A 72,089-nucleotide genomic window follows, 5' to 3' on the forward strand; every position below is an offset into this window, starting at 1 on the left:
CGCCGCCGTCGGCAGGATGACCACGCAGGACGAAGTTCCGGAGGACGAGGCCGCGAGAACCGATCGAGTCCTGATCGGGTTCGTCAGCAAGGACGTCTCGAGCGATAATCTGGAGCGACCGTGCAAGAACGAGGACTCTAACTGGTCGGATTGCCTGATGAGTTCCAGCTTGGAAAAGTCTACGGCTTCGAGTGATTTAGATAAACTGAAATGCGCCGACGTCAGCAGCCCCGATTACGATGATATTGCCAACGAAGTGCCTCTCAACGCTGAAAATAAGGCGAGCATCATCGTTACGTCGAGTCATGACAATCTTAACAGCGCCATGTTGGATAGTCTCGAGGAGTCTCTCTCCCCTGTCAACATCAGCTACCAGAATCTGAACCGGCTGTCTAACATCTCCGGCGATTCAGGAAAGAATTGCATCTCTAAAGACAGTACACCGACGTATGAACAAGAGCGAACTGAAGAAATCTACGAATGCTTTACGTTCGCTCGACCTTCGTACATCCATTTGGCTTCATCGAGCGGCGGTAGCAACACCCCTACGACTCCTCCTCTCGTCAAATCTCCCATCAAATCTACCATCAATATTGTTTATAAATCTCCCGTCAAAGAAAACAGCGCTAAGAGGCTCGAGGAAGAGGGCGACGCCGTAAATTCCGACGACGGGGCGTACGAAGCCGTCCAAACGATCGGCGAGTCGGCCGATATTCCGAAAACTTGGGACGCGAGCTTGCCGACGCAACAGGCCTGCCAGCCGTCGGCCGAAGATCTCATTTCTCTCGATACTCCGGTCCACGAAGAAAGACCGATCGACGAAGTCGACATCTACAACCAAGTTAAGTTCTTCAGGCAGAGTATCAACGAGGTCAACAGCTTAATAATAACTCCGGAAAATGAAGTTTTCGCCGACAGTTTGGAACCAAATATAGGGAGCCAGTTTGAAGAGAGCGCAAACAATTCGTCTAACGATTCCTCCGACAAACGTCTAGGAAGTTGGTACGAAAATGTGTCGTTCGAAGCGAGCGGCGTACCCGACCGTTCGCCGCAGCACGCTTACGAAAATGTCATCCTCGCGAGCCCGCAGAATGAAAGTTCGCCTTTGTTAGAGATGTGCCTCGATAGACGATTGAAGACAAATAATGATACTAGAGTTAAGAATATATACGAAAATTATAAAGTGCCATTCTCAGAGCGAGAACCGGTCGATGCGACCGGAGCCGACTACAATCCCGTGTCTTCTAGCTTAGATTTGTGCCAAATAAGGGAAACCCCCCACTTGAGTTTGGGGGATTTCAACAAAGAAAATACCGTGGACAATGGCAACTTGGCCTCCCCCGACGAGAAGACCAAACTGCGTAGATCCAGCACCAATGTGCGTCAGTTGGCCCACAGATTCGAGAGCCCCACAGAAAACAAAGGCCCCTTTAACTTCGATAGGTCTTCGAAAACTAATCTGTCGGAAAAATTGTCAACTCTCGAGAGGAAGAAAGAGTTATCCAATCATTCGTTCGACAGAAGCAAAGCGGCCAGTCTGTGCGAAGGAAGGAACAAGATAGCTACCGGAAAAATAGTGCCGTATTCGCGCACGTAATAACCCGCTGGCCAAACATTCCACAAACACGCGATCCTTAGACGAAAACGCGTTTGTAAAAGAATTCGGTCGGCCCATCCTGAACAGGGACCACGTGTCCGAAAGAGAAATAGCTGAAGAAGTCTTCTCGGTGTCGGAACGACGAAAAAGCTTAGAAGCGAACAATCCCAAGCCTTTGAGTCAACCGAAAAAACTCCCCGACAAAAATCTAAACAACGTCGACTGCGAAAACATCTGTTCCAATCGCGAAAGCCTCTCGCTCAATCTCTCGAACTACTCGTCGGAAAAGGGTCTCGACGAGGAGGATCATTACGTCCGCAGGATCGTGAACATAACCCCGACGACGGAAAATAAAATTTGCCTCGTCCAAGCTAGATTATCGCCAAAGAGAATCAGCGAGCGAAAGCGAACGCCGTGCTAACTGATAGTCAGAAAGATCTTTGCGACGCCCTCTCGTCGGAGAAAACGGACAAAATGAGCCGGGAGAGAATAGAGAAGTACAAAGAAGAACGAAGGATGATCTTGCGGAGAAATACAGCCCGCATTCGTTTAGGGGCATCGGCGATCTGCAACTGTCCAAGAAGGACGACTACGAGGACGTCGCGTTCGACGGCGTGCAGCTGCGCAATCCGGGGAAGCTGCTCGAGCGCCGCAACACCGCAGACGCCGTCCAGAGGAACAAGTTCTCGGCGGTGCTGAACGCCGGCAAGTCGGCCGAGGGCATCCAGGGCAAGTCCGGCCCGCTGCCGGGCGACCCCAGGCAGAGCAAGGCGGGACCTTCTCTGGCGAGGACCGAGGAAGAGTCTCCCAAACCGCGGCCCAAGACACTCGCCACAGAGAAGGGAGACGCATTCAAACCGGAAATATTACATCGTCCTCTGTTAAGTAAGTCATTGATATTACGCACATTCACATACTCACACACACACACATGAACAAACGTTACATATTCATATTTATGTAAGCTCTCTCTTTCTATATTATGCATTATTAGATTAACGTTGGTTTTTCTAAATTGACTAGTATTTTTATTTATAAATTTATTGCAAAAAATAATATACATACTTAATAACAGGGAATCTATATAAAACCAATTTATGTAAAATGAAAACAGAGTGTTCTCTGTTTAGGATAGTCTCCATCTAACATGGCACAGCCTGTTCTAAGGTGGAGATTTTCTATCTTTGGAGCGTAAGTAGTCCTATACTAATAAAACAATAACATAAAAAAGAAAAACTAAAAGTACTTAATTATTAATCAACAATATTTTGAGTTTGTCCAAATTTTTGTAGACAAGGACTGGATTCAACTCCCTGGGGAGCTGTTTATATTAACATATTACAACAGAGATGAAGAACATTTAAGAGAATGTAATACAGAAGTCTAGGCATCTACAGGGCTTATGACCTGTCAATGGCTGGTTTAAGTGGCCACTTTACACACTGTGTAACATTCACCATTCTGCCCATATTTAAACATCTATATTCCTTCGATTCTTTCATCTGTTGATGTTTGTGAAGTTAAAGAGCTGAAACCTTTATTTATGCGGGTGAGATTCATCTAATTGAATTGTTTGGTCAGCAGCCGACTGACAGCACAAGGTGTGGGCTGGCGCGACCGTGTAACAGGCCGACGTTGCCAGATTTATTTAGCGTAGATGCGTCAACACCGCGAAAAAAATGCCGGATTAGTGGGAGTGCCGGAGAGATGAGATGCCGGATTACAGAGGGAGTACTGTACTCGGTTTATCACTTATGTTTATTGTAAAAAAAAATTAAAAAAACTGCTCTCTTAAACAATTTTCAAAAATGATTTTTTCTTTGTATATAATTTAAAAGTTTTTTTTAATATACCCACAATATGTATGTCGTTTTTTTTTTTCTAGAAAAGAGAAGCGCTCTCCATCCTTCACCATACGGGACATGGCGGCCAAATTCGAACAGAAATCTAATCAAAACAACTGAACCAAACTGCAAAATTAATTATATTACAATATTATTATTACTAAAATTATTCCACCTCTAGTACCCAGAGTACTAACCCAGAGAAATTTAAATCAAAGAAATATATGGTATCGATTGTTGCCATCTTTGGGCGAGATGATCCGGCTTACGCCTCGAGCGCCGGTCCAGAGACTATGAAATATTGCGGAGAATAACCATCCGTAGTCCTTAAAATTTAGCTTGATTAAAATGACAGTGTCAAACTAAGTGATGGGAAATTACTGTTCTCTGACCATGTACCGATCAAATCGATTTTATCAGTTTTTTCATTCAAACATGAAACTCGTGTTTCCGAAAATCAATATAAAAACGCAATACAAACGCCTATTATCCCTTTCGCTCGTGGCCTACAGGTTTGTGTGGGTACAAACAAAAATTCAAATCGCCTTCCATATTCTGTTAGATTCTGGCCACTTAAAACATAACATATTTTAAATATGATAGCTCCAGTAAAATATCTCGGGAGCGAAAGGGTTATAGTGTGTTTAATGCAATTATTCACCAAAAAATAATATATTTATACTTTTTTCTATTATGCAGTCAGTAACCTCACTTCCCCTTTCAAATACTATCACTTTTGACTTACTTTCGTTCATCATTCTCATTTTGCTAAAAGTCTCCCTCCGAGCCCAGATCCGTTAAGTATCGGGTTATAAAGTAATACGCGGGCGCTCTAACATCCTCAGCTCAAACCAGTGCTCCCCCTGAGGATGCGGCCTCTCTTACGATAGAAAGCATCGCTCTCACAAAGAATGCGTACAGGTGTTTCCACACCTACATTTAGAAGTTTCGGATAGGTTCATTCTAGCGAGGTGTTAATTCCATTTCGGACGAGCTTGTCATTTCCTAAATGAGAGACGCAATCTTGACGGCCGTAGCCGGCAAACCGCGAACGTGTTAATAACTATTTTAAATGCGAAATGCGGTAATATCATAATATTCTCTTTGATCTAAATTTTATTTTGATAAGATCGACCTGAGATCAGTTATGGCTGAATTTACATAATATTTATTTTGTAAGTTAGGAATATGTAGCTTAATACCCGCATGCAGAGACAAAACTTAAGGTGAGGAAAGTACATTCTAATTTCAAATGCAGAGAATAACCCGAAGGTGAAGACAATAGAATGTACTTTCCTCACCTTAAGGGTTGTCTCCGCATACGGGTATAAATCTAAATAGTGTCTTTGTAATTACGGCATATTTTAATATATTCTCGCTTTAAATTTTAACTATTGTAAAACGTGCCAAACGCTCTACGAACTATGTTCGTATATCGCATTTAAACGATTCGCCTTATTAATTAATTATTTTTATTTTATCATATAATTAAAAGACGAGTGATACTTCTAAATCCACAAATTTGAAATAACCAGTGACCAGTTTCACCATTTTCACGACATCCTTGAGGCTGGTATCTTTTTAAAAATTCAATGTACATATTTACAAAAACCGTAAGGATAGAGAATTCAAAGTGTTTATCGTCCTTAAAATTTAGCTTGATTAAAATGACAGCTGTCAAACTCATGTCGATAGTGATGGGAAATTACTGATCACTGATCATGTACCGATCAAATCGATTTTATCAGTTTTTTCATGCAAACATGAAACTCTGTTTCCGAAAATTGATATAAAAATGCAAAAACAAGCCTATTATAGTGTGTTGAATACAATTATTCGCCAAAAAATATGACATTTATTATTTTTTCGTGAACATTATCAAACAAATTATTTTTTTATTCAATCAAATTACATTGATCAATTGGTCCCATCTCTAATGTTTTTGCAAAATGACATAACCTTGTAAGAACGTCGTTAGTAATTAGGTTTATTTTAGTTTTAAAGCTGATTTTATATATTTATGTTGATTTATATGTCAAGCATTGTATTAAAAAAATAAATTAACATGCCAGATGCAAATGAATTTTCGTGTGTCAATATAAATCACTCCTTAGACGTTACTACAAAGTTATGTCGTCACTTTTGCTAACAACTGTCGTTCGAATCATGCTATATTTTAAGGACTATAGTAATTTTTGTCTAAAGGATGTTTTTACATGTTTGACAAGTGTCACATTTTTGCTGCTCTCCGGCTAACCCTGTGCAAAAAATCACTTCGATCAGTTGCTCCTTTGCAGCGTTAAACAAGGACCAACAAACACACTTTTGCGTTTATAATATGGACATAAGTATCACTCGTTTTTTATTTCTATAATAAATTACAATGAACTTGCACTGCGGAGGGCAACACCAACAGCGGTGAGGTGGACAGGTCCGAACTCCGCTTTGGCCCGCAACGCGTAGTCCGCTGCAACGTCAGCTCGGACAAGATATTAAACGCCGTGCAATGGAAGATCTCGTTACATAATATCTTGTCCGAGCCGACGTTGCAGCGGAGTACGTGTTGCGGGCCGAAACGGAGTTCGGACCTGCCAACCTCACGGCTGTTGGTGTTGCCCTCCACAACACCGAGAAGTTTCACTAACCAACTTTAATGTTTTATTAATTTTCATATGAAACTGATGATTATTTAAATGTGTTGTTATTATGTCGATGAAAATATCTGTGCCCTGTTTATTATTTACACTTCTGACAAGTTTAGTGATAATGAGAAAATAATTCACATTTTAGGTATTTGTGATTATCTAATGTTCATTTTCTTACATTTACTTTAAATATATTAAATTAAACACTTTGTTATGAGACAGCTTGAATTTATTTAGATGGTTCTCGATTTAGAGCGCTGGGAATTTAAACTTAAATTTTAGTTGATAGATCATTCGATTACATTATAAATGGAATTAAATATGATCCAGTCTCCGTGAATGTACGGCAGTGGCAAACGGTGATTATATTTACAGGTAAGCTGTAAAAAATATTCATTTGTACCTATGTAGGTAATTCAATCCCAGTCAATGAAGAATTCACTTCCCTCTCTTCTCAATCCAATGCAGTACATATTATGTACTTCTGGATTACTTTCTTTCAGCACAAAGATGCTAAGGCTACCAGATTTCAGAGGGCTCCTTCGGGCAGCTTTTCTCGTTTGACAACGAGCAAATTTTCCGTGTATGTGGGCACCGCCAAGGAGACTTATGTCCTCAGATGCGGTGTGTGGTATGTGGTATGTGGTGGGCAAGCTGTACCTATGTAGGTACAATAGGTACCTATTATGTACCTTCTATGTAGAAGGTACACAATATAATGTAAGTGATGTATACTATAAATTGCTATTTTTTCTGTGGTTCTGTGTGATACAACTCTCATATATGAAATCAACTCAAACAACGTAACTTCGTCATATATTATATTGTGTAGCTATATTATCCATTAATTTAACACATAACTTATCTAAAAGTGTATAAAAAAAGGCACAATAAATTCAGTCAGTAGGTATTCTCATAACGATTGAAATGTCAATTGGCCGATTTGTTCTATAAATGAATAATGCCAAAAACAGCCGCGTCAAGCGCCACATGTGTTGCGAGTCATACGTCGAAAGTATCATTTCAAAGAAAAATAGTCCTTAAGAAATAATGTTTGAAATACTGTTTTCCAAATCGAGAATCTTCAAAGAATTTGTGTAATCTGCAAGTTTACTCTAGGAGAAAAATCCCGCCACTGGGTTTAAGATGTTCAAAATACATTACACTTATTTGTATGAATAAATAAGCTGGAGTAATCGGCCAGTTCCTTGGATTATTGCTGGCGCTGTGTGCACTTTATTGATATTTTTATTTATATTTGGAGAAAAATACAAATGGTGGCAATGATTTATAAGAAATAGTAATTATTTATTTGTTATTTGTAAATAAAGTTACCGTAAAACATTATTATGGATAGTCAAATATAATGGTAAGCTGCACATAATCGCTTGTACACACGGTACACAGTTTATAACTACACCTGTAGATGGAAAAATCTATGCTTTCCGAGATAAAATCAAGTGTCAATCAATCTCATTAAAAAGTGTTTAATTTAATATATTTAATCATGTTATTCCACAAATTTATTCTCTATCAAATTAATAATTTCAATAACAAAAAGATGACGTTTTAAAATGGCAAAATTGTATGATTTCTGTTTATCCGACTTAGTCGTAGAATTAAGAATAGTCCAGAAGGAGCGGAGCGTAGAATCATATTGGAATACATCGGACTGTGTCCAAAAATGCCCCCACTATGCCCCACTTTCGCCGCGCGCATTCGTGATGTCGCCGCGTATCGTTGCACGATGGGAAAATATATGATCATAACACTAATGTAAGGTAAAAAAAAGCAATTTGTTAATTTCTCTAAAATTTTATTGTGCACGCGGAAACATTGATTGACACAACAGAGTAGATAAGTAAAGGGTCATTTAATAAGAGTAATTGAATTAATGAACTTGGAACTTAAAATATATAACAAATTTTATTTGACATATAACAGATATTTTTATATCATGTTAAATAATATTTGATGTTTTAAAGATAATGTCGGTCAAATGTCCACCACAGAGTTGTTTAATCCGAGGTCCAATTTTCATTAGTTCTCTCTTTAGATGAGCAAACTAGGGTAAAAAAAATTACTACCCTGGCATCACTAATGAAATGTCCATTTTGATTTCTTCGACAATCTGACATATGGAAAAATAATTAAATTTTTAAGTAATGTATTTGCTACTTACACATTAATTAGCTAATTACACATGAAATGTGATCCCATCCTTTTTCTTCCTAGCAGTATTTTTACACTTGGACTCGGACACAACACAGCATAGATGAATTCAAATCAGGAGTTGCGTACTGAGCGACGTCTACAAAGAAACTAATGTCTCCAAATGTAAAACTACTCATTTATGAGTAGTTTAGTCGCCTTCTGTTTAATGCGGTTTCTGGACTATTTTTAATTCTATGCTTACAGTCTGAAGCATAATTTGAATATATTTTTAATACTCACATAATGTGTCAAGCAACTTGACCATCATTTCTATGACAAAAATCTATGACATTGTATTGTTAAGGTAACACCTTGTTAAATAACTCTCTATATTCTGCGCGATCTCTCTACCAGTGTTGGATTTAGTTCAGAAATTTAATTCTCGCTTAAAAAAAATGCTTATAGATTAAAAAAATTCTAAACTATGAAAATTTTTTAAAATATGTATCTAATTTTGTTTTAAAGATTGGCGTACAATGAGGAAGCTAGGTGTTTTTTTTAAATTTAATATTTGTTAATTTGATTATCATCATCATCATTCCCTTTCCGCACCTAATGGTGCGTAGGGCACTGCATTGGTATACAAATCGTAGTATATCTTGATCATTTTTGTTAAATTAAAGTAAGATGATCAGTCTTACGCTTCAGGTACCAGTCCAGGGACTATGAAATATTCCAGTGTAAATACACCTTTTTAAATAAATATTTCATGTCAACCATGTCGGGAATTGAACCCGAGACCTCTTGCGTGGCAGGCAAGCGCGCTGACCACTGCGCAACGAGGCCGACTAAACCAAAAATCTTGTAAAATATCGTGTATCTTTCTGTAATTTTTGAATTACCCGCCCGTGACATCACAAGTTCTCTTCACTGAGTTCTGCTGATTGATGAGTGTGCTTCCCGTAACACAACACTATCATTGGTTGATTCGGAAGAACTAGTGACGTTCAATTTATTAAATTCATTTTTATCGTACATTTTCAAGAAAATTTGCTGTACAATTTAATGCTCTAATTTTTACCCCGCGTAAGAAATAATTTTTTGCATCCAATTTCCCATAGCACTGAACTTTGTCATTCTAATATATTACAACAGAGACGAAGAACAAATTCTTTAGAAGGGAATATTAAAATCTCGGCAATTTATAGGGCTTGTGAACTGTCATTGGACACTTTACCATTCTGCCTATGTTTGAACATCCATTTTCATTAAAATCGAGTAATTAGGAAATATGAAAGTGTGAAATTTCAAATGAGATTTATAATGGTCTTTTCAATGAAGAAGTTCTGTGGTTCTTTTTTTATTTATTTGTTTATATACCAATTAAAGTAAGCCAAAAAAAATACGTATCTATGATTTTTTAAAGTTTTGTATTTTTGAAATTACTTCGCATGAGACATCTCCTCATCTGCTGATTGGTCAGTTGCCTTGCCATAAACTGAAAATCTGTCACAGCTCTTATCATCGATTGATTTGGATCCAGTAACGTCATGCAAAGTAATTGGTATTGTTTTAAATCAATATTTTTTTTTCTATACATTTTTTAATAACTTCGCCATACAATTTAATGCTCTAAATTTTACCACGCGTAAAATACATTTTTATATCCAATTTCCCGTAGGGCTGAACTTCCTTATTGGGAACACAACACTTACTAACCACGTTACAATAAATGATACAGAATACAAATTTGTGATTTTGGTGTTAGGATATTTTTGACTGTCGACGGTGATACTTAGTTATTGTATATGCTTAAAAATACATATATTGAAAATGTATACTCATAGTAAATGATATTATTGTTATGATAATTATATGCTTCTCTCTAATTAAAAGTCTTTCCAAATATACTGCGCAGTGCTAAGATTGTTTACAATAGGGTATTTTCACTAATCGGGAATAACGTTAACGATTAAATATATTAAATACTTCATAATCGAGAGTATACAAAACGGCTCGCAACCGCGAACTCGCGTCACGTCATTTTGACGTCACACGCCACGCCCGCTGAGTGCGCTTCTAACAAATTCTGCCTGCGAGTATGGCGCGGTAACGGAATAGCGCCGTTTGTCCTGCGGTGCGCGAAACGTCTCATTTTCAAGTACAGTAACCCTTTGATTGCGTTTTGGGGACCTACATAAAAAAAAAAGAAAATGGAGGGTAGTGAAAAAAATTAATTCAGCAAATTATTTTTTATTAAAACATTTATCCAGTAATGTTTACACCATTTTTTTTTTTATTGGAACTTCCTGAATATGATATCCATAAATAATAAATGTCTGTAAAACACAATAAACCATCTTTAAAAATAACAACTAAAACATGAAAATGTCGGCAATAAATGTTTGTAAAACACAATAAATTGTTTGCAAATTTACAATATTTTTTTTTACGAAATTTTCGTATTTACGAAAATTGCGGCAATAATATTGATTATAGATTCAACTTACCAACAAGTTGGTATAATGATAGAGACTCACTTTATACTCTTGTGCTGTCAGTTTTCAGGGGGGATTGCGATTTTTTTCGACCAACAAGTTGGTATAATAATGGAGACTAACTTCAGACTCTTGAGTTGTCAAAAACACGAAAATGGCGGCAGCAAATGTTCGTAAAACACAATAAACCCTTGCAAAATAATAAAATATACACGAAAATGGCGGCAATCATTTTGATTATAGATTCAACTCACCAACAAGTTGGTATAACGATAGAGACTCACTTCATACTCTTGTGCTGTCAGTTTTCAGTAGGGATTGCGATTTTTTTCGACCAACAAGTTGGTATAGTAATGGAGACTAACTTCAGACTCTTGAATTTTCAAAAACACGAAAATGGCGGCAACAAATGTTCGTAAAACACAGTAAACCCTTGCAAAATAATAAAATATACACGAAAATGGCGGCAATAATTTTGATTATAGATTCAACTTACCAACAAGTTGGTATAATAATTAGAGACTAACTTCAGACTCTTGAGTTGAGACCAATCATGCGATATCACGCAGCGGGCTCGTGGTTTGCACGTGCGCAGCGGTCCTGTCTCCGTGAATGTACGGTAACTCCTCTAGCGCTAGTTGCATACTCTGACACGAATAAGTGTAAAAATACGACAATACGTCGCATTTTATTGTACGTGTGTGTGAGGTGAGGGTCTTCATTGATTACAGCGCCATACTATCGCAGGTGTACTGCAGGAGACGTTTAGTTCGTAGATATTGACTAATATATTTTTTAATTTTTGTTATTTTATGTTTTTACCAAACTACAGAGCAAAAAGCTTTCTTTATAATTTTTCCATACCATTCCTGTTTTTTTTTTTACAAAACCACTTTTGTAAATTTTGTAAAATATTATTTTATAAAAAAATATTGTTATTTTCGTCGTAATTAACACTTATATTATTATAATGTTAAGTTTATTTAATTTAATATTTAGGATTACCGTTTTCTTTTGTATCTTTTTTTATATTTATGTTTTTTCGATATTCGAAATTAGTTTTTGGTTTTACGAATTTTTTTAATAAAGTTTTTTAAATGTTTTGTTTATGTTTGTTTTTATTTTATTCCTTTCGCTTATTTTCTCGCGGCAAAGGTCGGCCTCGTAAGACTCGCAGGTCCTAATCTGACTCTATTTAATCTGGCTCTCCCCTCAAAACAGTTTTTACTTCAGTAAGGAACAGTTGCGAAGTTTTTTTGGATATCATCACATCATATTCCGCACCTAATGATGCATAAGGCACTGCATTGACACACCGACTACAGTGTATCTCTATCATTTTTGTTGCATGAAGGTAAGAGTAAGAGTAAGTAAAAATATTTCACGTCGACCATGTCGGGAATCAAACCCGAGACCTCTTGCATGGTAAGCGCGATGACCATTACGCCACGAGGCTGACGATTTTTTCAACATGTATTTTTCGGACATTGTACGAATATACAAGTTTTACACACATACAGATTATTTTTTGAAGTCTTGATAGAAAACGCCAAAATATTTTTATCCATCTGTGGACTTGCGAGTTTTACTAGTTAAGGTGGCGGGTATTCTGTTTTTATCTTAGAATTGTATAGGTTTTTAATTTTTATTAAATAAATAAAATAACATTACAAATAACAAAATATTTAAGGTGTTATATTGAGACAATATATATGAAGCGATTATGAGCGCTATAAATTAAAATCGATATTTATGTACAAAAATGTGTATATTTGTATGAAAATTCAAAGTATCTTCGTCGGTAACTTGTAATTGAACATGTTTAGAAAGAAAAAAAAAAATCATTCACTTAGTTTTACTTTGTAGACAAAATTGAAGATAAATTTTACCTTGGGGTATTTGAAAGTTTTGGAGAGAGCAAAATGCTAACGAACTGAAGTCAACGAGGGACACGGAGATTCTGGCGTGCCTCGATCGTGCCGGCGTCAAGGAGTTCCGGTGTGCCTTACGCGGTTAAAATGCAGCGTGAGTGCGTGCCCATAAAACCAAGCATTTAACCATATTTGAATATGAAAGTCAACTACACCTATGGGCAGAACAGTCAGTGCTACGCAGTGTGTAATGTGATCAGTTAACCAAGCCGATGACAAATCATAAGCTCAGTAAATGCCTAGACTTCCATACTCTCAACATCTTCATCTCTGTTGAAAAAACACCTAGTAAACCATGCTTAATGCTTATACTATGTACGCAGTCGCATTTGAAACCGGGCAATCCTTGCGTAGTTGATATCAAATAGGGAAATATCACATACCGCGAATACCGATAAAAATATATGAAATTGATTTAGAATAATTAATTGTATTTTCAAAATCAATACGGATATTGTGAAGAAATGTTTTCATGTTTTTTTTTTTAAATACGTCGCTAGAAAAACGCGACATGTTTGGCCTTGATAGTTGTGACGTGTAGATTCGTGACAACATTCTGAACAAATTTAAATGGTCAAGAACAAATTATTAAACATGAATCGTGATGTATTAGGGGTGTGGCCAATGGAATTACCATTTTTGCGGGAATTCTAAAATTACAAAAAAAATATGCTAGTAATAATTGGCAAAAAATATTTTTTTCACTGGACAGTATTTTATAGACCTTTATTGCTTTAAAAATGTTTTTTAAAATGTGACATTTTCCATTTCCATAGACAAACTCTAGTATCGAGACCATGTTTCAACAAATTCCTGCCGCCATCTGTTGATTTCTTTTTTGAAAAATTGTATTTCGTCTCAAAGTGTAATTATAGCAATAATTTTCCGCCTATGAATAAAAACCTAAATAATTTATGTGTAGTGATAATATTCTAAAAAAAATCTTTTTATTTCATGTAAATTCTTATAAAGCTTTGAAATTACTTCATAATATAAAATATTGTAGGACAATTCATTGTATTTCAAGAGTAGAAAAACCAACAATTTCATCTATGGGGAAGTTTAGTGTGATTTTTTATTACTGTATTACTTAAATAATTTTGTAACAATGTTATTTTGTAGCCAGTAAGATTTGTAATGTTAAATAAATAATGTTTATTTATAAAAATGCACAATCGATCGATACAAAATCGTAATATCTTTTTGGATGTGACGCCAAACTCGATCCTTTGTTCTTCCCGGCGTTCCGCGCATGCGCCAGTTGGCGCATTATTATTGGTTTGCCTAGAGCGCCATTGTCGCCCCTAGCGGTGGATCACGGAAGTTGTACGCGTGGCGCTAATATTCAAATATTAGCTAACAATAATTTAAAAAAATGGCTTTGTTCAGTTCAAAATTCATTAATAAATTTTAAAAAGTACGCAGCAAACTCCGGTGAAAACGGTCATCAATCAGATGTGACACAGTTGACTGAGACCATTGACATGCTAATACATAGACATGCCCTATAAAGTAAAATATTTTGCTGTTTGTAGACACCATATGCTCCAACTAGGGAGCGGAGATGAATGATAATGATGAATTATAACCTGTTAAATCTTTAAAAATGTGGTTTTAAGCCATTTTCAAAAATGTAAAATGGATTATTAGGAAACATGAAAGCATGAACAACTAGATTTACACTTAAATTGAACTATAGTCCTTAAAATATAGCTTGATTAGAATGACAGCTGTCCAACTAATTTCATTAGTGATGGGAAATTACTGATCACTGATCAAATCGATTTTATCAGTTATTTCATGCAATCATGAAACTCTGTTTCCGAAAATTGTTATAAGAAATGCAAAAACAAGCCTATTATAGTGTGTTTAACACAACTATTCACCAAAAAATGAGACATTTATACTTTTTTCATGAACAACATCAAATCAATTATTTTTTTATTCGATCATTTTGTCCCATGTCTAACGTTTTTGTAAAATGATGTAACCTTGTAAGAACGTCGTTAATAATTAGGTTTATTTGAGTTTTAAAGCTGATTTTATATATTAATGTTGATTTATGTTTCAAGAATTGTATTAAAAAAATAAATTAACAAGCCAGATACGAATGATTTTTCGTGTGTCAATATAAATAACTCCTTTGACGTTACTACAAAGTTATGTCGTCACTTTTTCTGACAACTGTCATTCTAATCATGTTACATTTTAAGGACTAGAGGAATCGAATTAAAGTTTAAAAGCGACATGTAGGCCATAGATAAATATGTATTTCAATAAATGGGTTGACCCTAATGGGTGGCCACTTTTTCATTTGCTTTATAATTAAATTGTCGAAGGTTTTATAAGAATAGCAATTTGACAAAGCAATTGAGATGACCACTCGACTATTGTCAAGTGGGCGACATAATGTCTTTAAGTATGGAGTCTGAAAGGTAAGGATGAAAGTAGGCTAAATGCTGTCAAAATGCGATCTCTGTGTGGTCAAACTATGGGTTCGTGCAAATATGTCGAGATCCGTGCATTATGTAAGGCTGAGACAAGTTTTAAAAGGTTGCATTGGTATTATGCCCATGAGAAGATTGAATTGGTATTATGCCCGTTAGAATGTGTACTGTATGTTTAACTGACTGAATAAAAGCAGGTATACTTAAATCTATATTAATGAAAGTTGGCGAACTACATATTGAGATCAGCTCTTGTGGCAGCTTATTCCAACCATCAACCACCCTATTGCTCAGGAAATGCTTCCGTGGATTTAGATTGAATTTCGTTTTCTCCAGCCTGAGAACTGTGGCCTCAAAGACGAGCATCTTGTTTAAGCTTGAACATGGGATCCAAATTTGGGCAGCTATAGTGACTGTCGAGACCAGTGGCGGTATTTCCATAGAAGCCCATAAGCCCGGCTTGCCTAACAACTCCAAAGAAAAATTACGAAATCTGAATCAAATAATTAAAAATACGTTATTAATGCATCGTCGTTTTCAAATTATCGCGCGTTCGTCAGCGTTCGAATCATACATTAGAAGCATTTGGCCGACACGAACCGAACATAGCCGAGGAAATCCGAACCTTTCTCCGTATCTGTTAGGTGCAGGCGATACAAGTGTAGCCATCTCGTTGAGTCTCGCTCACTCTTATTGGGTTCAGTACAGGCTTCTGGTTCTAGTAAAATGTATCAGACTTTTGGCATAAAAACACAACTTTAAATCATAAAATGTGGTACACACATGGCATTTTGTATGGAATTTTGAAGCCCGCTTCATTAACGTGAACTTAGCTACAAGAAAGCGCTTCACAATTCACTTGTATCGAACGAATTTCATTATTGTTATCTGTTTCTGTTCATATGCTCTTCCGTCAAACTGTTATCAACTAGTTTTACGCCTTTGAAGAGTTCGAAATACACAATTAAACACGCTTATTTTAGGAATTATTAAGATTTGAATAAGTTTTCTTATTATTTTTGCACGTTTTCGTTCAAGCGTCATAATGAGTTCGGATACTGCCATCGTCCCTTGTGCTGATTTAAAGTGTTTGAAGGAATTAATTTATAATGGAAAGGTGAGCGCATTGAATTTCATTTTAAAAAAAGAAATGATTACATCTCAAAGACCTACTCCTGATTTGAAAATATCCCAAACTGTTAAATTACATAAAAGGAATTTTAATCGATCAGTATACAAAACTCGTTGGATTGCCGGTTGCTCTCATTTAAATAAATTATTTTGTTGGTATTGCGTTTTTTTTTCCAACGACAAAAATGTATGGAATTCTGCCGGTTATGATGATTTAAACAATTTAACAAACGCCATAAAAAGACATCAAAATACACATAAGCATTTGAACGCTGTAATATGTTTCCATAATTTCGGTAAACAAAGAATAGAAACTTCCATATCTCGGCAATTATCTGAGGAGATAATTAGACATAATTTGAAAGTAGACCATAATCGAAGTGTTTTTCAGCGTTTAGTCGATGTTGTGTGCCATCTAGGTCAACAAGAGCTTCCTTTTAGGGGGCACAATGAGTCCGAAACATCACTGAATAGAGGCAATTTCCTAGAGCTCGTTTCATTGCTGTCTAAATATGATCTTGTTTTAGAGAAACATATGCTGCAAAGCAACAAACAGGGTCCCAGTTACCTGTCTAATAAAATACAAAACGATATTATTTGCAGCGTATCGGAAGTAATGAAAAATCGAATAGAATCGGAAATAAAAATGTCTTCTTTGGTTTCAGTAATTATAGATGAAACGCCAGATATTAGTAATAAAGAACAATTATGTATGATATTTAGATATTTCTCTGGAAATGATATACATGATCGATTTTTAGGATTTATTGACGTGTCCGAAAATCGAACCGCAGATGTACTTGCTGAGATTATTATGCATTACATAAATATTTATGACTGCAAAAATAAATTAGTTGCGCAAAGCTACGATGGCGCAAACGTCATGTCTGGAGTAAGAAACGGAGTGCAACAAAAAATTAAAGAGTTTTGTCCTCAGGCTATTTATATTTGGTGTAATGCCCATATATTAAATTTAGTTTTATCCAAGTCTTGTAGCAGAATTGGCGAAGTCAGTTCATTTTTTTCTGCCCTTCAGGCTTTGATTCATTTTTTTAGCAACAGTACAAAAAGATCTGCTTATTACGATAAATTTTGCAGTAAAAAAATACCACACATTTCTGCAACTCGTTGGGCGTACTCATCGCGTACTGTAAATATTATATTTGAACAAAAAAATAATCTTATTGACTTATTTACTGAAATGGCTGACAATCCTCAGCAATGGGAAGGTGATACAAATTTGTCCGTGGAATCTTTTTATAATTCTTTAAAATCTTTTAATTTTAATTTTTTCTTGGAAGTATTTCACGTAATATTTGAAAAAACCGATAGTTTGTATAATATCATACAAAAATCGCAAGTCGACGTGGGTTACTGCAGCAATAAGATAAAGGAATTTCATAAATGGTTGAGTACTGATTTTCAATCTCAATTTGATAAAATATATGTCGTTGCATCGCAAAATAATTCTGCCCCTCGCTTAAGACGAAATGTATCGTGTGCTCGTACGGAATACAAAATAATTTTCATCCAAATTATTGATAACATATCTTCCGAAATTAATGATAGATATTCTGAATTATTCAAACCCCATTTTTTTCAATTGCTAAACAACAAACTTTACGACGGGTATAAACTGAATTTTCCAAATAGTGAATTTGAATCTTTAGAATTACACTACGGTAATTATTTTGATAAACAATCATTAAAAAATCAATTAATATGTCTGTACTCTTATTCGGAATTAAAAGATTTTAATGTTTTTCAGCTTGTAGATTTTATTAACGAAAATAGTCTCGAAGATGCATTTTCAGAGTTGCTAAGGTTAGCTCATTTGGTGGTTACTATACCAGCTACAAGTGCTTCAGCAGAACGCGCATTCTCAGCTTTAAAACGAATACACACGTACTTAAGAAATACACAAGGACAAAATCGCCTTTCCGAACTCTCTATGATAGCCATAGAAAAAAAACTATTAGCAGATCTCAAACGTTCAGTGACTTTTTATGAGGATGTTATAAAATCGTTTTTGAAAAAAGATAGGCGGTTCGCTTTAGAATACAAATAAAAATATTTTAGCACGTTGCGCAGCTATTTTCGTCTAATTTTAAATATAATATATTAGGTACGGATACATTTTCTATAATATTAAAGCTTAATTCATAGTTCATAATAATGTTTGGGCAAATATGTTTTTTTTGGGTTATTATTAATTGTTTGTTTTCCTATCTACAATATACCAAACTGATGTTTATACTTTATCAATCATTCTTGTTGTATTATATGTATATATAATATTACGTATATTATTTTGCAAATATGCACTTTATCAATCTTTCTTATTATATTTATACGTATGTATTTATGAGTTCCGATGATGATTATTAAACACTATGCAATCTATGCATGTCATAATATGGTGATGGTACTCATTGGTGATGGTTGATATCTGAGGAACAACTTTCATATAAACATATTTTATTATAGTGAACATTTCCTATATTTAAAGGTGATGGCTATCCCTTACAAAAGTTACGTTTATGCATATTTTCACACTTATTACAACACAATGTTTATCTTCATTATGCCTTCTGGGTGCTTACTGCTTACTGAACTGGGAATGGTAAGAAGTGAAAAAATTATAGGTACATCATGTATTCACAAAAGTGAAAAATAATGGGCTTGCCTTACTGGTTAACCCTAGGCACGCTACTGGTCGAGACTATCTTGTATGTCTCCATTGGGCCACCCCTTTCTTGCCGTTCCTGCAGCGTTGTGAGACCGAGAGTCTCCAGTCTCTCCACATATGGAAGCCGGTTTAGGCTCAGCGACAACTTTGTAGCTCGTCTTTCCAGCAAGTTGATATCCTTAACAAAATAGGGATTCCTGAAATGGATATCGGGATATCTGAAACCCGTCTTCGAGAGTAGGTCTGACATAGCATTTGTATATTTTTAGTGGCATATTTGGTGTTATATATGAGAAGTGAATGCATGTGAAGCTCCGTTATGAAGTTAGCCAGACTAAAATATGTATAATCTACACCAGGGGTGCTCAAACGGTCGATCGCGATCGACCGTGCGGAAAGCTAATATCTATATATGCTACGGTACACCCTACCTAGGTAGGTAGGGTGTATCGTGTATGTACGACAACCCTGCATCACACATACTTGCAGCCTCTCAAGTCGATCGTAAGTAGTCTAAAAATATTGAGGTAGATCGCCAGCAGTTCAAGTTTGAGCACCCCTGATCTACACATATGTGCTTGTCAGTAACTCAAAGCTATGATCAAATAAGTTAACTGAAATGTAAAAAATCCAACCAATGTCCATGAAAATATCGCATCGGCATTGTGGACATTAAAAGATTTTGAAAATTCAAATTTAGATATCGCTAAACTTCCTCATTACAACTTGGTCTATACTGCGTAGTCGTACGTAGAATTTTGTATAAAAAGAGCTTAAATATATTTAAAATATGTACTCTATTTACTACTTCCCGCATACCTCGTAAAACGATTACCATATTTATTGTATAAGAATTAAGTATGTAAATAAGCCAACATATAAAATTTTGTATTTAGCGAAAGATATATTGACTTCTACAAAATGTCTAAACTTATATGAATAAAGGAAATTAAAAATCTGACTCTTTATTTCATTAAACCTACCTATCTCTCAAAGAGGAGTTTTAATTCAATTGTGGGCCTTTCGTTACTTTAAACCTCACGAGGCCACGAGAGATAACATCAAACAGAGAGCTCCTTCGGGCAGCTTCTCGTTTGTCAACGAGCAATTTTTCCGTGTATGCCGGCACCGCCAAGGAGACTTATGTCCTCAGGTGCGGTGTGCGGTGGGCAAGCTGTGTCCATTTTAAAAGTAAGAACTTAATGAATAAGGCCACAATGCAATATATTTATCAGAACACCATTTAAAAAATTGCCATTTTTAAGAAACCCAATAGTTACAAAATAAAGGGTCGGGCACCGTGGTGCAGTTGGTTAGACGGCCAACTGTAAAACGGGCGTCGCGGGTTCAATTCCCGCCAGTGTTGCAAGAAAAAAAATGTTTTTAAAAAAAAAATGAGAGAAAAAGAACCCAGGTTTTGTGGTGTATTTTTCATGACCTCCTTCCATATCCCCTCTACCCCACCTGCTGACAAGCCTCTAAATAGAGGCTTAGCGGGTTAGTCATTGAAAAAAAAAACTAAACATTAAAAAGGTTGCAAAAATTGTAAAGATAAATTAATATTTTTTTTTTTTTTTAAAAACAAAACAAACCAGCCAATGACAGGTCATAAGCCCTGTAAATGCCTAGACTTCCATATTCCCTTCTCAAAAATGTGTTCCTTCTCTGTTGAAATGAATTAAAAAATGAATAAAACTCCCTAAGGAGGAAATCCAGCTAGTCTGCAAGCATTTGAACATACTCAAACATTGTTGTAATATTTTTCTATAAAACGTATATTTCTCAAATAAATTACAAAATAAGGTAACGGAAGCGTATCTGGTATAAAAATGTCACGATATGACTAGTTTGCGTCTCGCTCGTCGGTCCCTACACCCCGAGGACCGGCGAAGACAGGGTGGATAGTATCGCGTGCAGGGAGCGCTTGAAGCAGTTGCAGTGGTAGAGCGACAGGCCGCTCAGCACGGCCGCGCACAGCGACAGGCCGAGCCACGCCGAGCGGCGGCCGTCCTGCCACATCTGAAGGTCCGAAAGGCGGAGAAACCTGCGATGCGAACAATCGAGAAAAATAAACACCACGAAACACATGTTCGTCGTAGGCATACTCGTCCTCTCCGAGAATATGCCTCCGTGGTCTGGTCTCCATTCTATGTGAATCCCATAAATCACATTGAATCAGTCCAACATCGCTTGCTTCGAAAAGTAGCGTGGATGCTTGGACTAGAGAGAGGTCATTATTCTCATGCTGATATAGAGTCAATGTTAAATATTTCTAGTCTACAAAAACGTAGAACTAATAATGACTCCATTTATATGTTCGGCATACTAAACGGTATAATCCATGTTCCATCATGACTGGGACAAGTAAAATTCAATATTCCGACTCGTAGGTCGAGAAACAATGAAATACTGTTTATCGATCAGCATAGAACAAACTATAGCCTTAATTCTCCAATGACCCGTCTTTGTCGTATTATTAACTCAAGATAAGATCTGGACTGTTTGGTTTAAGTTTACAGCGATTTAAACGAGCACTAAATAAATAGTCTAGATCTTGTCTCGACGTCCCTTATGTTTTTCAATGCTTCTTTTCTTTTTTACAATGTTTTTAACTATTCTTTTATCGTAATATTTAAAACCATATAAATTGTATAAATGGACAACGTCCATTAATAACTAAATAACTAATTGAAAAGCAGGGGTGCCAAATGGGCACCCTGAGGTACACCCGATGTAAAATCAATACCGGTTGACAAATAGTTATCTATCTGAACATTTTGTTCTCTACCAGTAAGAATAGACTTAATGAATTAGAGTATGAATATAAAATAAAGGTTCCTTATAGTGTACCTGTTGGCAACTCCGGGGGGGAGCTCCAGACTGGAGGGCAGAGGCAACAGAGCCTCGTACAGTTCCTGCAGCAGCATGCGGACGATGGCGTTCTCCTCCTCTCTTAAGGGGTCCAAGTTGTCATTAATGCAGATAAACTTCCTGCAAAAGAAATATTTCAGTTACAAACACTAAAATTCAACTTGTTCGTAATCTGCTTGGCTATAAGGATCGTTTAACGGCTCATAAAACTAAATTGTCATGAAGAAACAAAAAACTTTTGACTTATTGCGTGTAATATGAATTTTTAGTTTATGGTACACATCGCACCAGCCCGTTGAGGGTGTCAAACTAAATTTATTGCACCAGAGAGGGAAAACATTTTTGAGAAGGAAATATTAGTGTCTAGGAATTTACTGAAGTATTTCATTGTCCTTGGACTTCGCATTTGATTCAATAACGCAGTGCCCTATGCACTATTGGGTGCTGATGATGATGATAGGCACTGCCAAGAGATCTTATGTCACTTAAAATGTTCAGAATTTCTTAATCTATCTAATATATCTCGTTTACTTGGTCTCTCTCCTGATCTCGTCGAGGGCGGCGACCGCTTTGGTGACGTTGGAGTCCAGCATGGCGAAGGTGTGGCGGGGGGCGGCGGGGCGGGGGCGCCCAAGGGGGGGGCGCAGCCCTACCGAGGCCCTCAGGGGGCCCGACAGCGCCGGGCAGCTCGTCACAAGGGATTTCGTTATCGTCGGCTGGAACGGAAAATTATTTGTAATGTAGATTGAAGCGATAAATTTACAAGGTGTGTTCATAAAATAACGGGGAATTTTTAAATTTCACGGGTCTGGAGAGCCCGATTGTCAAAACTTTAACTTTTTTATGTTGGTATACATGCCCCTGAAGTATGCTAAAATTGTCAGCTGTATTCATTGATTATTTCGTCTGTGGCAGCTACTAAAGGTTAGATGTGTTTTTTGAGCTCAGCAATTTTCATTTGTTGAAAAAAATGGATGAAAGAATTTGTACCAAATTTTGTGTACAAAATGAAATAAAGTGTAACAAAGTGTGTAAAATGTTAACAAAGGCCTATGGTGAGTCTGCTATGAGTAGAACAAGAGATTATTTATTTATTTGACGGACTTATGCAGTCCATGCTAACGATGGTAAATACAATTTCTTATAATAAATACAGGCACTAATAAAATAAAATACAACTTTTTTTTTATTTGAAAGATAACCGGGCGTGTTATATATGTTAATTTACCATGTCGGAGTCGAGGTATCTCTCGCCCGGGGGCGTCGGGTGCAGCGCGTGTTCCGGGCGCTCGCACGTTCGCAGGGCCGCCTCCAGCGCGTGCACGACCTCCGCAGTCAGGGGAAGGCCGCGCACCCGGGCCAGCACAGTGCGCACTTCACGATCAGACCACGTCCTGCAATAATAGACGACAAGGGTAAGAATATTGATCTCCGTGTCGGGAGGATTGAGAATACAGTTCTTTGAGTGAAATAGAACCAGAATCCTGGAAGGAGAAAATCGAGGGGAGATAGTGTTGATTCTAGGGAAGGTCGACATCGAAAAGTGGTTCTACACCATAATATTTCATGTTCCCAGGTCACAATTACAAATGCTAATTTTATTAGTACGTATCAAAACGGCATAAAGTAAAATCGATATTTATTTACGAAAATGTGTTTGTATGAGTATATTTGTCGGTAACCTTTAGTTTAATATGTTTAGATTTTTTTTTGTATAAATGCAGTAAAACCCCCTTTTAACACATTTCAAGGGAGCAAAAAAAAAAGGTGTAAAACTGAGGAAAGCAGTATAGTGAGTAAATGAAAATTATGTATGGGAGCGAAGTATGGACTTGGAAAAACAGGGATGAAAGTGAGCTGAATGCTGTCGAAATGCGATCTCTCAGGCGAATGTGTGGTAAAAGTATGCACGATAGATGCGCAAATGTCGAGATCCGTACATTATGCAGGGCTGGGACAAGCATTATCGACAAAATCAAGAAAGGAGCTCTGCGCTGGTTTGGACATGCAGAACGAATGGACAGCGAAAGAACGGCTAAGAATATTTACAGTGCGAATGTCGATGGATGCAGAAACAGAGGAAGACCGAGAAAGACATGGCATGACCAAATCCAACAAATACTTGAAGATGGACAAGTCAAAAGTCGGAATGATCGGCGCGCGTGCATGAGAAGATGTATGAATGTAGAGGAAGCAAGATCTGTATGCAAAGATAGAGTGTTGTGGCGTTCTATCCTCTCTGCCTACCCTTACGGGAGAACGGCGTGATGGTTTTGTTTGTTGTTGTTGTAAAATTAATTTGGTACACTATAGTGTACATATACTTCCAGAAAAGTTGTAAAAACTGTGATAATTAGGGGTTTTTTAAAATTATTTTCAATGATTTCACTAAAAAAATAATCATATTTTGTATTTTATCAAACAATATTCTGTAATCTGTTTTTTTTAATTTGATTTAAAAACAGCATGTTAAAATTATTATATGTGTAAATAAAAAATAACGAAAATAAAATTCTGAATTTGCATAAAATAATGTACCTACAATATATTTTCGCCTAAATGTTATTTATACGGTATCACTTTTTTTCTATGGCATCACTTAAAACAACTGTCATATTATAGTTCGCTGCAAAATTGTTTCACACTTTTATGACAACTTTTTAGACCATCTTTTTTAAATGTTATGTTTTAAACATCGCAATTTATTAATATTAAAACTTTATTGTTCCTAAACGTTTGTCAACTGCGTATCAAGATTTGTACAAGTCAATATTACGTTTTTATTCAAATGAAAAGTAAGACTAACCCTAAAGGAAGACTGAAGAATACATGCATAAAGTACATTTTTGGTCTTAGGAAATATGACCACATTTCTGATTATAACTGAAATGGCTCAAAATTAGACAGCGGAGAGACTATCACTCCCTCTCACTTCTGTTCAATGTACTTCATAGTCCTAACGCTCCTATATACCTGCGTGAAAAATTTCAACGCTTATCAGTTCATGGTTTACCTCTTCGTTCTCATTCTCAAGGCACTCTCTTAATACCCATACACAATTCCTCTTTCTTCTCTAACTCATAGTGTCCATGCGGCTCGACTGTGGAATCATCTCCCATCCACCATCAAAGATGTTACTACATTATCTCTGTTTAAATCACGTCTGAAGAAACATCTCCTTTCTCTTCCTTAATTTCTCCTCCTTTCCTTTTTCCTCTTTCCTCTTTTTTCCTTTTTCCCATTGAGTAATAGTTTTGATTTAAGGTAATTTATAAACAAATACATTTATTTCTATTTTTGTATATTTTTAACTTTTTAATCTTTTTTTTTTCTATTGAATATGTTCTGTAACTTGAATTATAAAAATAAAACTTTTATTTTATTGGTTGGTTGGAAGAAATTGCCATTTGGCAATAAGCCCGCCAATGTACAAATAACATTATGTACAAAAAGTTTAATAAAATAAAATAAAAGACACTAAAACAAAAAGGTCAATTACACTGCACCTGCTTTGAATTTGGGTTAAGACAATAATTTATCTTTTATTAGTTGTTTCCCTGTTTTCGTTCTTTATTCGCGTGGCACACGCGGCGGCGCGCGGCCCGCGGCACCATTATTGCGACATAACTTTGGCTTTTTTGACACATCAAATGAATTCCGAAAATTTTTAAACGTAAAACTGGGGTGATGAAAAATGGAGAATATTTGTAGGAGAATGCACGAAGAAAAATGGGTCCTGAACATTTCGGCGTAAAAACGAGGTTTTACTGTATTATATTTTTAATACAGAAATTTAAATTTGACTTTGTAGATAAATGTTTACTTTCCATTGCAACGCAGGCTCGGCACTGGCACCTGAAGCCCAAGGCTGATCTCCTTACCTTCGTGTAGCAAATGATTAACAAATACAGCGCTCTATGCACTACGACAGGGGTATGATGATGAAAGTGATCGCCCGGGCAGTGAAAACAAAGAAAATAAATATGTTTAAAATTACCCGCTTTTGTCTGTATCAAACGTGTCGAATATTTCTTCAATTGTGTACTCCCTCCGTTCGCTCAGCAAATAGTAATAATACGCAAAAGCGAACTGCAGATCGTTCGGCCGTCGAAATTTGTTCAATGCGGTCTGTTCCACGTTCTCCTTAAACTTCTCCTGCATTTGACTGACGATGGTTTTTTCCAGCAGGAACGGGACGTGCGCGGGAACTTTCCGGTTGAGAAACCCGTATTCTTTGTTGAACAGCTTATTGGTGTGGATGAGAGATCTCGCGTACATCGCCAGCTTCCTGTCATCCTTGGGAGAGGATTCTTGCATAATGGACTCCTTGCTTCTACGCCTGGTTTTTTTATTGTGTTTTAAATAATTCTTATTGAAATGGTGCACTGCCCCGCTGACGTTGACTTCTGACTTCTTCAGCTCTTCTAAAATTAACTGTTTCGGCGTTTCGTTGTCGCCGTTTGGCTCTTCCTTACTGCTATCGTTGACTAACTCCTGACTAGAAATTTTATTTACATCGCTTAAATTTATTCGTTCGTTTGATCCGACGACCATTTTGAGAGATTTCATCGTGTTTTTGTTTGGCACACTGTCGACTTCTTCGTCGTTCGGAGCGTCCATCGGCTTCCAGAATTGTTCTTCGATTTCTCGCTTGACGATTTTGATCTGTTCGAGGTTAGGCTGATGCCCGGGGCGTAGGCTGTTGAGGAGATCTTGATCTTCATGCTGTCTTGCTTGCACCACCTGAAAAATAACATTTTGGAGTAACAGGTGGAAGAGTTAAGGAAAAGTGGATGTTCAAACATAGGCAGAATAGACAAACAACAACAAACCATCACGCCATTTCCCCGTAGCCATATCACTGTCTTTGCATGCAGACCTCGCTCCCTCTACATTCATACATCTTCTCATGCCGCATGCCGATTACTCCTACTCTTGACATGTCCATTTTCAAATATTTGGTGGACTCGATCGTGCCATGTCTTTCTCGGTCTTCCTCGTTTTCTGCATCCATCAACATTCGCATCGTAGATCCTTTTAGCCATTCTTTTACTGTCCATTCGCTCTACATGTCCAAACCAACGCAGCACCCCTTTCTTGATTGTGTTGATAATGCTTGTCTCATCCTTACACAGATCACGGATCTCGACATTTGTGCACCTATCATACATCGTTTTACCACACATTCGCCTGAGGGATCGCATCTCCACAGCATTTAACCAACTTTCATCATTTTTTCCAACTCCATACATCGCTCCCATACATTAGAGTTGGCACTAGAACTCCATTGTGAACTGCTAGTTTAGCCTCCTGCGATAAACATTTGTTTGCCAAAGTAGATTTCAGTGCACCGTTCACCCTTTCCCTCCTTTCCATCCCTAGTAAACATACTTCCCAGATGCACAAATTCTTCTGCCTGATGCAGAATATCTCCGTTCACACTGAACTGAAGTAAAGAGAAGATATGGACAATAGAATATTTAATTATTAATTTTAATTTGTTGCAACAGAGAGGGAAAAGATTTTTGAGAAGGGAAATGCCTAGACTTCCATATTCCCTTCTCGAAAAATTTTTCCCTCTCTGTTGAAATAAATTTAAATATGAATAACTCCTTAGGGAGGAAATCCAGCCAGTTTGCAAGCATTTGGACATACTCAAATATTGTTGAATAATATATTTAATAAATTATTTAATTATTAATTAACTAAACAAATTACAACAGGGATGGAGAATACCTTAAATAAGGGAATATGGAAGTCTAGGCATTTACAGGGCTTATGACCTGTCATTGGCTGGTTTAAGTGGTCACTTTGCACACTGTGTAACATTCACCAATTTGCCCATGTTTGAACATCCACATTTCCTCAACTCTTCCATCTGTTGATTTTAGTGAAGTTAAAGAGCTGAAACCTTTATTGTTGCGAAGAGATTCATCTGATTGAATTATTTCACATACAAGGCAACGCCTGAAAACAATTTTCCAATTTTTAAACTTCTTCTTGGACCAGTTGGTTTCATTACAATATTTGAGTTTGTCCAAATGTTCGTAGACAAACTCAAATATTGTATTAATTAACTATTTTACGCAACATTTACACAGTTACTTCGTTGGTTGAAAGCTCAGCCAGTAAAAAGTACTTCGCCTCATCTCTCCGTGTCCTTATCGTCAGAGTTCACCATTTCTAACCTTGGGGTCGAATGGAGGCTCGTCGAAGCCGGGATACTTCCCGACGCTTTGGTAGTCCTGCAAGTCCTCCTCGTCGAAGAACGGGCTGTCGAAGTAGTCTCCCAGATAGTCCAGGTGGCTGGCGGCGCCGTAATATCGGCTCTTGGGATCCCCGAGGCAGTCGCCTCCGTCGTAGTCGCACTCCACGATGTTACACGCACTGTCACACGATCTGTCTCCTGAAACCAGAAGCAGTGGCCGCTCATCACATTAATCGTCCAGGACAGAGAAAACTTTTTGCTAACTTTTGAAACCTTTCATGTCATGTTTACAATTCAAGGGTTGGGTTTTAACTTTTCAGAGAATGGCATTTTATTCTTTTATTTATTCATATTTTTCTCTACCAAACTTTAATTAATAATAAAAATAATGTGTCCTCACTGGAGTTACCCGTGCCGAGGACACTTAACAACATACTTTTTTGAAATGTTTTTACATTAGAGAATAAACAAAGAAGACTAAGTAAATAAACAGAGATAATTAACAAAATATTCACAGTTTTAAAAACTAGGTATGTATATGTACATCTATATTATTTATATTACAAAACGCACAATGAAAATAACAAAAACCTAACATAAGCTATACACTTGTGGAGCGGTTGATTTAATATTGGTTTGGGCGAATGAGACAATCCATTTTACTTCTACCTAGCTCCACTATCCATTGTTTTATAGCCTTTTTGAACATTTGTTTTAAAATGACAAAATTGAATATTGACTATTTTCATAATGGCCCATTTTGTAAGGATTTCTTTGCACTGCAACAGGCTAGGAAGCCCAATTACAGTGGTGAATTACATCACAGAAAACCCAGGCTTGAGAAAAAATCACATTAGATTTTTGTGTTCTCACCGGGAATCAAACTCGGAACCATCCGTGAGTGAGTCAAGCTTCTTAATCACTACACCGCGAAGGTCACATTGGCTTTTAAAATGACACAAACGGATGATTTCTTTATTTTTCATCAGAGTTTACAAGGTTCAGTAAAAAACTAATGCCTACTATTTTTTTATATTTAAATAAAATTAGTCAAACCTCAAACATTCTTCTACAATCTACTGTAGTAGTAACTTTCTGTGTCAACAGGTGGGAGCATTGCACTCGTTTGCAAAATGGCCGACATCGATGTTTGTATTAGGCAACGTTCTGTGATTGAATTCTTGAATGCAGAAGATGAAAAACCTATTCACATTCATTAAAGACTGAAAAATGTGTACGGTGATGCAACAGTCAATGTAAGCACTGTTAGACGATGGGTTATAACGAAGCTGAAGGACAAACATCGTTGGCTGACGAAAAACAGAGCGGCAGGCCATTGACTGCAGTTACTCCACGCAACATTTAGTGAGTCGATGAATTGTGTCGTCGCATTCTCTCCTTCAGTAAAGGAAGTGTGATGACGATTATTCACGAATACATGCCCTTGTTAAAAGATGGACCAAAACTGTGGAAATGGGCAGAGATTATATTGAAAAATAACAAATTAATCATCAACAGTGTGGTTTTCAACCTATGTAATGGCATTTTCGTTTCTTGACAATTAAAAGGAAAAAAAAATAGGAGGCATTAGTTTTTTACTGAACCTCATAGTTTTAAGTCTAATAAATGTAAAACTTTCATTTTTCCTTCTAGAATTTTTTTTACGGTCTAATCAACCTGTCTCTTACCAAGAAATGACCACGGGCAGCCTAAAGCGCACTCCGGAACATTCCACGCCGTGTATACTTCATAGCCCTCGGACTGGGTGTAGAAATCTCCCAAGTAGACGGGGCCCCCGAAGAAGATGTCATCGTTGAGATACAGAAACTTTTCCGATAGCCCCGGGATTCTGCAATCAGTTACAAATAAAATATTCAAAAGTTGAAGATATCAATGTGTCATTATTTTGTATCTGTCATATCGACAGTAAAAAGGATAAGGGAAGGGTATGGTTTCCTAAGAAAGCGGTGCCATTATCTAGCGGCCATGATATGCCGTGATGCGATAGACGTAACAAGACAGCGGTTTCAACAATGACCAAAGATATCAACTTAAAGGGAGTCGCACTGCTATCCAGCGGTCATGATCACCAAATTTTATTAGCTGATCAACTAATTTGATTAACATACTTTTAAAAATGGACAACTAGACATCCTTAGCATAATTAGTACACATCGAAAGTCGAAAACTAACATTCGGAGGAGAGAGAGATGTTTAAAAATCAAATTTTTCATGATTTTTTCAAAAAGTCAATAAAAATTTTGTCATTTGCGATAGTAAAAGTCACATTTGCACTCATTTTCAAACACAAAAACGTTCCTAAACTGTTTATACCTCTATGACAGCCGTCCAGCAAATGACGGCAGGGCTGTTTGACGTTCTGCTCACAATCAACGTTCGACGCGATGGGAGACTCAGGCAAGGGTTCTATGCATCCAGTCACCACGGAAGCTGGCCATTTTGTTATTTTACGATGAATGTATTACTTTTTTTACATTATAGATAATGTTCTCTCACTAGGGTGTCAGAGGGAGACATTTAATATAATTTTGAATTAACCTCAGGATGCCCATTTGGCACCCCTGCTTTTCAATTAGTTCATTAGTGAAGTTGCTAAATCATTCTCTTACTCTCGCTTTTGGCTCTTCGCGGACGACAAAAAAATTCAAACTTTACAAGACTGTTTTCTTCTTCAATCAGACATTAACTCTTTTAACCAATGCAAAAGTCAATAAATTAGAACTTAATATTAAAAAATGCAAAATAATGTCATTTCATGTCATGTCAACAACTGATTTTCTTCGAGTATCTAATAGAAAACTCCAAAATTGATGTAGTTAAGTCCATCAGAGATTTAGGAGTTGTTTTGGACTATAAACTGACATACAACGAGCATATAGATAATACAGTAAATAAATCACTGAAATTATCTGCCTGTCTGTTATTTATATATTAATTACACCACTCACCGAATACTCACTTTTTTCTGTTTTCTCAGCAAGCTACTTTTTCTGCCTGTCTGTTGTTATTTTTTTTTTAATTCACCACAAACCAAATAATACGTAGAATAGTCAGGCTTGAGAAAAATCACATTTTGAATTTTTGTATTCCCAAAAACCGCATTTAAATCTGTCTTATTTAGATTAAAATAACCGCTTTTACTACTGCCATCTAGCGGCCGATCTGTGAAACGTTAAACTAAAATTTATTTATCCAATATATGAACCACTATCACATACTTTTAACTCACTAACAAAACACTGTCGCTTTGGAAGTACATATACTAAAATTTAAAAATTTCACCGCGAGCAAAAGGCCCGTACAGAGGACAGACACAATCAATCATTTCTAGAGTAATAATATATAGCTGCATTAGCTGCGCTGTAGGTAGCTCACTTGTGGAGGAAGCACTCGATGGCGGGGCTGGAGAAGGTGGGCAGGTACTGCGCGGGGATGATGTCGCGGTGGGAGACGACCTTGAGGCGCGGGTTCTGTGCGTCCAGCCACCACGGCAGCTGGCCAGCAGTCACCACATACACGTAGCGTACCCAGGGAGCGTACAGATCCAAAGACCTCAACAAAGAAACAATGGCGTTTAATACTAACAGCATTTGAATTCATTTGCAAAATCTTGGTGGAAGTTCTCTGTAATTTTAATTTATAAATTTTTATAAATTACTAATGGTATTTTACAACACTACCTTTCATTCTTATATTTCCTTTGGTCTATCCTCACGATGGAAGACTTTGGAGCACTTTAAAAAATTGACATATTATTCTAGAACAGGGCTGTCCAAACCAGATATGATCCCGGGCTAATCCAAATAACTAAATAGATAGATAACTGAGAGAGCTCTCCCAACCTCTATCACAGCATGGGCTAACTCTTTGTTCTAGTAATGAGAGAACCCTTTCAATACCTGTTCACCGCTCTATTTTTTTTGCCTCCCCTTTACAGTAGCAGCTGCTCGATTATGGAATAATCTACCCACTTATGTCAGAGATGCCCCTCTTTACTTACATTCAAATCTCGTATGAAATGTCGCTTCCTGAATATTTGAGTTTTTTCTTTCTCCTCCCTCTTTACCGCCCTCCCTCTCTTAAATAAACACTTCAACTTTTTGAAGAAAAAATAAAAATACAGGGTGTTAAGTAAATCACAGCATCTATCGATACTATTCCTGGCCGATTACCTTTCTTTCCCATTCTTCCCTTGACCCATCTTTATGGTACCTACCTTACATCAAGAAAGAAGATATTCAAAATTAGAAGATTCGGATTTAGAACAAAAACAATACAATATTTTTCACTTCACACACAATTGCATAAAAAGTGCTTGATTTGTCGCGCGTCGTTGTAAACATCGTTACAATTCATAGTACATTTCATCATCCAGTGGTTAAGATTGAAGAACATTCACATCATATCAATGGTAGGTATCCATTCCTTGTTCCCATCCTTTCTTCAAATATTTCCCTATCCCGAAACAGAATGAAATTCGTTTATCATTTACAGTCGGCCTTTTTGTTAACACAGGGATGTTATTGTTATAATATTAATTTTATTAGTCATTAATTTATTTTTTACTATTTTATCAATATCAACATGAATATTTGTTCTAGCCAGACGCAGTGCGTGTGTAAGTGCCTTATCTGACAGAGAAGACCTATACATAGATTTTATAGAATTCAAAGTTGAATTTTTAAGCCAAGATTCGTTATTTAGGAGAAACCAATACACAGTTCGGGAATTCCCCGAATAATAGTGACAAAAAACTTGTTGCCATATGAATAAATTAGGATCCGCATAAATATAAGCCACATACCGGGGTTTGGACAGCACTTTTCTAGAATGTAGTCCATCTTGAACAACCAGTTCACAACTAATTAAAGATGTTTTCCCACTTCACATCATCACGACCTTAATTGAAATGTCTCGCCTGCCTCCTTACCATCGAATCACCTATCACATGTTCTCCGTACGCTCCACAGATCTGTTTGAAGAGTGGTTTAATGTTCCTCGCATTAAGGAAACAAATTACAGACCTTATCTCACAAGTTGCGATATTCAATTTGAGTTGGCATTTCAAATAAGCACCACGAAGCGTACACAACAGTCAGCTAATTCGTAATGGCATCAACTCCTCTTTAATAGGTCAGGGTAAGTACCACGCATGGGCAAGCGATCGCAGCGCTGCGATGGCAAGAAATACAAACAGAACTTACTTTCTGGACATAGTTGGTAAAGAAGTCTAACAAATAAAATATTTACCTCAGAGAATACTTCAACTCCTGTTTGTCATCGTAACGAGACGGGTCGTAGTCATCTTCGCCGGTGAGTCCCTCGATATTGGCGTATCTCTTCATCTCGGCCAGCCATATCGGGTCGGACCCGTTGACCCAGGTGTAGACCACATCGATAGGCTCGCAGCTGCCCGACGCCGAGTCAGTGCTGCTGCAGTAATGCTTCTCACATATTACGTCCACAATGTTCCCGGTAGACATGAGGTAAATCTGAAACAGATGGATGCTGAGCAAGGAACGGCGGCTAGATATGTAGGAATAAGTAGTTGAGGGTTGGTTGGAGCTCCTACCCCAGTTAGAGATTGACAGAGAAGACACGAAGTTGCTGTTTAATGCGTAGTTATTACATGGCGAATAAATAATGAATTGTGTTGCGCGAGTGTTACGATGATGATGGGTTGAAGTAACTGCACTTATACTACACGCTGGAACTGTGTGATGTCGTCGAGCTGGACTGACTGAACTGAACTTGTTGGGCCAACTAACTGAACGGGCTGACTGACGTTGGCTGCGTCCTGTGGTCTCTTTATAGACGACGTTCCTTAGTAGTTCATTTCTTCATGATAGGGACGATGTGAATGTGCTGCAGAACAATGCTCCCGGTTTAACGTGCAATACTATAAGAGTTGCATTATACGAATGTATTGGATTCGATAGAAAATTATGACATTGCATCTTCGGTCATATTCTAATTAAGTAAAAATGTTTTTAATTACTCTTTTATTGTAATATTAAAACCCTATAAATGGACAATTTACGTCAATAAATAAATAAATAAGCCAACAGAGTTTGTATTCCACCCTCCGTGGAAAACGTAGCCAGAGTAATTTCCGTAGTAGTGGAGTGATATGAATAAACTTAGAGATTCCGGAAATAAGTCTCGCTGCAGCATTCAATGCAGACTGTAGGCGAGTCATTTTGTTCATTGGTAGACCTGCATAGATACCATATTCCAGTCTCTAAAACGTTTTCCATCTCTGTTGTAGTTTGTTGATCTTAATCACACCTTAGGGATTGAAATTCAGTATTTTATAAACAAACATTTGGACACACTCAAAATATTGTAATTCTCCATCTTGCCTGCGTAGAAAACAGCCATATTTCTTAAGTTTTGTGTTGAAATTCCACACAAAATGAGCATAGCACATTTTTTGTTTGTATGTAACACAGAATATGTAGAGTGACACTTCGTAAACATTAAACAAGTGAATATTTACCGCGTTGTATGCCATTGCACAAGAAATACATACACAAATGTGATAAACAAATAATATAAATAAAAATAACGCGTTAGACTAGAAATTCCAAGTAAACAAATGTCTAATTCTTATCTTAGTAGTGGGAGTCAGTGCTATGCGAGCTCCTCGTCACTGCGACCTGTGAAGATCTACAGAATTGTGAGATAAATGGGTATTAGGAAAGATAAAGCTTAATAAAAATACTAAAAAATTGTGGGAGAAATAATGCGTTGAAAGAATAAAAAAGCTTTAAATGCTTGTTTAATAACTTTATATTTATATTTTTATTAATAAATCATATAACACAAAGTATTTTACAAGTATAATACGTTGACTTACATTCCCAGGAGTTACAATTCAATTCGGGACATAAATAATATTAACATTTAGAAAATAACACATATTGAGAACAACAAAGAAACAAAGCAAGTTTAGCACCTTTATAACTAAATATAGCACAACAATATATACGCCTAAAACCTTTTCTTACACAAGCCGAATAAATATATAAAAATACGCTTTTAAGAATAAAAAAAGTAGTGAATCTACTAAGGAAGATAAGGTCATTAACATCACATGCCATGCGGATGATGCAGCCATAGTGATGATGAGAACATATCCATCTCAGTTAGTAAACATCTGGATGCCTAAGAAATGTCTTATAGTAAAATGAACTCATGATTATTGGAAACATAATTTGTTTCAATGACATAATGCATTCTGTCAGTAAAGCCTTGATATGTACAATAATTTGTAGATGCTCAAAATATGTTTTTGTGAGTAAAAAAATATTTTTCAATAAAAAACACACCTGTGTACATAAAAAATTGTGCAAAAATCAATAATCATCAGAATTATTGAAATAAACAGAATATCGTCTTCCTTATTTCCTTTCCGCATTTAATGGTGCATAGGGCACTGCATTGCTACACCAACCACGGCATATCTCGATCATATTTGTTACGTGAAGGTAAGATGATCAGTCTCACACTTCAGGTGCCTGTCCAGGGACCTTGATATATTGCAGTGTAAAAACACTTGTTTAAATAATATTTCATGTCAACCGAGTCAGCAATCGAACCCGAGACCTCTTACACGAGAGGCAAACACGCTGACCACGAGGCGTAAAATTGTAATAAATACGCATTTAAGACATATTTCTTGCATCAAAATTTGTAAATAGATCATCGAAATGTGTTAGAGAATAATATTTACACGTTTTTAAATGTGTTTTCATTCAAAAACACATTTTGAAAATAAATACATTATTGTGGATTACAAAATTGAGTGACGCCGCTTAAAATATAAGATTGAATTGTTGTCAATCTAATACGCGTGCTTTAAGAAGGCCGTTGTATAATTGTTGAGTGAATTAATAGATCTTATCGATTTTCATACATAAATCTAAAGAAATATAAGTTGGTGTCTTACCCCATAGATTTGAAATGATGATAAAATCAACAAACTGACAGTGAAGAAGGCCATAAGCGGCCGGTTCGATAAAATATCATAAACTCTCCTCTGGATAAGCTTATCTCTAGCCATCTCTGAAGCTTCTTCATCTTATATTTTATAAAAACAGGTCGAAAGTCGACATTCCGTCACCTCCATGTCACTTATATCAACAAAACGTCATAATTGGTCATAATGCCCCACAGACAATCAACGGATCAACCACGACTATAGGTTACCATAGAGAAAATACTCGTACTGTCGGTATTCTAGAAAAACCTTGAGGTAATCTTGAAAATATTTTTTTTTCACATGTTTCAAAAGAGAATAAATGTACAAACAAATGAACCGTCACACCATTTCCCCGTAAGAATAAAACTCCATATGACTCTGTCTTTATATGTATATCTCAATTCTTCCATATTCATAAATCTTTTCATGCACGCGTGCCGATTATTGGATTTGATCATGCCATGTCTTTCTCAATTTCTGCATTCATCGGCGTTCACATCATTGCTGTTTACTATATTGATGTGCCTTATATTTATTTTTCAGATTCTATAAATAATTTTAGTGGTGATGAGTGTAGTATAAATAGTTTTAGTGGTATTAGAAGCAAACTAAGAACTCTTATTGAACTAGTTACTGAGATATTTGCGAAACACTTTAAAAAAAGAATAGTGAGATTTGTAATTATACTTAGAGAATGCTAAGTTTGCAGTGTCAAGCAGTATAATTGAAATCGGTTTTTAGAGACGGTTTTGAATTACGCCATTAATTAGGTAGGTAGGTTTTTATGAAGTTTATTTTGGCATCAATAACCAATTTTTCGCTTTTGGTGGAGATTCCTAAGTTTCCTTCTAATACCCTCAAATGCCCGTGATAACTAATTATTTGTCCCAACTCAACACTGAACCCATGGAGTGGGTAAATAAATGTCCAAACCAACGCAGAATTCCTTTCTTGATTTTGTCTATAATGCCCATCTCAGCCTTTTATTATAATGTACAGATTTCGACATTTGTGCAACAGTTGTACTAAATTTTACATTAGCCAGAGATATCGCATTTCAAAAGCATATAGCCTACTTTATTTTAATAGTATAATTATACATTTTTACAATTTAAAAAAAAAAAACACTTGTTATATTTTTACTAAAACTAAAATCCCACCAAGCCACTTTCCATAGCTTGTTTGTGAATATTATATTTATACTGACTTAATAATATTATTTATATTTATAAAAACAATGAATAACAGATAAAAATTAACAGCTGGAAAGATCAGAATAAACATGTTTATACAAATAATAATAAATAAATTTATTTTTTAAATACAAGAAAATATATGAAAAATTAAAATATTTACACCTAAGCTACTATTCATATATAAACTCTTGATCGAGTAGCCACTCTTATTTTGCTCTTGTTACAATGTGAGTTAAATTTAAGTTCTTTTGCTAATAAATTAAAAATTCTAGGTACTAAATATTTGAGAGTTCTATTTCCATATTTATTACATAGTTTTGGTACTACCAAGCCATCATTAGACGTGAAGCGTGTATTATGGTTATGTTTGAGAGGAAACTTGAATGTATTACTATTAAATTGTTCCAAAATGATGCAAAGCCACAGTAGTCCTCGAACAGGCAGAGTTTTGATTGTTTTGTACAGGAGATCATTATTACTTCTTTGTTCGTAAATCTCTGCAGGTACAATCCACTTAACTATAGAATACTGTAGACCCTGGATCATTTTAATATTAGTTTTAGTCGAATGTCCCCACGACTTTACACCATATCTTATTATTGATTCTACTAAGGAAAAATAAATAATTTTAAGAGTGATTTTAGGCAAAATAAAAGATAACTTATAAAAAGTACTCACAAGAGTCCGCAATCGATCACAAAGTTTAAATATATGACGATCCCATTTAAAATTATGATCAATAAAAATACCCAAATAATTATACTCCTCCACAAATTCTATGAGTTCACAATTACATGTGTTAGAAATACCATCATGCAAGCAATCTGTGCAATGAGCAATAATATTAGGCAAAACATATTTTTTGGCATGAGATTTTATGTATAAGCATTTAGTCTTTTTTGCATTTATGATGAGACCATAGTCATGAGCCCATTTTAACAATTTATTGAAATCACTTTGCAATATTTCTTGTGATTCTAATGGGTTTTTATTGGAAATAACTAGTGCGGTGTTATCTGCAAAAATAAATCTCCTTACTTTAAAAACGTTGCAAATTACTGACACATAAATTATATACAATCTAGGACCCAAAATAGACCCTTGTGGCACCCCTGATAAACATTCCCTCGCTAGACTTGATGAATTCTTCAATTGAATTTCTTGAGTTTGAATTTTTAATATGATGCGAACATTTTTTGGAAGACTGTTGAATGATTTGGGTCCAGGATATAAGTGGGAGCATTGACCATAAGATGTTCTCATTCTCGGCACCGCCACCAGCTGCAGTTCTTCAATGGTTTCCCGAGTTCCTATGTTTTTGGTCATGTCCAAACCAAAGTGACACTCCTTTTTTAAATTTTGCCAATAATCCTTCTCACCCTCCCAATAATGTACAGATTTCATCATTTTACAACAAACCATCACTGTTTCCCCATAGGGGTAGGTAGCTAGGATAGAACGCCTATCACCCTTATCATTGCATACAGACCTCGCTTCTTCTGCATTCATATAATATTAATACCTTTTAAATCCCTCAACATTCAATACGGAAAGTCTATTTAAAATATTTAAGGTTCATACAGTACACTCTTTATAAAATAAATTCTATTATACAAATATATAAAAAAGAAAAAATAAAAGAATTTGAAATGAATAAGTCACTCACATACCAACATAATATTAAAATTCCTAAATTCCATACAAGTCATGGTCAAAATAGCTTTGTATTCAAAGGTGTAAAAAAATATAGTACTCTTCCTAATGAACTAAAAACTATTAAAAATAATATATCAATAAATAAATTTTAAGTTAATCAGAAGAAATTTTTTGAACTCGTGTAAAATCAACATTAAATTTTAATTAGTATGAATGTATTATTGTTTTTTCTTTATATATCCTATGTTTTCCTTTTTCTTTTCATGCACTCGTATTTGAAATTATATAAACTCATATAAATAAACAATTAAAACAGTGTAAGCCTCCTCCAAGCACAAGAGTTAGTCTTTTTTTTGGGAGAGTTACAGTGATAACATTTACTAGATGTGTAAAAGTAGATATGTTTAGAATTTTACAAAAATATGTACTTTTATGAAATTTATGAATAAAAAAAAATCAACTAATAAAATACTTGTGTTGCTCAGCAAAAAAAAAAAAGAAGAAACAACATTTAAGTTTGTTAAGTCAATCTCTTTCTAATTTGCATTAATGGCAAATAAACATTACTATTTACGTATAAAAAAAATAGTGCAATAGTCTTTACAAGTTTTAAAAATATTTTTATTCTTAAATAAGCAAAAATTTATAATGGCAACTGAATTAATATTTTTCTCGCGCGACGTCGGATACATTTTCTACGGGGGTTTAAAATGGGCTTATTTTGAATTACCTGAAAACGAGACGTTTCGCACTCCGTGGGAAAAACAACACATTTTAGCGCCAAACTTGTACGCAGTTTATTAGAAGTGCAGTCGACGGTCATAATGTGTGACGTCAAAATGACGTGTTGACACTGCGAGCCGTTTTTTTTGTGCTCTTTTTTAAATCCGAAAACATGTTTTGAATACATTGATAGTTATATCGTTAGAATTGTAAAAATCCACTTTAAATTGTATTTTTGATGGTATTCCCGGCTTGTGAAAATGCCCCATTAGAGATGTTGTCCATTCAAAAAGTTAGTTATTGTATTGCCATTGTCTAATAGATATTATTTTTCAACTATAGTTAGTTGTTCAAAGATATTTCATTTTCATATTTTTGTAATTCCTGTAAAGACAATAGGTTCCTACAGCATACATTGACGAACTAAGATAGACCAGATCTTGTCTCGAGGAAGTAATTATTATTTAATTTCTTAGTCCTAGTTTTAATTTTTATTCAGTGTATTTTATTTATTTATAAAGAAATGTATTTACCCTTGTTAAATGGACTGATCAAGTCTGTAAATAAATAATAAATTACAGTTACATAATATAAATGTTTCAGCTCTTTAACTTCACAAACATCAACAGATGAAAGCATTGAAGGAATATAGATGTTCAAATATAGGCAGAATGGTGAATGTTACACAGTGTGTAAAGTGGCCACTGAAACCAGCCATTGACAGGTCATAAGCCCTGTAGATGCCTGGACTTCTATATTACCTTCTCTTAAATGTTCTTCATCTCTGTTGTAATATGTTAATATAAACAGCTCCCCGGGGAGTTGAATCCAGTCCTTGTCTACAAAAATTTGGACAAACTCAAAATATTGTTAATATAAATTAATATATTACAACAGAGATGAAGAACATTTAAGAGAAGGTAATATGGAAGTCTAAGCATCTACAGGCCTTATAACCTGTCAATGGCTGGTTTCAGTGGCCACTTTACACACTGTGTAACATTCACCATTCTGCCTATATTTGAACATCCATATTCCTGTAGATGCCTGGACTTCTATATTACCTTCTCTTAAATGTTCTTCATCTCTGTTGTAATATATTAATATAAACAGCTCCCCAGGGAGTTGAATCCAGTCCTTGTCTACAAAAATTTGGACAAACTCAAAATATTGTTAATATAAATGTTACATGTATACAACATCTAAGCTTGTAAGTGAAAATTTTTGGTAAATTTCATTGTAATTTATTTTATAAATAAAAGATGAGTGATACTTTAATCTACAAATTTGGAATATCCAGTGACCAGTTTCATCGCTTTGGCGACATCTTTGAGACTGGTATCTTTATTAGGAGTTCAATGTATTTAAACAAAACAGAGGTAAGGATAGAGAATTCATAGTTAGATGAAATGCTAGAATTACCTAACACACCTGTATTCTCCATTACGACATCCATTGCGAAAAATGTACGAATGATTTTTTTGCCTTTTGTTTTTCAGAAATCAAAGTCACGAGGGATGGGACAATGAAAATAATATGTATACAATATTCAAACTCATTAAAATATCATTTTATTAACTAATTAGTTAACCCATAACACTGTTGATGATCCTTAAGACAAAAATATAATCTTGAATTCACTATCCTTAGTTGTTTCGTATAAATACTAACTTCTTAGTAAAGATACCAGTCGCGAAAGCGATGAAATCAGTCACTGAATATTCCAAATTTGTAGATTAAAGTAGAGTATTTCTATAATAAATTATATGTATAACATGAACCAAAAAGCGTTAAAAATAAACTACATAATTCACTTATTAAATTTATGCCTTTCATTTCATTGTAATGAACATGAAGGGTTTCACATTGAAAACGCCTAAGCATTTTGATGTGACTTAACTTATTTAAATGTTTCGGTTTCAACCGAAACTAGAACAGAATACGAAATTCGGTTTTAGCTGAATTTTTTGTTTAAGTTTGGGGGAGATAAGTGGTAGATGTGAGAGCACTTGCCTCCCTCCACTGTTATTTTTAGGTAGGTAGGATAGATGCTTTTATGAAATGAAACAGCGGGTAAGTGTTTATATAAATGTATTGGTTAAACAGTTTCCTGCACCGGGGGCTCGTAGCCCTCGGGGCGCTCCGCTGGGCGGCCCTCCGTGTCTGTCGGGGCTACTGCCGCCCCCTCCTCGTGCAGTTCCTTCAGCCGCCCGGGATCCATGCGCGGCTTCTTCAGGACCTTCACCTGGAAACAAACACACGCTCAGTGGGTGACCCTGGTCCGGTCGGGGGCTACGCGGGAATGCGGCGGCAGTATGTTCAGACAAGAAATATCAAAAGGGAACTTTGTTTCTCTTCATGTTTGTATCAAAGCGAGCTGCGTGGATCATCATTGTATACTGCCAATAACTTTATACTTAAAATCATGTTTTCAGATTCAACTAAGGACAACTAATTAAGGAATGGCTCGGATAAATAAATAACAAATATTAAAATTGAATCGGGTTGCGGTCTATGGATAGTGTGAGACTCAGATCAAAGGTTCAAGGCTTGAATCCCTTTCTATCGTAACATGATTCCATTTCCTAATAGGGAGTTATTTAAAACCCGTTGAAAATGCTGCACGTGAAACACGCGAGCATGTCAATCTTAATAACTGGAATCCAGACGTGTCTGCAAACATTTTGACTTATGCAAAATATTGTTTATTTGTCAAAAGACTATCAACCTAAACCAAATTTAAAAAAATATATATTTTATGTATTGTAATTTGGAAATTACTCCGTCCGTGATGTAACAAGTTCTCATCGTAGACTTCTGCCTATTGGTGATTTGGCTTCCCGTAAATCTATCAGAACTTGCGTCATAATTAAAAGTAGTATATTTTTACTAATTTCTTCATGCATTTTTGAGAAACATTTTGTAACACTGAAATATTAAGCCAGATAAATCTTATCTCATCGATAAAGGTTTAAATTCTTTTACTTTAAAAGTCAACAGATGGAGGAGTTGAGGAAATTTGGATGTTTGGTAGATGTTTAAACATAGACAGAATGGTGAATGCTACACAGCTATAAGCCCGTAAATGCCTAGACTTCCATATTCCCGTTTTTACAATAAATTTCAACCTAAGAAACATCCAAGAACTACATTATCGGATATACTACACAATTCAAAAGAAAACATTTAGAAAAAGTTTTGTTATAAAAAAAACATTAAGCAGTTTTATCTCTAATTTTAAACTCGCCGCAAATAAATTTTCTATAAAAAATAATTAAGATGCAGTAGAGCGAGGTTTGAACCTCGGGCCTCTGATTCGTGAGTCCGTGACACTGTTGCGACCCGAAGACGTCAGTCTAACCATCCAAACGGCTCACCTTTCTGATGTAGACATCGTGTAGAGGATAGATGGTCTGGCAAGCCTTCTCGATATCCTTGGCGATGGAGTCGGGAAGCAGTTTGCTGACCACCCCCTTGAGGTCGATGGTGGTGACGTTGCGGGCGATGAGCTCGCACATCTTCTTGCGGATCTTGCGAACCTGCGCAGGGAGAGAAGTCGGTTAGTGCCGGTGACCAGGTGTCGGCCTGTGCGAGGCTGACGGTGACGCGGTTCAGACAGGAAATATCAAAAGGGAACAAGAGTTCTCTTCACGTTTGTATCAAAGCGAGCTGCGTGGATCATCATGGAATTTTATAGGTGTCAATAGATAGGAAGTTTAGTGCTATGCACTAACTTCAAATAAAATATATAATTCAAATATTTATTTATACTAACCCTTCAAGGACGAGGATTTCTTTTCTTTTATAAACCAATTTTTAAAATAAAAAAATTGCCATTAATTCCACAGACTGTTTAGTCCATTGTGGCACACCACATACTAAAGAAAAAATCTTTGGGGGCTAAAACAAAGTAAACACAACCATATTTACTTAAAAACAGGAGAAGTAAGGATAGTGTTTCGCGACAGTGTCCACTGTTAATATTTTTATAACTGTTTATGTACATATGTCCACATTTTCACACTTCTTAATTTGTAAATAACTATTAGTATTAATTTATTTTTAAATATTATCTTTTACTTATGCTGTTATAACTTAACTAGAGTTACTCTACTCTACTCTACTAACCCACAATAATTATGGATAACTTAAATAGCGCCATTTTCATAATATAATACCTCAACATTTTAGGGCCTTACTTATAAGTCGAGTATAAAGTTAAGCTTGAGAATAGTGGTAGAATAATGATGGTATAGCAAAAAGTATTACTCATAAACCTCGCATAGAGTTAAACTCGGTTTAAATCTGAGATAGCGACCATAGAAACTAATACCTGTACATTATGTAGTATAAAGCTGAAATACGCACGCAATCTGTCAATTGTCATATTTTTCAGTAATCAAAAAAAATAGTTAGCCAGTTTTTTTTTCAATTTTAAACAATTTCGAAGTGCTGCACCCTTTCAATGCGATTCGAGTGATTTTTAATTATTCGTTTGATTAATCGCGTTAATCACGGTAAGATTTACCTAAATAACATATTACAACAGAGATGAAGAACATTTAAGAGAGGGCAATAAAGAAGTCTAGGCATCACAGGGCTTATGACCTGTCATTGGCTGGTTTAAGTGGCCACTTTACACACTGCGTAACATTAACCATTCTGCCCATATTTGAACATCTATATTCCTTCGATTCTTTCATCTGTTGATGTCTGTGAAGTTAAAAAGCTGAAACCTATATTTATTTATGCAGGTCATAAGCCCTGTAGATGCCTAGACTTCTATATCGCCTTCTCTTAAATGTTCTTCATCTCTTTTGTAATATGTTAATGTTAACAGCTCCCCGGGGAGTTGAATCCAGTCCTCGTCTATTTTAATGAGTTTAAGTATTTTATTTTATTTTTGTATCCCATCCAGTAAAATATTATTCCCGCTCATTAAAATAGCATTATATCAACTCATTAGTTAACCCAAAGAAAATTTGTTGATAATGATCCTTAAGATAAAAATAACTTTATTTAATTTACTTACAAATAACTTTGAATTATCTATCCTTACCTCTGTTTTGTATAAATACATTTAACTCTTTAATAAAGATACCAGTCTCGAAGATGTCGCGAAAGCGATGAAACCGGTCACTGAATATTCCAAATTTGTGGATTAAAGTATCACATTATATAATAAATTACAATGAACTTCCATCAAAAAAATTTACTTAGAAACTTAAATGTTTTAAAATATGTATGTGTTAAAACTATTCGTGAAGTGGCCCATTATTTGAGTAAAATAAAAGTCGACAGCAATCTGTCACCACGTACCTAATACCACCGCCAAGTCATCGAGTTATGCCATTTGACGGTAAACATATTCAAGCAACGCTGGTAAAAAAAAATACATGTCCATTGTGAATATAAATATAAGTCAGAAAGGTACCTGAGTGTGCTGGGCATAGCTGGTCTTGCGCTGGCTGACGGGATCCTTCATCGTGAAGCCGATGCAGAACACGCGCAGCAGGTAGCCGTCGGTGGTCTTCACATCCGTGCACGCCTCGATCAGGGTCTGCCACTTCTTCACCATGGAGCGCAGCTTGTCCGTGGTCAGGTCCATGCCGTGGAAGTTGGTCAGGACCTCGCGGCCCTGGACGTCCTCGGCCACCAGGCGGAACTTGCGGAAGGACCTGCGCAGGAACGGGGGTCAGAGGTGGGATGCACACGACGCGCCGCGGGACAGGACACTGGGCGACTTGTTCAGACAAGAAATATCAAAAGGGAACTTTGGTTCTCTTCATGTTTGTATCAAAGCGAGCTGCGTGGATCATCACATTTTGAAATCAACTCAAATAACACATCGACACAAGGCTGTAGTCTGATAAAAAGAAAGGAAATCATATAATGAGGAAGATCAGTGGTTATTTTATGCAGTCGAACTTGGTTATAACGATCACAGAAATAGCGAGATCTCGGATATAATGAAGAAACATTGGTTGACATTTTAGTTTGTGGTTTTTTCCAGACATTAATTAATTTTTATGATGAGCTTCTTCTCGGAGATACCGAACAAAAATATTGTCAACAGTTGAGCAAAAACTCTTCAATGAGGAATTCCACTGTTTTCTTTTTTTTTTTTTTTTTTGTGCGTTATTTACAAAGATATGATTTTTTAAAGTTACATTTATCAAATACGGCGCCAAATGACTAATCAGTGTGTCACTTTTCAGTAGTGACGTCATGAAACGGTTGGCGTTCTTACTTTCACTGACCGCGGTAAGTTGTATTTCTCCAGCCAATAACAAAACTGACAAGAATCTATGGAATATTGCTTTGATTACTTCATTTGTTGATCGTAATTTGGTCATTTCTATGTTATGGTTGTTTTTACGAACGTTTCGATTTAGAAAAACCTAGAAAGTTGACATAATCTCTGGTAGAAATGTCAAATTATCCTCTTTTTTTTCTATAGTCGAAACGTTCCTTACAAGGTGCGGGGGCTTTAAAGCGGAAACCGGAAATACTACACGTAGATATAAGGAGTGACGTCATTATTGACGATTTTAAAATGAATACTATTTTTAAGATATTTCATCCTACTCCAAAATTTTTAAATATTCACGTGTACACGAAAACATTTTAAAAATTTAATTCCGGATTGGGCTGGAATTCCTCATTGCCACTTTTTCGCAAATTAAAACAATTCTGTTAGTAGTCGTGTTTACAATAAGCCAAAAATCAGTTTTGTTGATTGGTCCGTTGTTAACTTACTGTAAACCAGAAATCTTTCACAACTCTCGCATTGGTTGATTCATATGAACTAGTGACGTTGTTCAAAGTTGTTTGTTTTAATTAAAATATTATTTATTATTTTTCTCATGCGTTTTCAAGAAACTTTATTCGATTGGCCTCAGAGTCAGAGATACGTTATGATTATTTTTTTGTAATACGTATCTTTATAATGAATAAAAAATTGTTTATATTTAATACATATTTATGTTACCTTTCGGCATCGGACTCGTTCTGAAGATCAGCCAGTGACACTTCAAACACACGTCCCTTGAGGCCTTCTGAGGCGATTTTTGTTCCCTGTGCCAAAGAAAATACAATACATTAATTTAAAAATAGAATTAACCTTCTTGGGTTATTCCTGATTACTGGGCTACCCGGTTTATATCAGATCATGGTAAATTAATTGAATTTTTGATATTGATTGTTGATACCAGTCTTGATATCTTTGATAACAAGTTGTCTTCTTTCAAACTATCACTGAATCAAATTAAATTATAAACACCTCTCCCGCTTCCACTCCCACTGAGTCTACAATATACCATTGTCTTTCTACTTTCCATTTTAATAATTCTCTATGCATAAATGTCCTGAAAAATGCCCATTGGGCGTATACATATATAAAATATAAAATCATTATAAACAACTGAAGCGATTCGTTCTAGTGTGTTCAGACAAGAAATATCAAAAGGGAACTTTGTTTTTCTTCACATTTGTATCAAAGCGAGCTGCGTGGATCATCATTACACACTAAGAACTGACATTTATTAACGGAAAGGTAATTATTTATGTAAACAATGGATATATATTAGAGAAACGGCTTACCTGAGTACGGTTGACAAGTGTCTTGCCGATTTCCCTCTTGGGGAACATGGACGGCGACTTCACATCGTACCAATCCTTGCGAGTGAAAGGATCCACACTGCAAAACAATACTTTTCATTACCAAGCGAACAGTAAAACAAATTAATGGAACCAAATAAGACCAACCCCCGATCGGTCACATAAATACGCGCCCGTACAGTAAAATTACATCGATTAATAACCACGAAACACATGTTTAGGTTAAGATTTTGACGTGACCGACACCGCGCGAGCCGCTAATCCATCGAAGATTATCAAAGCCATCGGGACGTATTTCAATAACCACAATGATAAAACGCATTCACAAGAGTTTAAATTAGTTAACTTTAACGGAAATCACAACTTACATCTTCTTTTTAACTCCCTTTTTGCCCCCTTTTGAAAGACCCTTATTTTTACCCACCGCCATGTTGAATGCGGAGACAAGAAAGAACCATAGATGAAAAATACGGAAATCACTTTGACTTTTGTTTTGTTGCCAGGTACTAGATCACATTTTTAAATACCCTACTTACTGAAAATATTGACTTAAAACGAGGTATGTTGATATTTTCTAAAACGTCAAATATAAATAATAATAATAATCCTCTTTCCGCATCCAATGAAACATAGAGCACTGCATTGGTAAAGAAAATGCAGTGTAGTTCGATAATGTGCTATATGAAAGTAAAGTGATCCATCTTACAGTTCAGGCAAAAAAAAATCTTTAAACAAATGTTTCATGTATACTCTCCCAAAAATCGAATCTAGGACTTCAAGTATAGTAGGCAAACGCGCCAACCACTACCCTATAAGGCGGACTATTCTTTGCAAGATTTCTTTTTTGAGGATTTTTATTTATGAGTAGCCATCGAGTTAAAAGCGCATGTCTACAATATTTTTTATAAATTTATTGTTAACTTTTTATTACGAAAACTTCTCAATTATATTTCTCCGCTCAATGCTTATTTTTTGTGCATTTATTGAAATAATTGTAAAGTTGCTAAAATTCCACTCGTCCATGCAATTTGTAACTGAAATATTCTTGGTAATATAGCTGATATATTATGTAAGTATTATCGACATTTAAATTGAGCCATGATCGTCAAAACATTGTAACAGAGAAAAACAGTATTGTATAGGAAAACATTAAACTTCTTACACTTTGAGAATTAAACTTTTTTTCGAATATTTCTTTTATTGATATCAATAAATAAAAAAAATTAAAACGAAACTTGGCTCTCAAAGTCTATACCTTGATAATAGTGTTTGATGTAAAATTAGATTTCGTTAACCACATTAACAACATAACGAACAAAAGCATGAAAACATTAGGTTTCCTTGTTCGCACTGTCAAAGATTTTAATTCACTTAAAGTAATAAATATTTTGTATGCAGCACTAGTTCGTAGTCAGTTAGAATATAATTCCATTGTTTGGTCTCCTCAGTATAAATTACACATTAGGAACATAGAGAGAATTCAAAAAAGTATTTGAGATTCGTAAATTTTAAATTAAATATTCCCTTAGATAACATAAATTACACGTATTTATTAGACACTTTAAATTTAATTTTATTAGAAGATAGTAGAAAAATAAATGACCTCCTTTTTTTATTTTAAATTTTAAATTCGGAGCTCGATTGTTGTGAACTCCTGAATCTCATTAACTCCAAAATACCTAATCGAGTCACTAGAAGTACGGAGTTGTTTGCAACTACGAGTACATACGTAAGTACTAACTATGCACGACACTCTCCGATTCCGCGTTTACATTCCTTGGCCAACAAATTTACTTGTGAAATAGACATTTTTAATACGACAATTATCAATTTTAAAACGTTCTTAAATGCACAGTTTGAAAGAAATTATTAATGTCGTAATAAAAACTTTCTTTTTCAAACAATTCTTTCTCTGTTTTTGATGTGTATTATTATTATCTTATCTCTTTCTGATATTAATTTATCAAATATTTTTGTGTACCGTATATTATATTATTTTCACATATATACTTACTGTCAACTAATTTTCATTATTTGTTTTTAACAATAATTTGTTGATACTATTTTGATTATACTTATAAAGTATATGAAAATGTATTTATTTTTTTGTTTGAATTCTTTACAAGTTATTTACAATTTGCTTTTTAATTCAATTACTTTTCTTTTATCCATTTTTTTTTTCTTTTTTACTATGTAAAGTTTCACTTTTTATTTTGCATGGCAGTATGCTTTTTATTGTTTCTAAATGTATACAAAAAAGCGTTGTTATTCTTTTAAATTTTTACGCACTATGTTTGTACTTACCTGTATATTTTTTGTAAATGCCCCTTGGGCGTATTGTAAAATTAAATAAATAAATAAATAATGAGAAATTCCAGTGATTTCGTATTATTAATATTATTATTGGTTAATAGACTATCAAACCAAGTCAATAAATTTAAAAAAATATATTTATATACGTATCATATTATCAGCGCTATGATTTTTTCCAAGTTTTGTGATTTTGTAGTTAGAAATGATTCATTAAAATCAAAATAATCGATTAAATTATATTACTAAAATCATTCGAATGAAAGTTCAAATGCAATAATGCATTCGAACTTTAATTCGAATGGTTTTAGTAATCGAATGCAATCGATTTTTTTTATTCGTATGCATCATTTCTAAAAACAAAACTTCAAAAAAATCATAGCGCCTGGTAATACGATTATTCATTTGAATGTATAAGTAATCGAATGAATTAATCAATGAATAGATGAATAGATAAATGAATGGATGAATGTCGAATGAATTAATGAATGAAGAAATACATTGTTTAAATTTATTAGACAATATGAATCATCTTGCAATCTAAAGAAGGGGCAATTCCACATTCCACAGATTGGTTTTGAATGACCATAAGCCATTGAATGATTAATTCAATTTCTAATCATTCGATTAATAAATTAATTCTATTATTTTTATCTCCATTTGCAATTGCCCCGCCTGTGACGTCACAAGTTCTCTACGGTGAGTTGTCTTGATTGGTGGGTTGGCTTCCCGGCAACCGGAAATAAACGTTTTATTTTTATTGTATTCGGAAAACATAGTCACACATAAAGAGTAATAAAAAAATGATTTTCTAACATAAAAAGACCAATTAAGTTTTTATAAATTACGCAAAAGATTTAAACATTAAATGTGACAAAAAAAGGCAAATAAGAAACTCAAGTGAGAAAATAATAATTGTAAACATTTGCGTTTTCCATGGAGGTTATCATTGGTAATAAATAAAAATCACAACGTCTAGTGACGTCGTTTAAAGTAGATCATGTTTATTAATATCATTTTCATGAATTTTTTGTACATTTCGGAAAAACTTTGGGTAAAATTAAATACTTAAAATTTAAATACTTTAATTTTTACCGCGCGTAAGAAAGGATTTGTTATATCCAATTTCCCGTTGCACTGAACTTCCTCGTTGAGAAGAAACATTCTGTCCTAAAATATTGCTCCTGTCAGTTACGATATTTTGGCTATCACGTCGCGAAATTATCACATACACAAATTATGCAAATGGGGTCTAGAATTTAAAGTTGCTGATGTCGTAATTAAGATCGTATTTTGGTACACGATTTTTTTATTTACATATAGAAATCACCTTTACACACAAAAATAATGTACATTAATAATGAGGGCAAGATTTCTGACCGTCCATGCGCTCTGTAGCTGCAAGACATGTGGTCATTTAGCTTCTATCTGTTATTGAATTCGAAAATACTTAGAAATGAAAAACCATTAGTTAATTCGACAATGTTTTGAGTATGTCCAATTTTTTTTTACTCCTGTATACAAATTAGAAAATTGTTTTCAGACGTTACCTAATAGCCGGATAAATCTCACTCACATGATAAAGGTTTCAGCCATTTTACTTCACAAAGTCAAAAGATGGAAGAGTTGAGGAAATGTGGATGTTTAAACAAACTGTGGAATCATATTCCATCCACCATCAAAGATATTACTACATTATCTCTGTTCAAATCACGTCTGAAGGAACATCTCCTTTCTCTTCCTTAATCTCTCCTCCTTTCAACTTTCCTCTTTTTTTCCTTTTTCCCATTGAGTAATAGTTTTTATTTAAGGCAATTTATAAACAAATACGTTTTGTTCTATTTTTATATATCTTTAGCTTTTTTTTTTTTTTTCTATTGAATATGTTCTGTAACTTGATTTATAAAAATAAAACATTTATTTTATTGGTTGGTTGGAAGAAATTGCCATTTGGCAATAAGCCCGCCAATGTACAAATAACATTATATACAAAAAGTGAAATAAATAAATAAAATAAACATAGGCAAACTGGTGAATGTTACACAGTGTGTAAAGTGGCCACTTAAGTCAGCTAACGACAGATCATAAGCCCTGTAAATGACTAGACTTCCATATTCCCTTCTCAAAAATGTTTTCCCTCTCTGTTGCAACAAATTCGGATCTCAATAACTCCCTAGGGAGGAAATCCAGCCAGTCTGCAAACATTTGGACATTGTTCAAGTAGAAATATACTTAAATTCTTCACCCATTTAAACATGTCAAAAGTTCTCGTATCAACGTCATACGTCACCCGTCAGAATTTATCAAACTGGCAATTATTCGGTTTTCTTTTTTCCCGCCGCGCCGCCGCCGCCATATTGAAACAAAAGAGGGCGGCCAAACAATAGAACGTCACTTACGTCACTCGACACTTGACACATCACTCACCACTCGGAACAACAACTGCTCTCCGCTCGTATCTTCCGCTTTATATTATTACTACTATGCTTCCTTCCTTCGCTCTTACGAGAACACTCCACTTCTAAACATTTCCGGGAGATGGCGTCTTCATTGTAAATCGTAATCTTGTGGCCGCGCTGCGATTTTGCACTGAAATATAAAACTATAGAATTAAGAATAGTCCAGAAGAAGCGTAGAATCATATTTGAATACATCGGACAAAAATCCCCCCACTATGCCCCACTTTCACAGCGCGCATTCGTGATGTCACCGCCTAATGTTGCACGATGGGAAAAATATAATCACAACTCAAATGTAAGATAAAAAAAAACCATCTGTTAATTTCTCTAAAATTTTATTGTGCACGCGGAAATATTGATTGACACAACAGAGTAGATAAGTAAAGGGTCATTTAATAAGAGTCATTGAATTAATGAACTTTGAATTTGAAATATAAAACAAATTTTGTTTTACATAAAACGGACATTTTTATATCACGTTAAAAACTATTTGATGTTTAAAAGATAATGTCGGTCAAATGTCCACCACAGAGTTGTTTAATCCGAGGTCCAATTTACATTAGTTCTCTTATTAGATGAGAAAAGTAGTGTAAAAAAATTTACTACCCTGGTAACACTAAGGAAATTACCATTTTGTCTCCTCGACAATCTGACAGATGGAAAAATAATTCAATTTTAAGTAATGCATTTGCTACTTACACATGAAATGTGATACCACCCTTTTTCTTAAAGATCCTAGCAATATTTCTACACTTTAAAAGGACACAACACGGCATAGTTGAATTCAAATCAGGAGTTGCGTACTGAGCGACGTCTACAAAGAAACTAATGGGTCAAAACGTAAACCTACTCATTTATGAGTAGTTTAGTCGCCTTCTGTTTGATGTGCGCATGCGGTTTCTGGACTATTCTTAATTCTATGTATAAAACCAAACAATCACGCCGTTTTTCCGCAGGAGTTGGGAGAAAGGATAGAACGCCACACCACTGTGTCTTTGCAAGCAGACCTCACTTTTTCTACAATCATTTCGACCGACTGAACCAAAAGGTTTCGACCAAAAATTGGAAACTTGCGGTCGACGTGTGTCGGATTACGTTCGGTTGCACTCGGGTGCATTTCATGGCTCGTGAATCTAAGTTCTCAGGTATTTTATTATTTATTCATTTATTTACGGACTTATTCAGCCCATTCAACAATAGCAAACACATTTTCTCTCTGAGAATTTTCAGTGTCATATAGTCTTTAAAATGTAAGATGATTAGAATGACAGTTGTCAGAAAAAGTGACGGCATAACTGTGTAGTAACGTCAAAGGAGTTATTTATATTGACACACGAAAAATCATTTGTATCTGGCGTGTTAATTTATTTTTTTAACACAATGCTTGAAACATAAATCAACATTAATATATAAAATCAGCTTTAAAACTAAAAAAAAACTAAAATAAACCTAATTATTAACATTTAAATTTATTTCAACAGAGAGGGAAAACATTTTTGAGAGCGCAATATGGAAGTCTAGGCATTTACAGGGCTTATGACCTGTCATTAGCTGGTTTAAGTGGCCACTTAACACACTGTAAAAAAAACTAAATAAACCTAATTATTAACGATGTTCTTACAAGGTTACGTCATTTTGCAAAAACGTTAGAGATGGGACAAATTGATCAATGCAAATTGATCGAATAAAAAAATAATTCGTTTCATAATGTTCACGAAAAAAGTATAAATGTCTTATTTTTGGTGAATAATTGTATCAAACACACTATAATAGGCTTGTTTTTGCGTTTTTTAAAATCAATTTTCGGAAACAGAGTTTCATATTTGCATGAAAAAACTGATAAAATCGATTTGATCGGTACATGATTAGTGATCAGTAATTTCCCATCACTATTGATATGAGTTTGGCAGCTGTCATTTTAATCAAGCTAAATTTTATGGACTTTAGTTTTTTTTATATTTTTTAATAAACTATTAAAGTAAGCCAAAAATTATACCGTCTCGATATATACAGATGTCCAGATGCTCCACTGAGCGGATGTGGAAAATAAGAAACAGAGATGTATTTTCAAAATCAATATGGAGAAGAAATGTTGTCATACATAACTTAAAAATAAATAAAATAAAAAATTGTCACTAGAAAAACGACATGTTTGGCATTGATATTTGTGACATCAAGATTCGTGATGATGTTCTGAACAAAATCTAATGGTTTGGAACAAAGTAGAAAATCAACATGAATCGTGACGTATTAGGGGCGTGGCCAATGTAATGACCGTTTTTGCGGGAATGCAAAATTACAAATTAAAAAATATTTTTTATGCTACTTTTTATGTAGTAAAATGGATTTTTTTTGCTCGACGGAATGTCATATTTCATACTCGGCCTAGTGGTGTAATGGTCAATGCGTTTGCCTACCATGCTAGAGGTCTCGGGTTCGATTCCCGACATGGTTGATATGAAATATTTATTTAAAAGGGTGTTTTCACCCTAGAATATTTCATAGTCCCTGGACTGGTAGCGTAAGACAAATCATCTTTTTTAAATTTTTAATAAAGGAGTTGCATATTTTTTGCCTTGCTTATTATGTACAAGTCTTATATTAACTGCAAAAGGTATGTTCCTTCTAATTTTTTTACTATTGTGTGAGGATCTGGTGGTGGAAACTCATACAGGAGAAGCCGGACTATTGACAGACATAAAAATATCTTCCGTTCCACTTTGAGAGCGTTCGGCATTTTGTGTCCTATTTTTATAAGACTGATCATCTTACCTTCATGTTACAAAAATGATCAAGGTACGCTGCGATTGTTGTACCAATGTAGTGCCCTATGCACCATTAGGTGCGGAAGGGGAATGATGATGTATTTCATAGACCCTTATTACTTAAAAAATGTTTAAAAAACGTGATATTTCCCTACTCAATACTTTTTTAAAAAAAAGGAATAACCCGCCAAGCCTCTATTTTGAGGCTTGTCAGCAGGTGGGATAGAGGGGATATGGAAGGAGCTAATGAAAAATACACCACAACACCCAGACCAATTGAGAAAAAATCATTCGTGGATTTGTTTCTTGCAACTGGCGGGAATCGAACCCGCGACGCCAGTTTCACAAATAGCCGTCTAACCAACTGCGCCAAGGCGCCTGTCGCTTCGCTTCGCTTTCTTACATAAGAGTCGGCGCCAGAACTCTATTGCGAACTACTAATTTTGGCTCCCGCGACAAACATTTATTTGACACATGAAGTATCGATTAAATGTATCGCGTATGGTAATGTTGTGTATAAAGCGCGTAAAAAATCAGTAGCCGGGAAATATTTGCATAAAACGTAAAACTATTTAGTATTTAGGGGCTGTTATTATCCCCCGAGGGCGGATTGACCTTTTTATATAAGGGTTGCCACTTCAGACAAAACAATACAAATAACATTACAGACCACGAATTCAATATTTTTTTCGAAATGCCCTTTCTTTTAGAGTCCAAAAAAAATCTTACGGTACATCAATTTTAAACTTAAAATCAGTCATGAACTTTCGAATTACGATTTTTTACTAAAACCATTAAATTTGTTAAAACTTAACGATAGAAGAAAAATTACAGACCTTTTAAGTAAATTCAATATGGGATTGCCCTGAACTATTATCTCTCATCAACTTCAGGGTGCCTGGAAGAATGACTAGACAGGTGCCACCGTTTTGTAGCAACAATTCACGGACAGTGTATACTTGTAATGCCGTATTAAACAGACTTCATGAACTCGGCAATAGTTATTCTCACGTATCTGATATATTTAGTGTAGGGTATTGTTCCTATAGAACAAACCTTTTGAAATTTTTCAAAGATGGTGAATGGTAATTACATATATTTATTTATTCATGCATTTCATAATATGTACAGTTTTTTGTTCACTTTGCCCAGCTTATGTAACAGTACTTATGATTTTCTGGTTGTATTAATTTAGAATGTTTTATTATTTCATTTTATTTTTGCATTTATTCTTGAATTGTTTAAACTTTCTACTGAATATGCTATATAATTTTTAAGTTATTTTTTAAAATATAAATCGTGCATAATTTTTAGGTTTATTTTTTTTATAAATCTTGGGTATAAGGAAATTTATGTTTAAAAAAAAATCACTAAGCCAAATATGTTTGTATTATAATTTTTTTTAAAAGGCAGATTTGCCGTTTATGTCAATAAAATAAATAAACACTTTTTCGAAACTCCTTGATGATTTTTCGAATACATGACCGTATTTTTCTTCCTTTTTTAAAACTAAATTTACACCAAATGTTTGAGTTTTCTGTTTACCATATTATCGGCCTCGTGGTGTAATGCTCAGCGCAGTAGCCTGCCATGCGAGAGGTCTCGGGTTCGATTCCCGACATGGTTGATATGAAATATTTATTTAAAGGGGTGTTTTCACACTAGAATATTTCAGTCCCAGGACTGGTACCTGAAGCGTAAGAGTGATCATCTTACCTTCTTAAAACAAAAATGATCAAGATACGCTGCGATTGGTGTACCAATGCAGTCCCCTATGCACCATTGTGACGTGTTTAAAATCATGCCGAGCATTTGAGCGATCGCAGTGAACAATAATGAACATTCAACAATGTTTGAGTGTGTCCAAATGCTTGCAGACTGGCTGGATTTCCTCCCTAGGGAGTTATTCATATTTAAATTCATTTCAACAGAGAGGGAAAACATTTTTGAGAAGGGAATATGGAAGTCTAGGCATTTACGGGGCTTATGACCTGTAATTGGCTGGTTTATGAATGGATGAATCTCACCCGCGTGATAAAGGTTTCAGCTCTTTTACTTCACAAAAGTCAACAGATGGGAGAGTTGAGGAAATGTGGATGTTTAAACATGGGCAGAATGGTGAATGTTACACAGTGTATAAAGTGGCCACTTAAACCAGCCAATGACAGGTCATAAGCCCTCTAAATGCCTAGACTTCCATATTCCCTTCTCGAAAATGTTTTCCCTCTCTGTTGAAATAAATTTAAATATGAATAATGAACATGCTTAAGTTATCGCAGTCACTTATGACTTATTTATCATTTATCATTTATTTATTCATATAAATGTACATTACAAAATAAAATATCTTAATTCATACATATGGAAATAATATTAAAAAAACACATTAGTATACATAATATCCAAAGAATAATATGTTGAAAAAGTAAGAGAATCTTGTAACGAAAAACTCCCTCAGAGACGTGAAAAAGGTCAATGTCCAAAGTGATATTGTTCAACATAGAGACAACTTATCAACGCGTGTGTAATCTCTAAGTCAACGCTCGTGTCGATTTGTTTTTTATTTTCCTCGTTAATAAATATAGTTCATTGGCGAAAAAACGGCGTTCACTAGAAATAATATAATACATTGTTATTGCAAAAAAAGTAAAGAGTATCTTATACAAAACAGACGAAAATTTAATTGACCATGGCTACTGCTTTTCTTGACTAAATGCAATAAATAGCGTGATAAATAATAAATAAATAAATAAAAATAGCAGTTTAGAAATATTTTCCATATTTACACCGGTGAAATTCAAATATGTGATTGCGCAGCAGGATTATACGTCGCGAAACGTTAATATTTTGACATTTAATATTAGGTGTTCTCGAATATTTCACTGTGATCGCGAATACGATAAACAACCACGGTGAAAAATTGTTATCACGTCGCTCATTAGCACGTCGATAGTTATCTGTGATAGTTGTTGAATTTTTCGTTGCTCGGTAACGCAGTACGTCCAGTTCGACGAAGGGAATATTAAGATTGATTTCAGCCAGCGAATCGCCACAGTCGACCCGATTATTAAGTAAATTATAAATTAACAACAAGTCTTAATATGATTCAGCCCTGATTGGCAGTTAAAGGTTTATGTGTAAAGTGTCATTTGGCTCCCTAACAAAGCTGCGTTCTGTAGCCATTAACCCCTATTAGCATCTAATGTCACTATTAAATGTCATTTTTCCACGGCCGTGCATATTTAGCGCCACCGTAATACATTAGTTCCGTCATCATCCTCTTACCCGCACTCAGTGGAGCATAGGGACCTGCATTGTATACCAAATGCATCCGTGATCTGGTCTCCCTTCTATGTAGGCCGGATAAATCATATCGAATCGGTGCAACATCGTTTGCTAAGAAAAGTAGCATGGAGGATTGGCCTCGAGAGGGGAGAAATGGAGTCAATGTTCAAAATCTCAAGTCTACAAAAACGTAGAAATAACATTGACTCCATATGCACTCTTGTACAAGCATTACTACTACCCATTCTAGATTACGCTGATGTTTCCATGACTGATTTAAGCTGTGAGCAACTCGATAAACTTGAACGACTTCAGAATACATGCATAAGGTACATTTTTGGTCTTAGGAAATATGACCACATTTCTGATTATCGCAGGCAACTGAAATGGCTCAAAATTAGACAGCGGAGAGACTATCACTCCCTCTCACTTCTGTTCAATGTACTTCATAGTCCTAACGCTCCTATATACCTGTGTGAAAAATTTCAACGCTTATCAGTTCATGGTTTACCTCTTCGTTCTCATTCTCAAGGCATTCTAATACCCATACACAATTCCTCTTTCATCTCTAACTCATATAGTGTCCATGCGGCTCGACTGTGGAATCATCTCCCATCCACCATCAAAGATGTTACTACATTATCTCTGTTTAAATCACGTCTGAAGAAACATCTCCTTTCTCTTCCTTAATCTCTCCTCCTTTCCTTTTTCCTCTTTCCGCTTTTTTCCTTTTTCCCATTGAGTAATAGTTTTGATTTAAGGTAATTTATAAACAAATACGTTTATTTCTATTTTTATATATTTTTAACTTTTTAATCTTTTTTTTTCTATTGAATATGTTCAGTAACTTGAATTATAAAAATAAAACTTTTATTTTATTGGTTGGTTGGAAGAAATTGCCATTTGGCAATAAGCCCGCCAATGTACAAATAACATTATGTACAAAAAGTTAAATAAATAAAAAAATATTTATGTTCAATTTGCTGAATGGCTTAATTGATGTACCATCGTTACTGGAACAGGTGGCATTCAATGTTCCGATCCGCCGGTTGCGAAATAATAATGTGCTGTTCCTCGATCAGCACAGCGCAAACTATGGCTCGCAAGCACCAATGTCCCGATTGTGTCGTATTGTAAACTCGAGACAAGATCTGGACTATTTTAGTGTAAGTTTTTATAGTTTTGAAAATTCACCAAGATAGACCAGATCTTGTCTTGAGGTAGTAATTTATTTTTTTTGTCCTAGCTTTAATTTTATTTAGTTGTATTTTATTTTATTAGTGCCTGTATTTATAATTAGAAATTGAATTTACCATCATTCGAATAGACTGCATAGGTCCGTCAAATAAATAAATAAAAATAAATAAATGCAGACACGCTTCAGGTGCCTGCAGTTCAATCACAGATGTTTATCTACTTCGATTAAAAGTCCTTTAGCAACTATAGTAAATTTCGATAAACAAAATATCTACATATGGACATTGATGGTTACTAAATAATAATAATAATTATGGATAACTTATATAGCGCCATTTTCGTAATATAATACCTCAAGGGCGCTTTACAAAGTGATTATATAAAGATATAAATTTAATTTTAACTTTTTCATATTACTTTTCCACCACATGCTAAGAATTTATTCAAATGATTTAGAGAACAAGTGGGTTTTAAGTTTCTTCCGAAATATCACTTCACTCCCACAGTTTCGGATTTCTGCTGGGAGAGCATTCCATGCCGTAGGGCCTGTGACCGCAAATGCACGTTCGCCGAATTTAGTGCGCTTAGTGCTTTAGATGGAACTTAAACGTAGATAAGACAACACCCGAACTAAGAAAAATGATATATTTATTTAAAAACATTAGAAACATCCTAAGCAAAACAAGTTTAATTAATACATACTATGCTCTAGCACAATCAACTATCAGTTGCGGAGTAATAGGATGGGGAGGAACAAGTAAAACCACATTAGAGCCATTAATGAAAGCACAAAACGCCTTACCAAGAGTAGCCAACAAAAAGCCTCACCAATACTCTACAGACAGACTTTTTAGAGAATTTCCGGTACAAGACATAAGACAAATATATATAAAGACAATTTTAAGACATTTCCATCAAAATCCTGAGACATAATGACGGACAACAAATTTACAACACTAGGCAAAGACAAAAAACAATACTTCTGCTCCCAAAGAAAAAACAAATTACGGACAAAGGCATTATACTTTTCTGGCCCCTAAGCTAGACAACTTTTTAAGCAAGGACATATTGGTGAACAAAATAAAAACGATATTTTCAAAGCTCGAGTCCATAAATGGAGTGCTAAAAAGACTAGAGAGGAAGCTGAGGAATATATTTCATATATAACAACTCATACCGACAATTATTCGGATTGCCTAGGTACTGCAGTGCCTCTGAAATGTTTACAGCTGGACGAATAAACACCTTCGCTGCCCTGCTTCGCCAAAGAGCCTGGAGCCTATGGGAACGCCTAAAAAAGTCTAATAACGAAATTCTCCAAGCCACTGCAGAGTGGATCCAATCACCGTTGTTCAAGCGATGGCGCGATATGTTAAGACCACCATAAGTGCTGCAATATAAAATTTTAATTTATGTTTATATTTATGTTTATTGTTATACTTATGTTTATTGTTATATTTTTGTTTATATTTATATTTATGTTCATGTTTATATGTTCATATGGTAGAATTGGCTCTGCACTTTATAGCCATTATACTGGAATAAAAAATTTAAAATAAATAAATAAATTATATAAGAATAAAATTTTAGTTTCTTGAAAATCCTTTCTCGTTTTATTGATGTTGGTAAGTTTGATTTTTTTTTATTTCTTTTGAATTTTTAAACAACAATTGATGTGCAAGTATGTACAATTATGTATAAAATAAATAATACACTTACACTCCGGAACGTGTCTGCGGGCCAGTGGAGTGGCTACATTCATAAATAAAAATAAAATTATATTGAATGTACCTATTGTATTAACATTTTGATTTGTAAACTACGTATTTGTATTTTTTATTTATTCATATTTTTCTCTTACAAACTATAATTAATAATAAAAATAATGTGTCCTCACTGGAATTACCCGTGCCGAGGACACTTAACAATACACTTTTTTGAAATGTTTTTACATTATTGAATAAACAAAGATAAACAGAGATAATTAACAAAATATTCACAGTTATATTCTTCCATTTATTGATTTTAGTGATGTTAATAGAATTGAAGAAATATGGATGTTCAAACATAGGCAAAATGGTGAATGCTACACAGTGTGTAAAATGGCCCCTTAAACTAGCCATCGAGAGCTCATAAACCCTGTAAATGCCTAGACTTTCATATTCCCTTCTTTAAAGTATCCTCCATCCCTGTTGTAATTTGTTAATCTTAACGACGAGGGGGTGAAATCCAGTCTTTTGTCTACAAACAATTAACTAACTCAAATATTGTAAGTGAATATATGCATTAAATTAATATTAATTTTTTTATTTAGTAGTAATATTACATACTTATATTTTTTTATCTGATTAAACTAAAAAAAAAAGTTCTATTTAAATTGAAACGGTCACAAAGTTAAAAAATTAACCAAATCGTGACGTCTACGGGGTGTGGCGAATGCAATGGACATTCTAATGGAAATATTTTTTATGCTACCTATTAAGGTACATTTTTTTTTTACTAGACAGTATTTTATTGACCCTCATTATCTTAAAATCCATTTAAAAACGTGATGTTTCCCTATTCGAGACGCCGCGCCGCGTCACGCCAAAAAGCACGTCACACATAACATACTGGTCTGCTAGGAAGAGCTGGCGCGAACAGTACTTACACGCGTTTGTGTAGTATGTGCGAATAAGCGCATGGTATGACGTCACACGGCATACGCATTATGAAAATAATCTCTGTCACTTTTGCGCTCAGACGCGCATTGGCGCGTGACAGAGACAAATATTGCTTTGTTTGTTGCTAATAATATGGTCATAAAATATACTCAGGCGCTCCTGCGTTCGTCTGAATTTCTCTGCAATTCTTAAAAGTGAAAATATAATAACATGCCTTATGATAAAAAATAAACAGGAATTAGGCAAAAAAAACGCAAATTTTAAATTTTCAAAAAACTTATTTATTATCATCATCAGTGGTGCTACAGCCCGTCGTGGGCCCTGGCTTCCTCCAGAATTTGTCTCCATTCGTCCCTGCACCTCGCGGCTCTTCTCCAGTTCGTCTGGCCAATCGCTCTAATGTCACTTTCCTTATTATCCAGCCATCTTAATTTTGGTCTGCCTCTGCTTCGTCTGCCTTCCGGAGTGGTATACATAATATTTTTTGGGGTGCGGTTATCATTCATTCTGTGCACATGGCCCAACCACTGTATTCTTCTTAATTTGATGAATTGCGCAATGTTGGGTTCGCCATATAGTGCCTCTAATTCATGATCAAACCGTCTCCTCAGCACCAAATATCTTCCTAAATATTTTTCTTTCGAATACTAATACCATATTTTCAACTCTTCTATACTTCTATATAACCTTCTCTGAAATGTCCTTCATCTCCCAGGGAGTTGAATCCAGTCCTTGTCTACAAAAATTTCATAAATAAATAAGTAATTAAATGAAATCGCCATCCTGGAGATTCAAATTGCATTTGTGTGAGTTTCGCGAACGCGCCAGTTCTTATTGATCGATCTGTACAAGACGGCCAGCTACTCCTCATTAGCGCATCTCACTCCGCGATAGAGCACACCGTCGCCAAGAACGTGACCTAATGGCTGCTCCATTCTGTGGGAACATTTATCACCCAGGGGCTGCATGTTTCCAAACATTACTCGAGATAAACACTACTCGAGTCGAGTGTCCTCCGAGGGAAAATACGTCGGGCAATTAATGAAGTTCTACTACTACTACTACCATCACGCCATTTAGGCAGAGAGAATGGACCGCCACACACGTCTATCCTGGCGTACATTCCTACCTTCTTCCACATTGATACATCTTGTCATTGCCCTTCGGTTCTGTCCGCTTTTGACACGACCAGACTTAAGATTTTGGTTTATCTGATCATGCCACGTCTTCCTCGGTCGTCCTCGTCTCACGTTACCATTCATTTGCACCATATATCAGGGTCGAACCGTGTATAAAAGCGATTATGAGCAGCTTTTTAAATTATATTTGACTTTCCATAATAATGTTTTATGGTAACTTTATTTACAGGAAAACAAACAAATAATTACAATTTCATATACATCATTGCCAACATTTGTATTTTTCTCCAAATATCAATAAAAATATTAATAAAGCTCCCCCAACGCCCCAGCAATGAGGCAAGAAACTAGCCGATTACTCCAGCTTATTTCTTCATACAAATAAGTGTACTGTATTTTGAACATCTTAAACCCAGTAGCAGGATTTTTTTCCAGAGTAAACTTGCAGATTACACAAATTCTTTGAAGATTCTCGATTTGGTACTATGTGCGATAGATGCACAATGTTGAGATCCGTACATTATGTAAGGCTGAGACCAGCATTATAGACAAAATCAAGAAAGGAGCTCTGCGCCGGTTCGGACATGTAGAGCGAATGGACAGCGAAAGAATATTTACAATGCGAATGTTGGTGGATGCAGAAATAGAGGAAGACCGAGAAAGACATGGCATGACCAAATCCAACAAATACTTGAAGATGGACATGTCAAAAGTCGAAATAATCGGCGCGCGTGCATGATAAGATGTGTGACTGTAGGGAAGCGAGATGTGTATGCAAAGATAGAGTGATGTGGCGTTCTATCCTCTTTGCATACCCTTTTTTTAATTTTATATTGCTTTATTATGAACAATATTACTTTGGACATTTACATTTTTTGAGTCTCTGAGGGAATTTTTCGTTACAAGATTCTCTTACTTTTTTAACATATTATTCTTTGGATATTATGTATATTTTTTATTTTATTTTCTTTTATTCAGGAAACATACAGCACAGTTACAAAGTTTAATATTTTACACAATTGGACTTAATTCTAATGGACCAGTGAAGTTTCCATATTAAAAAGCAATTAAATGTAAGGTTAATTATGAAAGTACCTATAAAAAAGAAAAGGAAAAAGAAAACATAAATGAAAGTTGTTTAAAAATTAAAATGAAAAAAATATATTTTAGGTTTGTAGTTTGTAGTGAGTATTTACAAATGGAAATAATATTAAAAATTAAGAAAATTTGTAAGAGTAATTAAGAATAAAAAATGGAAATAAAGAATGAAAAACATGCTCAGATGTAAAAATAAAATAAAATAGTAATAACATTTTTTTTTAAAAAAGGAAAAACATAAACACATATTTATTTTAAGGGATTCAAAGAAACAATGAGAAGAATCTTTAAGTGAAATATAAGACAGTAAATTTAAATTTAAGTCAATTTAAAAAACATCTTCAAAATTAATGACACATTATAGTAAGAGCAGCAATATATTGATTTTATTAACATATATAATATAAGTAATTAAAAGTAGTTTAAAAGTATAAAAAACATGCCAATGGCAGCAGAGAAAAAAGAAAAAATAAAGAAGGAATAACAAGTATAGCAAGTAATCTTTAAAATATATTTATGTGTTATTTTTTATACATACCTAATTTTACCTAATTATTTTAATTATTTCTATATGTATGAGAATTAAGATATTCCATTTTGTAATGGACATACTCGTATATATGAATAAATAAAATTGAATTGAATAAATTATTTACCTTGCTTATAATAAAACATTTAAGTTTGTAAGTGAAAATTCTCGATGAGACGAGTGATACTTTAATGCACAAATTTGGAACATCCAGTGACCGGTTTCATCGCTTTCGCGACATCTTCGAGACTGGTATCTTTATTAAAGAGTTCAATGTATTTATACAAAACAAAATATAATACTTAAACTATGAGTTAATATATTACAACAGAAATGAAGAACATTTAAGAGAAGGTGATATGGAAGTCTAGGCATCTACAGGGCTTATAACCTGTCAATGGCTGGTTTGAGTGGCCACTTTACACACTGTGTAACATTCACCATTCTGCCTATATATACATCCATAGTCCTTCAATTCTTTCATCTGTTGATGTTTGTTAAGGTAAAGAGCTGAAACCTTTATTTATGCGGGTGAGATTATTTATTCATCTAATGGAATTATTTCACCTACATACTAGACAACGCCTGAAAATATTATTTTTTCAATTTTTATACTTCTTTATGGAACAGGTAATTTATAGTCATAAATTTAAGGTCATAAGCCCTGTAGATGCCTAGACTTCCATATTACCTTCTCTTAAATGTTCCTTATCTCTGTTGTAATATATTAATATAAACAGCTCCCCAGGGAGTTGAATCCAGCCCTTGTGTACAAAAATTTGGACAAACTCAAAATATTTTTGATAAACTATGAGTTTTAATGTAAAATAGAAAAATTACACTAGTAAACATATTTGAATAGACTGTTATTCTTCACTTTGTTCCTTTTTATACACGCCTAATACTATTTTTTTATACATATAAGTATATGTATTATTTTTTTTTGTTATTTACAATTTGCTTTTTAATTCATTTAATTTTCTTGTATCCATATTTTTTTTATTTTTTACTATGTAAAGTTTCACTTTTTATTTTGCATGGCAGTATGCTTCTTATTGTTTCTACATGTATACAAAAAAGCGTTGTTTATCTTTTAAATTATTACTTACAATGTTTGTACTTACCTGTATATTTTTTGTAAATGCCCCTCAGGCATATTGTTTATTTATTTTATTAGGTAAACAAACAGTATGTACACAAATATTGCCAATTTCTTTGTATATTACTGTAAGAAACTCATGCACACACCAAAAATATTGTTTCCACTTAATACAATAATTTAAATTATGTTCAATATAATAAATGTAAATGAAACGAAATGTAAAAATATGTATATAATAAAAATAATAAAGTTAAATGTCTGCTTCTCTCAAAAGTTCTATAATTTTTGACCTAAATTGACATACATTGTCACAAAAAATATCAGCCTCGCCAAATATATTGTTATATTGGTCGCATATTCTAGGTATTGTAGATTGTTTAAGATAGTTTGTTGACGCGTTTTCAGTGTAAAACAGAAGATTTTGTCTTGTCGGTCTAGATGGCACACGGAATGGAAGTCTTTCAAGTAGGTTTGGAGAATCAATTTTATTATTTATTAATTTGAATAAAAATAACTGGTCTAACATTATTCTTCGATTTATAAGAGAGTTTATTCCATGACTGCATGATAAATGTAAATAACAAATGTCTCGAGCAAGTAGAAGAATTTGTGTATCTTGGAAGCATGTTTTCAAGAGATGGAAGAGTAGAAAAAGATGTTGAAAGAAGAGTGAATGCGGGCAACAAAATGAACGGAGCACTAAGCACAGTAATTTCTAATAAAAAGATGTCAATCGAAGCTAAACTGGCAGTGCACAACGGAGTTTAGTACTGACACTTATGTATGGAAGTGAAACATGAAACTGGCAGAGGAAGGATGAAAGCCGAGTGAACGCGGTTAAAATGCGATCTCTTAGACAAATGTGTGGGAAATCAATGTATGACAGGGTTACGAATGATGAAATCAGGCGAGAGTGTAAATCTGAGTCAAGTATAATTGATAAGATTAAGAAAGGGTCTCCGAGATGGTTTGGTCACGTAGAACGAATGGACGACAAAAGAATGGCAAAACAAGTATATATGGCGAAAATGAACGGCAACGTGAGACGAGGACGACCGAGGAAGACGCGGCATGATCAGATAAACCAAAATCTTAAGTCTGGTCATGTCAAAAGCAGACAGAACCGAAGGGCATGTGTGACAAGATGTATGAATGTGGAAGAGGCTAGGATTGTATGCCACGATAGACGTGTGTGGCGGTCCATTCTCTCTGCCTACCCCTACGGGGAAATGGCGTGATGGTAGTAGTGGTTATTCCATGGTACCGCATACTTTCAGCATGATAAGAAAAGTTAATGTTTAACCGGTAGTCGACCTGCTTAAAAAAAACTGCATAGTAAAATTAAATAAAATAAATAAATAAAGCGTAAGAATTTATTTTGTACCCTTTCAATAGCATGATAATGAATATCAGCCTATTCTTACGGCGAAACAGCGTGATGGTTTTGTAATTTGTTTGCTGTTGTTGTAAAAATATAAACTAACTGTATTACAAAATAAAGCCTTGAGAATCATTTTGAAAAAAAACAGATACACGAGGGTAAAGTCGATGGTAAATGAAATGAAATTATTAACGTATAAACAAAGAATATTTTACAATACAATGATATTTGTTCATAAAATTATAAACTCCAATAAAAAAACAGAATTTTGGAAAAAAATTGATCGGAACCAGCATGAACACAATCACAATACTAGAGAAAAGAACAAAATTAGACTTCCATTTAGGAAAAAGGCAGTCACAAAATTCAATTTTATTTAAAGCAATTAAAAAGTATTACGAAATGGAAAAAAATATTTATGAAGAAAAAAACATATCAAAATTTAAGATAATGGTCAAGACATATGTGATAAACAATTTATAAATTAAATATATTTGCAATGTTATTATTAGAACACACATAACAATATGTATGATGTGTGTGCCCTACTTTAAGATTTAAATAAAATAAAAAAAATAAAAAATCTCATTATTTTTGACCCATATTAAATTGACTAAAGTAGGAACCTACTAAACAATAGTACCTCTGTTTATTTATGCTGGTATAATAAAATAACATATAAAGAAATAAAAACATACTATGTACTATTGAAGTGGCTAGAGACCAGCTGACCACTTACATATTTACAGTTAAAACCAGTCCATCTCATTACTTCTTCGTCCACCTTACACACTCATACAGGGGGAGTCTAGAGTTTGTGTTTCTGTAACATAAAAAAAAGACTCATACCTTTTTTATATGTCTCACGCATAAAATTAAGAATAGTCCAGAAGGAGCGTAGAATCACATTTGAATACGTCGGACTGTGTCCAAAATCCTCCCACTATGCCCCACTTTCGCCGCGCGCATTCGTGATGTCGCCGCGTAATGTTGCACGGTGGGAAAAAATATAATCAAAACACAAATGTAAGATAAAAAAAAAACATTTGTTAATTTCTCTAAAATTTTATTGTGCGCGCGGAAACATCGATTCACCCAACGAATTAGATAAGTAAAGGGTCATTTAATAAGAGGAATTGAATTAATTAACTTTGAACTTAAAATATAAAACAAACTTTATTTGACATAAAACGGATATTTTTATATCATGTTAAATAATATTTGATGTTTAAGAGATAATGTCGGTCAAATGTCCACCACGGCGTTATTTAATCCGAGGTCCAATTTTCATTAGTTCTCTCATTAGATGAGGAAAGTAGTGTAAAAGAATTTACTACCCAGGAAACACTAACAAAATTTCTATTTTGCTTCTTTGACAATTTGACAGATGGAAAAATAATTCAATTTTAAGTAATGCATTTGCTACTTACACATAAAATGTGATACCATCCTGTTTCTTTAAGATCCTAGCAGTAACAATCCAATTTATTAATATTATGAGTAAGTGGGAAAAATCTCACAGAGCTATCTTTTATGGCTTTTTGGTGGAGGCAACTCGTAGGAAACGTGCTTCTACGTTTAGCAAGGGAAGTTTAACTATGAAAGGAGAAAGAGTCTTCATACGAGTCAAAATATGTAAGAGATTTACGATCCAGAAGTTTAAGGAATCTATTCTGTATCTTATCTAGTTGTGATATATAAATTGTATATCGAGTATTCCAAACAACAGATGCAAACTCAAGATGGCTGCGAACGTATGCATTATATAAGATTTTGAGGGATGCGGTTGTTTTGAATGGTTGAGTGGTGCGTATAATAAAGCTCAGATTTCTGTAAGCCTTATTTATAGACGCCTGAATATGGGAATCAAATAAGAGTTTTTTATCCATAATCAAACCTAAATCTCTCAGCTCGTTTGATTTAAATATTAAGATTCTGAAATGGAGTTCTCCAAAAAATAAACGCGAACTAGATAAATAAAATTTGAATCGGGTTGTGGTCCCGTGGCTAGTGTCTCGGACTCAGGGCTTAAAGGTTCGTGGTTCTTACCCAACATGATTCCCATTGTCTAATAGGGAGTTATTTACAACTCGTTGAGGGTGGCGCTCAAAATTAAACATTTGGGTAAATTATGAGAACGCAAAATATTTATTTTACAAAAATAAAAAGAAAAATATCTAAGTCCATTTATAAATTGTGATGCTTTTTATGTCCGTTTTAAAACAGCCTGTATAACAACAGTTTCACTGCAAACAACAAGTCATTTTGAATTCAGTTGTCGATTTCATCCGACGACGAACACATCGATTAAAATAACGGAAATTCGAATCGAAAATATTTATTCTAAATACAACTGACACAATTTTAAAAACGCGCGCTTATAAATATAAAAAATGGGGTCGGTTAATATTATTTTGTTAATAATTGTGATTTTACTCGTATATGTAAATTGTGAGGTTAATAATGACAAAGTATTGACGAATTTAAAAGGTGGCGCTAAAAACAGCACGCTATTTACTAAAAACGAATCAAGTGTGAAAATAAAAAACAGTTTCGACTTTTTAAGTGATTATTTGATAAAAAAAAACATTCGCCTGATTTTGGGGCCTAAGCGTACTAAGAAAATTATGAAAAATGATAAATTTATCGGAGCGCAAAATGGAAAACATTTTAGAAGCGGTAAAAGTGAAAATATATTAAAAAATGCAGAAGTTATACCAAGAACATTCATCAGTTTGGAGAAAGATGCAAAATTTAAACCAAGAACATGGAACAATTTGAAGAAAGATGCAAATTTCAAACCAAGAACGGTTTACAATTTGGAGAAAGACGCCAATTTTAAACCAAGAACATTAAACAATTTGGAGAAAGTTTCTGAATTCAAACCAAGAACTCTCAATTACGTTATCCATAGACAAACGAGAAGCGTAAAAACCAGTATTTCGAGATTCCCGCCCGTGATAGAGTATATAGTCCAAAGGATTCAAGGATATAATTCCGTTTACGTACATCAAGACACTAGTTTGTGGATTTATCAAACTACGCGTAAGCCGGACGAACTAGACTACGATGAAGTCACGCCAGATAAACTCAATGCAACAAATACCAACGCAAATAACACTTACAGTCCAGCAAATAACAACGGCACACTTGTAAATAAATGTCCAGTACAACTGAATAATGTCAGCTGTAATTTTACGCTGGTCGTTGATAAAAATTCTGATGTAAATGGCTTCAACAACACGGAAAAACTTGATGAAATCATTTTGAACAACAGCACAGTTAAACCAATCAATGAAATCATTTTGAACATTACTTTGAACCCTCAAAATAATAAAGGTGATGCTTACGTTCAAGAAATTTTAAATTCTACAAAGGTAGAAGATGAAATTGACGTTGTGAAAGATAAGTGGATTGTTGATACAAATAGAACAAAAGTGGACACTAATAAAACCCCAGAATTAGACTCTTACATACAAAACATTATTTTCTCTAACGCTACTGAAAAGCCAGATAAGGAATTTGAAATATTTGTTAACTCCAATTGATTAAATAATGTAAATTATATTTTATAAATGTATAATATTGTTTTAATTTCATTTCAAAACATCCATGGAAACCGCACGTAAATCGACCGAGTAGCTATTCAGTACATCGAAGGCACACATTAGATTGTTTAAATACAAATATCTGAGCAAACAAACAAACCATCACGCCGTTTCTCCGTAGGGGTAGGCAGAGAGGACAGAACGCCATATCACTCTGTCTTTGCATACATACCTCACTTATTATTATTCCTGCTGTTGGCAAGTCCATCTTCAAGTATTTGGTGGACACGATCACGCGATGTTTTTTTTAAAAAAATATTTCAAAACATTTTTCCAACAACAACAACAAACCATCACGCCGTTTCCCCGTAGGAATAGGCAGAAAAGAAAGAACGCTATATCACTCGGTCTGTGCATACATACCTCGCTTCCTCTACATTTATACGTCTTCTTATCATTATTCCTACTCTTGACATGTCCATCTTCAAGTATTTGATGGACTCAATTGCGCCAAGTCTTTCTCCGTCTTCCTCGTTTTCTGCATCTATTAACATTCGCATCGAATATCCTTTTAGCCGTTCTTTCGCCGTCCATTCGCTCTGCATGTCCGAACCGAAGCAGCACCCCTTTCTTGATTCTGTCGATAATGCATGTCTCAGCCTTACACACTTCACGCATCTCGATATTTGTGCACCTATCATACATCGTTTACCACACATTCACCCGAGGGATCGCATTTCGACAGCATTTAACCTACTTTCATTTTTTTCCAATTCCATACTTCGCTCCCACACATTTGGCACTGGAACTCCACCGTGAACTACTAGTTTAGCCTCCCGCGACAAACATTTGTTTGCCAAGGTAGATTTCAGTGCACCGTTCACCCTGTTCCTGGCACTCACCCTCCTTTCCATCGCTAGTAAACATACTTTCCAGGTCTTCTTCCCAGAAATTCTTCTACCTGATTCAGAATATCTCCGTTCACACTGATCTCACATTTAGTTTAGTACAAATATTTGAATTTTTTGCAAAAGAGAGAGAAAACAGTTTTGAGAAGGGAATGTGGGAGTCTAGGCATTTACAGGACTTATGACCTGTCATTGGAATTAGCTACCTGGTAAAAGCGAACAAACATGAAAACTCAGATTTATTTCATTTATCTTTACATAAATTGAAATCATGACTTTTTAATCACTTATTTTCTAAATTATAAAAATGTACCAAGTGTTATACTTGTTTGACTGTTTATACTATGATACATCGCCGCTGTTACTTCAATACTTTTCATCTTTAAACCCTTTATATATTGTTAATTTGCTGCATACCAATGTTATAATTTCTTATTTAATTTTTCTTTATTATTTCCTTATTTTCTGCTGATGTTATTTTATGTATCTA

The 72,089-nt window shown here is 34.9% G+C and overlaps 3 protein-coding genes across 3 annotated transcripts in view; 1 reads left to right on the forward strand and 2 right to left on the reverse strand.

The window, feature by feature from the left end:
• LOC148271975 (uncharacterized) overlaps window positions 1-2,616 on the forward strand; it is a gene marked incomplete at its 5' end in the record, with an annotated part of 24,581 nt that extends 21,965 nt beyond the window's left edge. Inside the window, one exon of the mRNA XM_088240682.1 lies at window positions 1-2,616. This exon is cut by the window's left edge and continues 261 nt beyond it. Within this exon, the coding sequence (XP_088096808.1) occupies window positions 1-1,597 (1,597 nt within the window).
• Window positions 2,617-20,695: 18,079 nt separating this feature from the next.
• On the reverse strand, window positions 20,696-36,191 carry Gnptab (N-acetylglucosamine-1-phosphate transferase subunits alpha and beta). Its single transcript, XM_088240683.1, has 10 exons — window positions 35,988-36,191; window positions 33,287-33,528; window positions 31,412-31,588; window positions 29,704-29,864; window positions 27,996-28,213; window positions 25,805-26,550; window positions 23,036-23,201; window positions 22,339-22,523; window positions 21,787-21,927; window positions 20,696-20,980 (listed from the first exon to the last, which is right to left on the reverse strand). The coding sequence occupies exons 1-10, from the start codon at window positions 36,099-36,101 to the stop codon at window positions 20,806-20,808; spliced, it is 2,325 nt and encodes a 774-aa protein (XP_088096809.1). The 5' UTR covers window positions 36,102-36,191; the 3' UTR covers window positions 20,696-20,805.
• A 5,478-nt stretch (window positions 36,192-41,669) lies between these two features.
• RpS3A (ribosomal protein S3A) lies at window positions 41,670-47,667 on the reverse strand. The gene is made up of 6 exons (XM_088240686.1): window positions 47,584-47,667; window positions 47,198-47,294; window positions 46,587-46,672; window positions 45,030-45,273; window positions 42,973-43,134; window positions 41,670-41,840 (listed from the first exon to the last, which is right to left on the reverse strand). Exons 1-6 carry the CDS (start codon window positions 47,643-47,645, stop codon window positions 41,694-41,696), a joined length of 798 nt encoding a protein of 265 aa, XP_088096812.1. The 5' UTR covers window positions 47,646-47,667; the 3' UTR covers window positions 41,670-41,693.
• Window positions 47,668-72,089: the final 24,422 nt, after the last annotated feature.

Source organism: Micrasema longulum, unplaced genomic scaffold (assembly GCF_059751315.1).
Source record: "Micrasema longulum isolate JH-2025_06_02 unplaced genomic scaffold, ASM5975131v1 h1tg002549l, whole genome shotgun sequence".
NCBI lineage: Eukaryota > Metazoa > Arthropoda > Insecta > Trichoptera > Brachycentridae > Micrasema > Micrasema longulum.

What these genes read in the sequence shown, in the direction of transcription:
- Gnptab (XM_088240683.1), bottom strand. Translation starts at nt 36,101, where the DNA reads ATGGCTAGAGATAAGCTTATCCAGAGGAGAGTTTATGATATTTTATCG. An exon ending in GAGTTGAAGTATTCTCTGAG is followed by an intron (nt 31,589 to 33,286) that starts GTAAATATTTTA and finishes TTCTTTGTTGAG; the next exon opens with GTCTTTGGATCTGTACGCTC. An exon ending in GAGATCAGGAGAGAGACCAA is followed by an intron (nt 21,928 to 22,338) that starts GTAAACGAGATA and finishes TTTCTTTTGCAG; the next exon opens with GAAGTTTATCTGCATTAATG.
- RpS3A (XM_088240686.1), bottom strand. Translation starts at nt 47,645, where the DNA reads ATGGCGGTGGGTAAAAATAAGGGTCTTTCAAAAGGGGGCAAAAAGGGA. An exon ending in AAGGGAGTTAAAAAGAAGAT is followed by an intron (nt 47,295 to 47,583) that starts GTAAGTTGTGAT and finishes ATTGTTTTGCAG; the next exon opens with TGTGGATCCTTTCACTCGCA. An exon ending in GCTATGCCCAGCACACTCAG is followed by an intron (nt 43,135 to 45,029) that starts GTACCTTTCTGA and finishes CTCCCTGCGCAG; the next exon opens with GTTCGCAAGATCCGCAAGAA.